At 46.6% G+C, this 72,089-nt stretch overlaps 3 gene segments (V, D, J or C); all 3 read right to left on the bottom strand.

Annotated features, from left to right (window-relative positions):
* The window catches only part of LOC145348455 (Ig kappa chain V region Mem5-like), a 7,464-nt gene extending 432 nt beyond the window's left edge, over positions 1-7,032 (bottom strand). Inside the window, 3 exon segments of the V gene segment in view lie at positions 5,733-5,771; positions 6,480-6,785; positions 6,972-7,032. Of these exon segments, the coding sequence occupies positions 5,733-5,771; positions 6,480-6,785; positions 6,972-7,020 (394 nt within the window).
* Positions 7,033-32,879: 25,847 nt separating this feature from the next.
* LOC145348454 (Ig kappa chain V region Mem5-like) lies at positions 32,880-41,243 on the bottom strand. The segment is given in 4 exon segments: positions 32,880-33,208; positions 39,540-39,578; positions 40,696-40,998; positions 41,185-41,243. Coding segments are annotated over 4 exon segments (720 nt in total).
* A 15,920-nt stretch (positions 41,244-57,163) lies between these two features.
* On the bottom strand, positions 57,164-66,369 carry LOC145348453 (Ig kappa chain V region Mem5-like). The segment is given in 4 exon segments: positions 57,164-57,492; positions 63,824-63,862; positions 65,832-66,134; positions 66,321-66,369. Coding segments are annotated over 4 exon segments (720 nt in total).
* Between the last annotated feature and the right edge of the window lie 5,720 nt (positions 66,370-72,089).

The raw sequence follows: 72,089 nt of genomic DNA, 5'->3' as shown, positions 1-72,089 counted from the left end.
AATTCTGAAAATCCATTCCGGGGGACCTTTTTTAACCCGTACGGAACAATCCCAACAAGAGAAGGGGCAGTTTTAGCAGTTTTAGAGAATGAAATTGGCATGTGGAAGGTGTATCAGTGAGAGAGCATTTGGGTAATAATGATCATAATAGATTTAGAGTAGCTATGGAAAAGGGGAAAGATCGATCAAGAGTAAACATTTTAAATTGGGAAAAGGCCAATTTCACCAAACTGGAATTTGCTAAAATGAACCGGAAACAGCAATTTGAAGGTGAATCAGTGTCAGAGCAGTGGGAGGATATTCGAGCTGGAGACAGAGTTCAGGACATATCTGTTCATCAAGCAATAGCGTGGGACATTGCAAAGAGAATAACTAAGGATTAAATAGGGCGAATTCGAGAGCAAAACGGTAACTTGTGTGTGGAGAGAGAAGACATATAGGTGGTTCTTAATGAATAATTTATATCAAATATCACAAGTGGGAGGGACAAAGTTGACATTGTAGTTCAGGAGGGGAGGGATTGTGAACTAATTAATGGGATAATGATAGTGAGTGAGGAGATATTAATGTGTTTATCATCTTTTAAAATGGAGAAATTCCCAGGCCCGGGTGAAATGTATCCCAGGATGCGAAGTGAAGCAAGGGAAGAAATAGCAGAGACTCTGACCATTATTTTCCAATCCTCTGTGGCTGCAGATGTGGTGTGGGTGGACTGGAGGATGGTTAATGCTTTTTAAAATTAAAAGCTGATGGAATCCATGGGAAAGTGGCACATTCAATTTCAAATTAGTTCAGTGTCTGAGTGTTAAGGTTGATTTGTAGCTGGTTAAATCATTTTACAATGTTACTGAAACATTTGTAAAGAAGGTTACTAGAAATTCAGCACTGAAATGGTTAATAGTGAGAGTATTTAAAGACACAGTGTCCCTTTAACAGAATGTTAACCAGTCAGGAAGCTGGAACTATTGCTCAGTCTGTCTGGGGGAAACAGGTTGAACATCAACAAACCTCAGATCACACACAGATCAGGAGAACTTTATCCCAGAACATTGGAGCAGACTTGGATCAACACACTTCACACAGGATTCCCATTGGCTGGTGTAGAAGCTTCTAGATTTCATTTCAGACCTTCCTGCCCAGCACTGGGCTGAGGTCAAGGGTGAGGCTAGAATTAGTCTCAGTGTCCAGGGGTCAGACGGGGTCACTGCTCCTAATGACCCCATGAACTCTGGAGGGTGCGAGTGTGTGGAGAATGGGTGAGAGTCAGGATCAGGAATCTCCAACCTCAAAGACAGAATTACATTTCTATAGCACCTGTCAGCACCTCAGAATGTCCCAAAGTGTTTTACAGCTCATTGTGCACAGCAGGATCCTGGGGAGTAGGCGGAGAAAGAACAGACTAGCAGGTTTGTAGTGATTTTGATTGAGGGATGAATATTGACCAGTTCACCGGGGTGAACTCCCCTGCTCTTCCAATAGTACCATGGGATCTTTTACACCCCCTGAGAGGGCAGATATCAGGTTGTCTCATCTGAAAGATGGGAGGCCTGTAGTTTAGAGGGGGGATGTGACAGGTGCTGGCCCTTTCCCCATAAGGATTTTGGAAGTGGATGGGGAAAGTGGGAGGTGAACTAGAGAAACATCTTTGTTGCTGCTGAAACTCTTGCTATCTGCTCAGATAACTAATAAACACACAGACACATCAGACAAACATCAGTCTGTTTCTGTGGATTCTCTGCTGCTTTCAGTTCAATGAAGAGTGCAGGAGGACATGGCAGGAGCAACAACAGACATACTGAAAAATGAGGTGTTAACCTGGTGAAGCTACAACACAGAGACTGTGTGCCAAACAGCAGAAGCAGCAAGTGATAGACAGAGTTAAACCATCCCACAGCCAATGGATCAGATCTAAGCTCTGCAGTCCTGTCACATCCAGCCGTGAATGGTGGTGGACAATTAAACAACTCACTGGAGGAGGAGGCACCACAAATATCCCCATCCTCAATGATGGAGGAACCCAGCACATCAGTACAAAAGATAAGGCTGAAGCATTTGCAGCAACCTTCAGCCAGAAGTTCCGAGTGGATGGTCCATCTCGACCTCCTCCGGAGGTCCTGAAGACTTGTGCTCCAGAACTTCCCGTGTCCCTAGCCAAGCTGTTCCAGTACATCTACAACACTGGCATCAACCCAACATTGTGATAAATTACCCGGTTATGAACTGTGCACAAAAACAGGACAAATCCAATCCGCACAATAACCACCCCATCAGTCTACTCTCGATCATCAGCAATGTGATCTGAACATATCCAGAGTGATACCAAGCAGCACTTACTCAGCAATAATCTGCTCACTGACACTCAGTTTGTGTTCCTCCAGGATCACTCAGCTCCTGACCTCATTACAGCCTTGGTTCAAACATAGAGAAAAGAGCTGAACTCCAGAGGTGAGGTGAGAGAGACTGCCCTTAACATCAAGGCAGCATTTGAGCAAATGTGGCATCAAGGAGCCATCGCAAAACTGGAGCCAATGGGAATCAGGGGGAAACTCTCCGCTGGTTGGAGTTATACCCGGCACAAAGGATGATGGCTGTTGTTTGGGATTTAACTCTACAATCTATATTAATGAGCTGGATGAAGGGAATGAGAGGATTGTCGCTAAACTTGCTGATGATAAAATGAAAAGTAGAAATGCAAGTTGTGAGGAGGATAGAGAGTCTGAAAAGGAATAGAGATAGGTTCAGTGAGTGGGAAAACATTGACAGATGGAGGATAATGTGGGAAAATGTGAGGTTGTCCACTTTGGCAGGAGGATAGAGCAGAATACTGGTTAACTGGAGAGATTGTATCGAGTGATCTGGGTGCCTTTGCATCCAGGAACAGCAAAAAATTAGGAAGATGAATGGAATGTTGCTCTTCATTCCAATGAGGATGAGTATAAAAGGAGGGATGTTTTGCTAAAGCAGATTGGGAAAATCACACTTAGAATATTGTGGACACTTAGGGTCTCCTTACTTAAGGAAAGATATAGGAGAATTGGAAAGAGTTCAGAGATGGTTCACTCGGCTGATTCCACCGAGTACGGGATTGTCTTATGAGGAAAGCTTGAGCAAGTTGGGCCGATACTCATTGGAGTAGAACTTATTCCACCACCTCAGCACCATCTTCACCAGGGCAATTAGGGATGGGTGATAAATGTTGGTCTGCATAGAATCACAGGAAATAGGAACAGGAATAGGCCATTTGGCCCTTTGAGCCTGTTCCACTCTTCATCATGATCATGGCTGATCATCCAATCAGTAGTCAGATCCTGCCTTCCCCAACAAATTCTTTCATCCTATTCACCCCAAGAGCTAAATCGAACTCCTTCTTGAAAACGTACAATATTTTGGCTTCAACTGCTTTCTGTGATAGTGAATTCCACAGGTTTACCCCTCACTGGGTGAAGGAATTTCTCCTGACCTCAATCCTAAAAGGTTTACCCCATATTCTCAGACTATGATGCCTCAAACCGCACACTCCCAGCATTGGGAACATGCTTCCTGTATCGGCCTATCGAGTCTGCATCAACTCTTTCTCCATAACCCCATGTATTTACCTCACTATTCCCCCTAACCTGTTAGAATTTTATAAATCTCCATGAGTTGTTTCCTCATTCCTCTGAACTCCAATGAATATAAGTCTTAACCAACTCAATCTCTCCTCATACATCTGTCCCATTATAACAGGAATCAGTCTGGGATACCTTCTCTGCACTCCCTCTCGAGCAAAAATATCCTTCCTGAGATAGGGAGACCAAAACTGTGCACAATATTCCCAGTGCTGCTTCACCAAAGCCCTGAATAACTGCAGCAGGTCAGAATTATGAAGACATAGAGCAGATACGAAGGAACTTTTCTCCTTTTAGCAGTAGATTCAAAAACCAGGGAGCACAGATTTAATTTCAGAAACAGAAGATTTTGAGGGATTGGAGGAAAAACCTTTTCACCCAGAGGGTGTTGGGAATCTGGAACTCACTCCCTGAAAGGGTGGTGGAGGCAGGAACCCTCACACCATTTAAGAAGTATTTAGATGAGCATTTGAAATTCCAAAGCACACAAGGCTACGGATCAAGTGTTGGAAAATGGGTTTAGAATCGTTAGGAGTTTGATGGCCAGCAGAGACAGGATGGGCTGAAGGGCCTCTTTCTGTGCTGTAAATGTCTATGACACGCTGACTGAACCAAGATGGCCGAGAATGTAAAGTGACCAACTTCTGGAAAATTCCGATGTGGATTATATTTGCTGACCAGACCCGAGAGAAGATGGAATATCACACCTGAAAGGTGTCAGGGACTTCTTCAAACAGAAAATAGAAACTTTAATCTCCTGTGGTTACGGAGACAATGGAGACTGATTGTCACATCTCAGCAGAATCCAAAACCCATCTCCTGTTGAGTTATATCCCAGAATGTGGAAATGGTCTGAGTTCAAAGTAAACTGACTCTGGGTGAAAGACATGTTTGTTTGTTACATTTCAGGAAACAACAGGGAAATGGGTTAAAATTCCAACTGTATCCCTGAGCTGTGTGTACTGGTGCTGGGGTGACAGAATGTGAGTTGAGACATTTTTTGGGGTGCTCCAGTTTCCTCCCCCATTCCAAAGGTCTGCAGGTTAGATGGATTGGCCATGCTAAATTGCCCCGAGTGTGTTCTTTAGGTGGGTTAGCAATGGTAAATGCGCAGGGTTACAGGGAGCCTGGGTAAGAAGATCTTTTGGAGAATCGGGTGAAAAGATTTCCCTTACGTCTCTCAAAATCTGCTGCCTCTGTGATTAAGGGGAAGAGTTTCCTCATATCTACCCTATCTCTGTCCCTTGTAATTCTGTCAATGGACTGAATAGCCTCCTCCTGCACTGTAGGGATTCAATGGCTAATAAAAAACTACATGGACTGTGTAAGGTTTCCACGGGTGAAGGGATCCATTTTAAATGAACCCTGAAGTGACCAATCGAGGGCGGGATTCCAGCTGATTACTCCTCACCCAGAGGAAAACAAAATTGGGATCCGGTTCAAGAAGTTAACAAATGAGGGAGCCTGTCTGAGGACTGGTCACAACATGTACACAGCAAGATCCCACACACAGCAATGAGAACAATCAGCATTTTCAGTAATGTTGGATCTGGGATAAATGTCGGAAGGAACTCATTCCAAAGAGAAAGTAACAGAGAGTCTCCCCAAAAGCCTGGAACACTGAAGCCACTGGATTGTGAGCCCTGCTGTGGCTGTTTGTCATCAGAACTTCAGCAAGAGATAAGCAGGGAGTGGAGAGAGCAGAGTGAAAGCTGGGGCAGGTGGCACCTCGGTGTCTGACTGTGCTGCTGCTGTGATCAGTTATATCAGAGAGTGAGACAGAGAGTTCAACTTCACATCAAACTCTGCCTGTGTGTGTCACACTGAGACTGACAGGAGTCTAGAGAGTGATTTCACTCCATGCTGCAGGAATGTGAACACAGTCTGCAAACGTCCAGATCTCCTCCACACGGTGGGTAAAAGCTGCTTACTTATATCTTGCTGCTTAAAGGGGGAAATGGAAGGAAAGAAATACAGCTGGACTCCCTGTTCTACACAGTGTTCTTCAATCTACCATTTCATTGACTGCAGCTTCCTCACTAACACCTTCAACTCTTCAGTATTTGTGTTTGAGAAAGTTTCAGCATTGAAAGGGTTAATAACGGAGGATTGGGCTTTACTTACTCAGTCTGAGTTTGGTTCCTTTACCGAACTTAAAGCACACTGACAGCTTCCAGTGGAGGAGCTGTACAAAAACCTGTCTCTGACTCACTCACTCTCTCACTCATCTTTTTCTCTCACTCTTTCTCTCTCACTCTTTCTCTCTCACTCTTTCTCTCTCTGTTTCTCTCAATATCTCTGTGTTTTGTTGGGAGAGTTGAGAATTCTAATTTGAGATGATAAATCTTTCAGCTGCTCTTCATATGTGGACATGGAGAGTAAGAGGGAAACTCGAGGCCTCCAGCGAGCGGTGGACACCACAGGGACTGGAGTGTGTAGTGGACAGTGCAAATAATTTGTTCAGTTTCCTTTCTTGTGTTCATTAAATATTATATAAAACTGTGGGATGTGTCAGTACAGGAGGTGGGACTGTGTGTCCATTATTATATATTATATAAAACTGTGGGATGTGTCAGTACAGGAGGTGGGACTGTGTGTCCATTATTATATATTATATAAAACTGTGGGATGTGTCAGTACAGGAGGTGGGACTGTGTGTTCATTATTATATATTATATAAAACTGTGGGATGTGTCAGTACAGGAGGTGGGACTGTGTGTCCATTACTATATATTATATAAAACTGTGGGATGTGTCAGTACAGGAGGTGGTGCTGTGTGTCCATTATTATATATTATATAAAACTGTGGGATGTGTCAGTACAGGAGGTGGTGCTGTGTGTATTGGGGTTTTTGTAAGGCTCTGTATCACTGTGTTGAGAGTAGCTGCTATCAGCTTGCTGACAGTAATAATCAGCGACATCCTCATTCTGAACATTGCTGATTGTCAGGGTGAAACTTGTCCCAGATCCACTGCCGGTGAATCGGTCGGATACTCCTGTGAATCGAGATGTTGCAGCATAGATCAGCAGAGCCGGTTTCTGTCCTTCTCGCTGTTGGTACCAACTCATGTAATTGCTAACAGATTGACTGGTCGTACAGGTGATGGTGGCGGTCTGGCCCAGGCTCATTGACAGCACCGGGGGAGTCTGGGTCACGCTGATGTCTCCATTGATACCTGAGGGGTAATAGAGAAACAGAGTGAAGTAAGAACTGTCACAGAAAGAGGCTGTACAATGAGATATCGTTGGAGACACTGACTGTTCCTCTCCTTTCAGCATTTTCCCTTCAATCACAAGTCAGGAGAATTGGATTGAAATGGAGAGCAGGGAAATATTCAAGGTGGAAGGAGAGAGATTTGTACCTGCGATGCAGAATGCCAGAGGCCAGAGCAGCTGGATGGCTGAAATCATGGTGTGTGCTCGTGTCCCTGTGCCTGGTTACTGATAAACTCTCCCTTCACTGGGCTCTGCTTTATAAAGCTGCAGCCTGTGAGAGTCTCACTGCCTGTTCCTCAGTTTGTAAATGGTCTGACCCAGAGAAACCACGTCAGCACCTTTCACTTCCTCTTCTTCTCTCTCCCTCCCTCAATCTCTGTCCCTCAGACTCTGTCCCTCACTCTCTTGATATCTATATATAGGGTCGAGATAGAGAGATTCTTCCCGCTTAGAAAGGATAGCAGGACTAAAGGGCACAGCCTCAAGATAAGCGGTGGGCAGTTTAGAACGGAGTTGAGGAGGAACTTCTTCACTCAAAGGGTGGTGAATCTCTGGAATTCTCCACCCGTTGAGGTGGTGGAGGCTGCCTCGCTAAATATATTTAAGTTATGGGTAGATAGGTTTCTGATAGACAGGGGAATTAAGGGTTATGGGGAGAAAGCAGGAAAGTGGAACTGATCCACTTCAGATCAGCCATGATCTTATTGAATGGCGGGGCAGGCTCGAAGGGATGGCTGGCCTTACTCCTGCTCCTATTTCTTATGTTCTTATATCTCTCCCTCAGTTGCTGTTTGTCTCTCTCTCTCTCTCAATATTTATCCCTCAGTCTCTCTTTCAGCTTGTCTTTCTCACTTGATATCGAACATAGAACATAGAACACTACAGCACAAACAGGCCCTTCGGCCCACGAGTTGCGCCGATCACATCAACACCTACCAATCTATAGACCTATCTATAACCCCCAATCCCATTAAACCCCATATACTCATCCAGAAGTCTTTTAAAAGACCCCAGCGAGTTCGCCTCCACCACCACTGACGGCAGCCGATTCCATTCACTCACCGCCCTCTGAGTGAAAAACTTACCCCTAACATCACTTCCGTACTTTCCTCCCCGCACTTTAAATCTGTGTCCTCTCGTAGCGACCATTTCAACCCAGGGAAATAGCCTCTGAGAATCCACCCTATCTGTTCCTCTCAACATTTTATAAACTTCTATCAGGTCGCCTCTCAACCTTCGTCTCTCCAGGGAAAAGAGACCCAGCTCCCTCAACCTAACTTCATAAGGCATGCCTCCCAATCCAGGCAACATCCTTGTAAATCTCCTCTGTACCCTTTCAATAGCTTCTACGTCCTTCCGATAGTGAGGCGACCAGAACTGCGCACAGTACTCCAAGTGAGGCCTGACAAGGGTCTTATAAAGTTGCAGCATTACCTCCCGATTCCTAAACTCAATCCCTCGATTAATGAAGGCCAGTACACCATATGCCTTCTTGACCACATCCTGCCCGTCAGTCTCTGCCTCCATCACTCTATTGATATCTCTCCCTGAATTGCTGTCTCTTTCAATCTCTCAGTAACTGTGCATTAGTCTCTGTTTCTATCCACCACACTGTTGCTGTCTCCCTTTCTTGTCCTTCCCGTCTCACACTCTTTGTTTATCCTCTCATTGAGTGTTTCTTTCTCTCTTCTCATTCTCCCTCCCTCTATTCCTCTTAGTTTCTTCCTCACTTTATCTCACAAAGTCATAGAGTCATAGGGGTTTACAGCAAAGAAACAGGCCCTTCAGCCCAACTTGTCCATGCCACCAGTTTTTTTAAACCCCTAACCCCAATTGCCCACATTTGGCCCATATCCGTCGATACCCATCTTAGCCATGTAACTGTCCAAATGCTTTTTAAAAGACAAAATTGTACCCGCCTCTATTACTACCTCTGGCAGCTTGTTCCAGACACTCACCACCTTCTGTGTGAAAAGATTGCCCATTTGGACACTTCCGTATCTCTCCCCTCTCTCCATAAACCTACGCTGTCTAGTTTTAGACTCCCCTACTTTTGGGAAAAGATATTGAATATCTAGCTGATCTATGCCCCTCATTATTTGATAGACCTGTGTAAGATCACCCCTCAGCCTTCTACGCTCCAGAGAAAAAATTCCAGCCTCTCCTTATAACCTAAACCATCAAGTCCTGGTAGCATCCTAGATAACTCTTTTCTCCACTCGTTCTAGTTTAATAATATCCTTTCTATAACAGGGTGACCAGAGCTATGCCCAGGATTCCAAGTGTGGCCTTACTAATGTCTTGTACAACTTCAACAAAACCTCCCGTTTTCATTATCCAATGTTCTGACCAATGAAACCAAGCATGCCGAATGCCTTCTTCACCACTCTGTCCAACTGTGACTCCACTTTCAAGGAGTGATGAACATGTACCCCTAGATCTCTTTGTTCCGTAATCTCCCCAAAGCCCAACCAGTACCTGAGTAAGTCCTGCCCTGGTTCAATCTACCAAAATTTATCACCTCGCATTTATCTAAATTAAACTCCAGTTGTCATTTGTCAGTCCACTTGTCCAATTCAGGTTGCAGTTGGAGGTAACTTTCGTCACGGTCCACTATGCCACCAATCTTGGTGTCATCTGTAAACTTACTAACCATACCTCCTAAATTCTCATCCAAATCATGAATATAAATGACAAGTAACAATGGACCCAGCATCGATCCCTGTGGCACATCGCTCATTCTCTTTGTTCCTCTGTATTCTCATCTCACTCTGCCCCAGAAGAGGCACCATCCTCCTGGTCTCCACTCTGTCAGTCCCCTCACAATCTGATATGTTTCAATAAGATCACCTCTCATTCTTCTAAACTCCAATGGGTTCAGGCCCAACCTGTCCAACTTTTCTTCATGAGGTAACCCCTCACCCCAGGAATGTGTCGGGTGAATCTTCTCTGAACAGCTTCTAACAAAATGATATCCTTTTTCAAATAAGGAGACCTTAACTGTACACAGTAATCCAGATGTGGTTTCATTGAGACCCTGTACAGCTGCAGTAAAACTTCTCTATTTTTAGATTCCATTCTCCTTGTAATAAACACCAACATTCCATTTGTTTCCCTAATCACTTGCTGGAGCTGCAGACTAACTTGTTGTGATTGATGTCCCAGGACAGCCAGATCCCTCTGTAGCACCGAGTTGTACAATCTCTCTCCATTTCAATAGTTTACTGCTTTTCTATTCTTCCTGCCAAAGTGGACACCTTCACATTTACCCAGGTTGTACTGCAAATGTTTAGCCACTCACTTCCCTTGTCTCTATCCCTTTGCAGACTCTACCTCATCTTAATAACTTACTTTTCCCACCTATCTTAGTGTCACTGGGACATGAGCTCCATTCATTCCCTTCATCCAAGTCATTGATATGGATTGTGAATAGTTGTGGTCCCAGCACTGATTGTTCCAGAACTCCACTAATTACAGCTCCCCAACCCCAAAACAATCATTTATCCCCTCTCCCTTGTTTCTGTGAGCTAACCAATCCTCTATCAATGCTAATATGTTACCCACACACCACCTTCTTACCCACACACCATCATATCTTGTGTAGTAACATTCAATGTGGTAATTTATGAAATACCTTTTCAAATTCCCAGTACATAACAGCTACAAGTTCCTCTTTATCCATTTTGTGACCGCTGCAAAGGTGGACAATAACATGTGCAAAACAGAAAGAAACTGCTCCACATCGACCATGATGTCCATGTCCCACTGGAGCCTCCAATAGGGACCAGTAAACATGGGCCTCCTTCCCACTGGAGCCTCCAATAGGGACCAGTAAACATGGGCCTCCTTCCCACTGGAGCCTCCAATAGGGACCAGTAAACATGGGCCTCCTTCCCACTGGAGCCTCCAATAGGGACCAGTAAACATGGGCCTCCTTCCCACTGGAGCCTCCAATAGGGACCAGTAAACATGGGCCTCCTTCCCACTGGAGCCTCCAATAGGGACCAGTAAACATGGGCCTCCTTCCCACTGGAGCCTCCAGTAGCCGAGCTTCAAACTCCACATTCTCTCCATCACATCCGCCTCTTATTTCCACAACATTATCCGTCTCTACACTACATCATTCCCTTAAGCACAGAAACTCTTATCCCTGCATGTCCCACCTACTAACTCTATTATTCCAATATCCCCTCCCAGCTCCCCTCATCCACACTCCATCTACCCCAGATTGTCCCAAATGCAGTGGGTCTGGACTCTGACTCACACCGTGTCGTTCCAACACCACCCCTGGCCTCACTGATCTATCACCCCGGCCTCAGTGATCTATCACCCCTGACCTCACTGACTATCACCCTTGACCTCAGTGGTCTATCACCCCTGACCTCACTGACCTGTCACCCCTGACCTCACTGCCCTCCAATTCCCTCCATGGCCTCACTCCTCCCTACCCCTGTGTCCTGCTCCAGACTCACATTTCTCCCTCACCTTCCATCTGCTGACTCTGCTCCCTGGCTCATCGCTGCTTCCTTCATCCCACCATTGAGAGCAGAGCCTTCAGATGCCCAGGCCTTGCTTTCTGACCTCCCACCCTTAATCCCTCCCCCTCTCCAAGTCTTTCTCCCCATCAAACTCCATCCTTTCACCCAAGCCTTCGATCTCTCTTCCTAAACTACCCCCAGCCCCTCCCCCATTCCTCTTATGCTGCTCTGTGAAACATAATGGGCTATGTTGTATACTCCGGTGCTATATAAATTCAGGTCCTTTGTGGATTTTGGTTGGGGACAGAATTTGACACAGTAGTGAAGGCTCTTGCAGTCAAATATCCTGCTGACAGGATCCAGACTTCAACACACAGAATGGGACATTGTGTAAAGTAGGAATTATTAAAAATGTATTCATTGATGGGATGTGGGTATCACTGGCTATCCCAACATTTATTGCCCATCCCTAATTGTCCTTGAGAAGGTGGTGATGAGCTGCCTTCTTGAACCGCTGCAGTCCATGAGGTGTACACACACCCACAGTGCTGTTAGGGAGGGGTTTCCAGGATTCTGACCCAGCGACAGTGCATGAACGGAGATGTATTTCCACTTCAGAATGGCATGTGGCTTGGAGGGGAATCTCCTGGTGATGTTGATCCCAGGGATCTGCTACATTTGTCTTTCCAGATGATAGTGGTCATGGGTTTTGAAGGTGCTGCCTCAGGAACCTTGGTGAGTTCATGCAGGGCATCTTATAGATGGCACACACTGCTGCCACTGTTCGACAGTGGTGGAGGGATTTAATGTTTGTGAATGGGGTGCCAATCAAGTGGGGCTGCTTTGTCCTGGATGATGTTGAGCTTCTGGAGTGTTGCTGGAGCTCTACTCATCCAGACAAGTGGAGACTATTCCATCACACTCCAGACTTGTGCCTTGTAGATGGTGGACAGGCTTTGGAGAGTCAGGATGTGAGTTACTGGCTGCAGGATTCCTATCCACTGACCTTCTCTTGTAGACACAGTATTTATAGGCTGGTCCAGTTCAGTTTCTGGTCAATCAGAACCAAGGGGATTTTACAGTGGGGGATTCAGCGATGGTAATGACATTGAATGTCAAGGGGAGATGTTCAAATTCTCTCTTGTTGGAGATGGTGATTCCGTGGTACTTGTGTGGTACGAATGTTACTGCTTCAATATCTGAGGAGTTGTGAATGGTGCTGAGCATTGTGTAATCATCAGTGAACATCCCCACTTCTGAAGGTCATTACTGAAGCAGCTGAAGATGGTTGTGTCTCAGACACGACCCTGAGGAACTCCTGCAGTGATGCCCCAAAGCAATCTCAGATTGAAATCTGCTAAGCATAAGTATTTTCTCATCGTATTGGGTGGCACGGTGACACACTCGATAACACTACTGCCTCACAGCGCCAAGGACCCAGGTTTTATTCTTGGCATGGGTCACTGTCTGTGTGGAGTTTGCATGTTCTCACCATGTCTGCTTGGGTTTCCTCCAGGTGTTCCGGTTTCCTCCCACAGTCCGAAAGACCTGCTGGTTAGGTGCATTGGTAATGCTAAATTCTCCCTCAGTGTCCCTGAACAGGCGCTGGAGTGTGGTGACTAAGAGATTTTCCTGGTAACTACATTGCAGTGTTAATGTAAGCGTGCTTGTGACACTAATACTTACACTTCAACTTAAAAGTCCAATAACCACAACCAATTTCCTTGGTGCTGGGTGTGACTCCAGCCAGCAGAGAGTTTCCCCCTGATTCCCATTGACTCCAGTTTTGCGAGGGCTCCTTGATGCCACACTCAAATGCTGCCTTGATGTTAAGGGCAGTCACTCTCACCTCACCTCTGGAGTTCAGCTCTTTTGTCCATGTTTGAATCAAGGCTGTAATGAGGTCAGGAGCTGAGTGACCCTGGCAGAACCCAGATTGAGTGTCAGTGAGCAGGTTATTGCTGAGTAAGTGCTGCTTGATAGAACTGTGAACGATTTCAATCACTTTACTGGTGAGTGAGAGTGGACTGATGGGGCAGTAAGAGGCCAGAATAGATTTATCCTGTTTTTTCGGTGTCCAGGATATACCTGGGCAATTTTCCACATTGCCGGATAAATGCCAGTGTTGTAGATGTACTGGAACAGCTTGGCTCAGGGCGTGACAAGTTCTGGAGCACAAATCTTCAGAACTATTGCTGGATTATTGTCAGGAGACAAAGTCTTTGTGGTACCCAGTTGTAAATGTATCAGCCTTATCTTTTGCACTGATGGGTTCCTCCATCATTGAGGATGGGGATATTTGTGAACCTCCTCCTCCACTGAGTTGTTTAATTGTCCACCACCATTCACGGCTGGATGTGACAGGACTGCAGAGCTTTGATCTGATCCATTAGTTGTGGGATGGTTTAGCTCTGTTTATCAGTTGTTGCTTCTACTCTTTGACACACAGTCCTGTGTTGAAGCTTCACCAGATTAACACCTCATTTCTCAGTATATCTGCAGTTGCTCCTGCCATGCCCTCCTGCACTCTTCATTGAACCAGGGTTGATCCCCTGGCTTGGTGGTAATGGTAGAGTGGGGGATATGCTGGACCATGAGGTTACAGATTGTGGTTGAGTACAATTCTGCTGCTGCTGATGGCCCACAGTGCCTCATGGATGCCCAGTTTTGAGTTCCTTGATCTGTTTGAAACCTATCCCATTTAACACGGTGGTAGTGCCACACAACATGATGGAGGGTATCCTCAATGTGAAGATGGGATTTTATCTCCACAAGGACTGTGCGGTGGTCACTCCCACTGATACTGCCATGGACAGATCCATCTGTAACAGGCAGGTTGGTGAGGATGAGGTCAAGTATGTTTCTCCCTCTTGTTGGTTCCCTCCCCACCTGCCGCAGTCCCAGTCTAGCAGCGATGTCCTTTAGGACCCAGCCAGCTCGGTGTGTGGTGGTGCTACTGAGTAACTCTTGGTGATGGACATTGAATTCCCCACCCAGAGTACATTCTGTGTCCTTACCACCCTCAGTGCTTCCTCCAAGTGGTGTTCAACATGGAGGAGAACTGATTCATCAGCTGAGGGGGGGACGGTCTGTGGTAACCAGAGGAGGTTTCCTTGTCCGTGTTTGACACGGTACCGAGAGACTACATGGAGTCTGGAATGTTGTTGAGGATTCCCAGGATAACTCCCTCCTGACTGTATCCCACTGTGCCTTCTGTGCTGGGAGATTGGAGGTAGTGAACACGGTTCACCATTTTCTCCCGTCTCAGTAACAAACATCCAGCTGCTCTGAGCTCCTTCTTTCACTTCCTCTGTTGGTTACGTTTCAATCTTCCGATCTGACAGTCTTTGCAGTTATTTTTGACACTGGGGATTTGTGCTGTGGTCTGAATCTCTAACAATAACTGTCCAATCAGTGAAAAGAACAGCAGCTCAGAGCAGTCAGGACTGAGGAGCCAGGCTCACTGGGAAACACATTGGGAAGATCAAAGCCATGGTCTTCATCTCCCGATACAAACTCCATCCCTCCCCCTTTGGAGTGTCTGACACTGAGCCACACAGTCCACAGCCATGGTGTCCTATTTGACCCTGAGATGAGTTTCCCACCACATCATCCACTCCATCACTCAGAACACCTATTCCCACCTCGGTAACATCTCCCGAGTCCCCACGCCTTGCATCATCTTCTGCTGAAAATCTCATCCGTGTCTTTGTTACTCTGAACGTTACTATTCCAATACTGTCCTGGCTGACCTCACACCTACCACCCTCCGTAATCATCAACTCACCCAGAACTCTGCTGCCCGGATCTGAACTCACACCAAATCCTGTTCACCCACCACCCCCTGTTCTCACTGACCTACACTGACTCCCGGTCCAACAATGCCCTGATTTTAACATTCTCATTCTGCTCTCAAATCCCTCCCTATCCTACACCCTCCCTACCTCTGTAACCTCCTCCAAGCTGCCTAATTTAGTGTGCTCAGTAATCTTGGATATGTGACTCTCTATTCCTTCATCCAAGTCATTGACAAATATAGTGAAAAGCTGAGGCTTCAGCACAGATCCCTGGGGACATCACTATTCACAGCTTGCTGATTGGAAAACACACACACTATTCCGACTCTCTGTCTCCTATCTCCGAACCAATTCCTTATCCATGGCAAAAGCTTTCCCCTAATTCCATACGCTTCCATTTTTATTCATAGCCTCTCGTGTGGCACCTTCCCAAATGTCTTCTGGAAATACAAAGAAATAACATCCAGAGACATTCCCTTATCCAGCACATCAGTGGCTCATTAACAAATGTAAGCGATTTAGTTGAACATGTTTGACTCTTTTGAAATCCGCGTTGATTCTCTCTGATCAGTTCACGTTTCTCACTCGTTCTGTCTCTAATAACACATTCCAGTCACTTTCCCACAATACACATTAAACTGAGCTGTTAGCTGTGAATGACTCTAGTAAAACGGCTAGTACAGACATGAGGGGCTGAATGGCCTCCTCCTGTGCTGTACATCTACCTGACTTGTTGACTGAAACATCTGGATTGGAAAAGGAGGTGGCCTGGAGGTTAAACAATGAGCTGAAGGGAGACAGAGTGTTATTCGTGGGTCATGTCCAACATATACTTTGTCCATTATTTTCTCAAAAATTTTCTAAAAAACTAAGTGCCCATTGCGGCAGGAAAACAGAACATTTTCCCACCGTTTTCTGGGCGTACTTAGTTGAAATGCCGGCACTCGGTATTTCACAAAATCTGCCAGGATTTGCCCCAAAGGACGGGGTTAATCCCACCCGTGAGGCCAGGATCAGCACTCCCACATCCCTGCCTTGTGCTGTCTTCCCCAACCTAATTCCCCACTCCCCCGATCACAGGCCCTGACCACACCCCCCACCCCCATCTCACTTTCCCTAATCGACTGGCCTCCCAACCTCCCCACCCCAGTCACCGGCCCCGACTCCCCATGCCCAACCCCACCCCCCTTTGCCCAGTTGCCAGCCCCTGATGTCTTCCACAAGTCTCCCTCCAATCACCGATACCAACTCCCACCCCTCCTCCCTTCCCCAACCGAATGGCTACCCCCGACCCCTCACCATCCCCCCACTTTTTGGCCCACTCCCCGATCACCGGCTTCCCAGTGGCTTCCTCAATTCGAAGGTTCCTGCTGAACTCAGCAACAATTCTGCACCCCCCCCACTCCACCACCCTGAGCTTCTAAACAAACATCAGCGATGGAATTGTGGGGAGACGCAGAAAGAAACTTTAGTAAAAGTCAAACCAGCTTTACAGTCATCGTCATTGCTCATGCACTTTGACCCGAGCAAACCATTCGGAATCCTTGTGACGCCTCTCCGTACTTTGACAGGGGGGTGAACACACAGTAGATGTACAGTTGGGAGTGAGGTTCAGTCAGATATAGAAGGAAAACTCAGTCAGACCAGCAGGCAGAGAAGACTTGGGCTTGATAAGGCACATGGGAGGATTGGAAGGCTAAACAGCATCTATTTTAATACAAGGAGCCTGTCTGGTCAGGCAGATGAACTTAGAGAGTTGGTCAGCATGTGGAAATATGAGATTGTTGTAATCACTGAGATACGGTTGAAAGAAGGACAGGACTGGAATCTCGACATTCCAGGGTATAGAAGTTCCAGGCGTGATGGTGGCAGAGGTGTAAGAGAGGATGTAAGTGATTAAAGAGACCATCACTGCAATAATGAGGGAGGAGGTATTGGAACGCTCTTCAAATGAGGCCATATGAGTGGAGTTGAGAAATATAAAGGGTGATCATTGTACTGGGATTATACTATAGCCCTCCCAACACTCAGAGGGAGATAGAGGAGCAGATATGTAGGCAAATCACAGAGAGAGGTGTGAGAGGAATAGGGCTATAGTAATCGGGGATTTCAACCTCACCAATATTAATAGAATCACCTCAGTGTGAAAGGGGTGGCACGGTGACACAGTGGTTAGCGCTGCTGCCTCACAACGCCAGCGACCCAGAGTCAATTCCAGCATCGGGTCACTGTCTGTGTGGAGTTTGCATGTTCTCCCCGTGTTTGCGTGAGTTTCCTTTGGGTGCTCTGGTTTCCTCCCACAGTCCAACGATGTGCAGGTTAGATTGATTGGCCATGCTAAATTGCTCCTTAGTGTCAGAGGGACTAACAGGGTAAATACATGGGACCATGGGGACAGGACTGGGTGGGATTGTTGTTGGTGTAGGATCGATGGGCTGAATGGCCTCGTTCTGCACTGTAGGGATTCTATGATTCTATGATTAGACAGGATGGAATTTGTAAAGTGATTCCAGGAGAGCTCTTCGTGTCAGTACATCGACTCAATCCTCGGGAATGAAGTCAGGCAAGTTGTTGAAGTGTCAGTGGGTGAACATTTTGGGGATGGGGAAGGTGGACAGAACAATGAAACGTGGAATTTAATCCTGATAAGTGTGAGGTGATGCATTTTGGGAGATTTAATAAGGATAGGATTTACACAATGACACCAAGATTGGTGGAACGGCAAATTGCGCGGAGGGTGTGGAGAGTCTGCAGAAGAACATAACATAAGAACATAAGAACATAAGAAATAGGAGCAGGAGTAGGCCATCTAGCCCTTCGAGCCTGCCCCGCCATTCAATAAGATCGTGGCTGATCTGTTGTGGCTCAGTTCCACTTTCCCGCCCTCTCCCCATAACCCTTAATCCCCTCTCTTATCAAAAACCCATCAACCCGCTTCTTAAAAATATTTAGCGAGGCAGCCTCCACCACTTCAACGGGCAGAGAATTCCAGAGATTCACCACCCTTTGAGTGAAGAAGTTCCTCCTCAACTCCGTTCTAAACCGCCTCCCCTTTATCTTGAGGCTGTGCCCCCTAGTCCTACTGTCTTTTTTGAGCGGGAAGAGTCTCTCCACCTCTATCCTATCCATCCCATTCATCATCTTATACGTCTCAATGAGATCTCCCCTCATTCTTCTAAACTCTAACGAGTACAAGCCTAGTTTATTCAGCCTCTCCTCATAGCTCAATCCCCTCAACTCCGGTATCAGCCTAGTAAACCTCCTCTGCACTCCCTCCAGGGCCAAAATATCCTTGCGCAGGTGCGGCGCCCAAAACTGCACACAGTACTCCAGCTGCGGCCTCACCAATGCCCTATACAGCTGCAGCAAGACCTCCCTACTTTTATATTCAATCCCCCTCGCTATGAAGGCCAGCATCCCATTCGCCTTCCTGACCACCTGCTGCACCTGCAAGCTGGGTTTTTGCGACTCATGCACAAGGACCCCGAGGTCCCTCTGCACCGTCGCCTGCTGCAGTTTTTCGCCACGTAAGTAATAGTCCTTCCTACCATTCTTCCTACCAACGTGGACCACCTCACACTTGCCAACATTAAATTCCATTTGCCATTTCCTGGCCCATTCGCCCAGCCTATCTAGATCCTTCTGCAGACTCTCCACACCCTCCGCACAATTTGCCTTTCCCCCAATCTTGGTGTCATCAGCAAATTTCGACACCCTGCACTCGGTTCCCTCCTCCAGATCATCTATATAAATGGTAAATAGCTGAGGCCCCAGCACCGACCCCTGGGGCACCCCACTAGTCACCAACCGCCAATCCGAATAGCACCCATTGACCCCCACTCTCTGCCTCCTATTTTACAACCAATCCTCTATCCACGCTAACACCCTACCCCCAACTCCATGTCCCCTGACCTTCTGCAATAACCTCTTGTGAGGTACCTTGTCAAACGCCTTCTGAAAATCCAGAAAGACCACATCCACCGGCTCTCCTCTATCCACTGCCCTAGACACATCCTCATAGAACTCCAGTAAATTTGTCAGACACGACTTCCCTTTAATTAAACCGTGTTGCGTCTGCCCTATCAAGCAATTCCCTTCAAGATGCCTCGCAATTTCCTCCTTAATGACGGATTCTAACATTTTACCTACCACAGACGTTAAACTAACCGGCCTATAATTCCCCGCCTTTTGCCTGGCACCCTTCTTAAACAACGGCGTAACATTAGTCGTTTTCCAATCTTCCGGCACTTCCCCGGAATCCAGCGACGTCTGGAAAATAACCACCAAGGCATCCACTATAACCTCCGCCATTTCTTTCAGAACCCTCGGATGCATTCCATCCGGTCCTGGGGACTTGTCCACAATCAGCCCCTCCAGTCTGTCGAGCACCACCTCTCTAGTAACAGTAATGTCATTAAGACCCTCCATTCCTACCACCTTTCCATCGCTAACACCCGGCAAATTATTCACGTCCTCCTCCGTGAAGACAGAAACAAAAAAGTTATTCAAGACCTTCGCCATATCCCCATCCCCTACCACTAGCTCCCCTTTCTCATCCTCTAAAGGACCAACGTTCACCCTAGCCAGCCTCTTCCTTTTTATATATTTATAAAAACTCTTGCTATCCTTTTTTATATTAAGTGCTAGCCCAGCCTCATAGCTTCTCCTACCCTCCTTTATCAACTTCTTTGTCAATCTTTGTTGACATTTAAACCTTTCCCAATCCTCTTCTCGTCCACTGCTCTTAGCTACTCTAAACGCCTCCGCTTTTAATTTAACACTTTCCTTCACCTCCTTCGTTATCCACGGCTTATTACCTCTCTTCCTACTGTCCTTTTTAACCATCGGAATAAATTTCTGCTGAGCACCAAGAAAGATCTCCTTAAAGATCCTCCACTGCTCCTCAGCAGACCTACCTTCCAACGCACTCCCCCAGTCCACATTTGCCAATTCTTCTCTCATCCTACCGTACTCCCCTCTATTCAAACAAAGGACGCGTGTCCGGGAACCCACTTTCTCCTCCTCCATCTGCACCAAAAACTCCACCATACAATGATCACTCTCTCCAAGAGGATCCTTCACCGCAAGGTCCCTAATTCTACCCGCCTCATTACATAGCACCAGATCCAAGATAGCTCGCTCCCTCGTCGGCTCCAACACACACTGTTCAAGGAAATTATCCCGGCAGCATTCCAAGAACTCCTCCTCGAGCCCACCTCGTCCAACATGGGTCGACCAATCAATATGCAGATTGAAATCTCCCATAACTACGGCCGTCCCATTCCTGCACGCTGCACTTATTTGCGTGTTAACAGCCCGCCCCACCTCCAGATCATTATTCGGGGGCCTATAGACGACACCCACCAGCGTCTTCCTCCCTTTGCTGTTCCTAATCTCCACCCACAACGATTCCACGTTCTGCTCTTTGGCTCCGATATCATCCCTTGCTACCACCTTGATACTATCCTTAATCAGCAGAGCTACGCCACCCCCTCTTTCCTCCTGCCTATCCTTCCTAAACACTTGATATCCCTGTACATTCATCTCCCAGTCCCTGTCACCTTGCAGCCACGTCTCTGTAATGGCCACCAGATCGTATCCATTTGTGTCGATCTGCGCCACCAGCTCATCCACTTTATTCCGAATGCTTCGTGCATTCAGATAAAGCGCTTTCATCCCAGCCTTCACCTGGACCCTATTTGCCGTAACGCCACCAATTGGGACATCCTTGGCCTCTTCCCTTACCTGTACCCTATCCTTAACTTTAGACTAGATAGGCTGGGCGAATGGGCCAGGAACTGGCAAATGGAATTTAATGTTGGCAAGTGCGAGGTGGTCCACTTTGGTAGGAATAATGGTAGGAAGGATTATTACTTACGTGGCGAAAAACTGCAGCAGGCGACGGTGCAGAGGGACCTCGGGGTCCTTGTGCATGAGTCGCAAAAACCCAGCCTGCAGGTGCAGCAGGTGGTCAGGAAGGCGAATGGGATGCTGGCCTTCATAGCGAGGGGGATTGAATATAAAAGTAGGGAGGTCTTGCTGCGGCTGTGTAGGGCATTGGTGAGGCCGCAGCTGGAGTACTGTGTGCAGTTTTGGGCGCTGTACTTACGCAAGGACATTTTGGCCTTGGAGGGAGTGCAGAGGAGGTTTACTAGGCTGATGCCGGAGTTGAGGGGGTTGAGCTATGAGGAGAGGCTGAATAAACTAGGCTTGTACTCGTTAGAGTTTAGAAGAATGAGGGGAGATCTCATTGAGACATATAAGATGATGAATGGGATGGATAGGTGGAGAGACTCTTCCCGCTCAGAAAGGACAGTAGGACTAGGGGGCACAGCCTCAAGATAAAGGGGGGGCAGTTTAGAACGGAGTTGAGGAAGAACTTCTTCACTCAAAGGGTGGTGAATCTCTGGAATTCTCTGCCCGTTGAAGTGGTGGAGGCTACCTCGCTAAATGTTTTTAAGACGCGGGTTGATGGGTTTTTGATAAACGAGGGGATTAAGGGTTATGGGGAGAGGGCGGGAATGTGGAACTGAGCCACGACAGATCAGCCATGATCTTATTGAATGGCGGGGCAGGCTCGAAGGGCTAGATGGCCTACACCTGCTCCTATTTCTTATGTTCTTATGTACCTGGGGAGTATTGGGGAGAAAAGGGACCTTGGTGTAAAGTCCATAGATTCCTGAAGGTGGCAGCACAGGGAGATAGTGTGGTGAAGAAGGCAATCGGAATGCTTGCCTTCATGAGCGAGGTGAATTCAAATATGGGAGAGGGGAAATCTTGGTACAACTTCATAAAACAATGGTTAGGCCACAGATGAAATGTGCCGAGTTCTGGTCACCACACTATCGGAATGATGTGATTGCACTGGTGAGGGTGCAGAGGAGAATCACCAGGATGTTGTCTGGGATGGAAACTTTCAGCTGTGAGGAGAGACTGGATAGGCTGGGTTTGTTTTCCCTGGAGCAGAGGGAGGATCTGATTGAGGTGGACAAAATTATGAGAGGTACAGATAGGCTAGATCATAAGAGACTTTTCCCCATGGCACAGATGTCTAAGAGCAGAGGGCATAGGTTTAAGGTGAGGAGGAAGTGGTTAAGAGAAGATCTGAGAAAGAATTTCTGACCTAGAGAATGGTGGAAATATGGAATGCGCTGCCTGAGAGGGTGATGGAGGCAGGAACTCTCGCTACATTTAAGAAGCATCTGGACAAGCACTTCAATCACCAAGGCACAGTAGCTATGGACCAAGTACTGGTAAAAGGAATTAGTATAGATTGATATTGGGTAGTCAGCATAGACATGGTGGGCCGAAGGGCCTGTTTCTGTGCTGTGTAACTCTATGATGCTATATGGCATTGGAGCAGTTCTATCCCATGGAATGGCAGATGGGACAGAGAGGCTAAATTCATTTGCTTCAAGGACTTTGGTAAACGTTGGGAAAATATACTCACAAACCGACAGAGAAAGCCGACAATTATCGATGCAGTGAAAAATTTCACCAATATGTTTATGGGCGGCATTTCACCATCGTGTCAGACCATAAGCCATTGTTAGGGCTTTTCCAGGACATTAAGCCAGTGCCACCTATTGCCTCTGCCAGGGTGCAGAGATGGGCATTGCTGCTGGCACTAAACAGCTAAACCTTCCAGCATAGGCCGGGAACACAGATCTCAAATACAGATGCATTGAGCTGCCTGCCGCTACCACAGACCACACCGTCACCGCCTGTTCCACAGGAGATAGTATTGGCTCTGCATTATTTGGCCTCTGCCTGTCTCAGCAGCCCACATTCAGATGTGGACAGATAGGGAGCTGGTGATAGCAAAGGGCAAGAGAATGGTACTGACCGGGTGGCACTTTGACAAGGCAGAGCAAATGAAACTCTATTTACATTGCAGGGACCAGATACCCTGTGAAGAGTGGTGCTCTTGTGGGGGGTGTCTGTGTCAGCATACTACCCACTGGGCATGGCCACTGCTCCAACAGTAACATGATGCCCGTCCTGGCCAGAGCAGAATGAAAGTGATGGCCAGAAGTTATGGCATTCACAGAGACATTGAACAAATGGTTGGGCAGTGTGAGAGTTATCCGACTCAGCAAGTGTTACCTCCACCAGCGAACATGCTCCCTTGGTCACGGCTTCATGTAGGATTTGGACAGATGCTCCTGGTGTTAGTCGATGTCCATTCCAAGTGGCTGGACGATCAGCTCATGAGACCCATCACAGCCTCCATTTACCATTGATAAACTGAGGCAGATCTTTGTGATCCATGGTCTTCCTGAAGTGTTGCTATCAGACAACGGAGCAGCATTCACGCTGATGAATTTCAGACTTTGGTCAAGTCTAATGACATTTGTCATGTCAGGTCAGTCCCTGACCATCCTGCCCCGAATGGGTTGGTGGAGTGAGCCATGCAGATGTTCAAGGCTCCATGAGAAGCAGGTTCATGGACCGCTGCCATTGCGATTGGCCAGTTATTTGCTGTCCTATAACACTACACCTCACACCATCACTGGGGTCATGTCGGGGTCACGCCTGCAGAGTTGTTAATGGGTTGGTACCTGTGTACCTGTTTAGATTTAATGTTCCCAAATTTGTCGGGGAGGGTGGAGGCTCAGCAAGCCTCTCAGAAAGGGTATCGTGACTCTCAGAAAGGGGACAGATTGTTTAATGATGGCAACCTCATGTTGAGAGGGAATTTGGATGGTGGATCTGCCTGGGTGCCGGGGAGAGTTGTGGAGATGACAGGACCAGTCTCATATTTGGGGGAGATATGACCGTTGAGTTAAAGAGCATGTTGGTTACCTACACAAGAGAGTAGAGCCAGTTCCAGGAGATGGACACTTGGATCCTGCATCCAGTTTGTGTGTAGCAGCCTCTGAACAAGACAGTTCCATGTCCATGGTGAGGCCAAGGCAGCCTCTGGCTTGGGTGGGTAAGGCAGAGGAAAGGGCCGTCCAGGGCCTAGCTCCAGAGGTGGTTAGTACATCCACCCCATCAGTGGATCCTGTATCGATGGCTGCTGAAGTGCCCCTGATAGAGTTACAGTGTTCCGCAAGGTTCCAGAAATCTCTGGACCAGCTGACATTATGAACTGTCTTTCCCTGGTGTCCCTTCTGTAATATTGTTGTTTCTCTGCCTGTGTGTTAACTGTTGTACTTTTTGTTTTATCACAGGGAGTCCAAGATGTTCCGGGGGAAGGAGTGTGTGAGCCTGGTCCCTTTAAGGGGCAAGCCTTCACAGGCCACATGACCAGGCCAGAGCCAATGGAGTGTGAGGATGTGAACCTGGGCCAATCGGGAGTGAGGGTGATCATTCCTGGGACTGGAGGCTTCAGTTGGGGTCAGGATGTTGTTGGGAGTAGACCTGTGTGGTTGTGTTGTTAAACCCTTCATTGTAAATAGTTCTTCTCATCAATAAAGCCTTTACTTAGTTATTTCCAAATCCAGTCTCCTCCAGTTATTACAATCAGCATCTGTACCACTTTGTATAGCAACAGTCTCTGATAACATCAAATAGAGTATCTAACTATTCAACTGGAACAGTTTCACCAACTGCTGTCACCCTCCCTACTTCCCTCCATTTATTCTGCATTCTCACCATCTCCCCTCCATTTCTCACTGAATCCTCCAGTTTCTTAGTCTTTCCTGTGACCAGGTTCACCTGCCCCCTTCCCCTTGGGATTGTTCGATTGTTTTCCAGAAACTTTCTGGTTGTGGTCAGGGTTCTCTCCACCGCAACCCGAGACATTGGGTCTGGGGTAGTGTCGATGTTTAACATTGTGTCCCACCTTGGACTGAATACATAACCAGTGAGGGTCTGACCCACACGATGAGAGTTTGTCACCGTAAAGGAGTCAGGGATCCCGAATGCTGCCATATAACCTGTGTGTGATAATTATTCACTGGATTTAGCTCAGAGTTACATAATATTGGATGTTGTTTTGGATCAAAGGGAAATCTCAATGTTCAGGAAACATAGGTGATTGAGAACAAAGGGGTAGCTTCATGTAATAGTGTGTGTGTCTAGCCCTCAGTTAATGCATATAGTTAAATGCATTGTCGTGTATTATAGAGTTTGTGTGTTTTGTTTTCTTTTTACATGAATGAATTTTCTGTATTAATTGTTCACACAAAGACTGGACTATTTCTCCCTGGTTCACACACTTTTCTCACAGGATACCAAAGTGAAAATCTACACCACTAAGAACCAGTGTTCCATGTTCCCATTCTGAGCTTTGAGATCCTCTCACATTTAACATCAGTGTGGGTCTTAACACCTCAAACAACATTCTATTCTCTCAAAAGTAACTCTGGAGATTGTTGCTGGTGATTTTAAAATGATTCCAGATCCGAATAGTTTTGTTGTTGAGCTGCCTTCTTTAACTCTGCTACAAATTGCATCCATCAAACTTTTGGGTTTATATTTTGGGAAGAGACAAACACATTTTAAACTCTTCTTTCAGCACAGAAGCTTTCAGCATTTGGATTTGTGCCAATTGTTGTCAAACCTTCTGAAATAAACATTTCCTGTTGAGAACATTATCAGGACCCACAGCTCAAATCTTTAAACTTTGTAAGAATTATAATTTCCACTATCAAAATTGAAACTTCCTCTTCCTGATGTGTGTGTCTTTGTATCCAGATTGAAAGTCCCACATATTTATCAACACATATTCTTTATCTTCGATAACATCTTTGTATCTCAAAGGTCACTTGCTGAAAGGTCAGATTCTCATTGAACAGTGTGTCCATATCAGAGCTCCTGTCCCCAAGTAGAAAATAACAGTGGTCCTGAAGGGGTTAAATCATTTTCCATCGAATCCCTATTGTGTAGAAGGAGTCCATTCAGCCCATCGAATCTACACCATCAACAATCCCATCCCAGGTCCTATCCCTACGACCCCACACATTTACCTCACTAATCTCTCTAACCTCCACATTCTGGGGAACTAAGGGACAATTTAGCATGGCCAATCAACCTAACCCACACATCTTTGACTGTGGGAGGAATCCGGAGCACCCAAAGGAAACCCATGCAAAGAACAAAGAACAAACTCAGCCCGGGAAACACGCCCTTCGGCCCAACGAGCCCGCGCCGCCATCTCAACACCACCAGTCCCCTACTCCACCCACGACCCCCGTCTAATGTTTTATGGCCATCCAGATTGAGGGAAACTGATTTAGGGACAATTTATTCCTGCCAATTAGCCTAACAGCACATCTTTGGGGTGTGGGAGGAAACCGGAGCACCCGGAGAAAACCCACGCAAGCACAGGGAGAATGCGCAAACTCCCACAGACACCGGCCCAAATCCATGTGTCTGCACAGCAATCAGCGATAGTCACTGAGCTGTCGTCTTGCCCAGTATCTTGTCCAGTTTAGGCACACACTAATGACATGAAGCACTAGGCCAATCTCAAACAACCAAGAGCAGCCCCAGTATGACCCATGGTGTGTATGCCCCTCGTTGGACACGAGGTGGACCAACTTAAAACCTGTGAATGAAAAGAGAAAAAACATTATTATCATACTATACCCATTTACATTACCAGGGACGCCCCAATGCTAATGACCCTTATTTAAAACGTTCTCCTATATCCACCCATCTCCAACTCAGTCATGTGCCTGTCTAAGTTACTCTTAAAGGACTCTAGCGTGTTTGCTTCCACCACCTTACTTGGCAGAGCATTCCATACCCCCACTACCCTCTGTGTGAAAAACCTCCCTCTAATATCTGTGTTGTACCTCTCCCCCGTCACCTTAAGTCCATGGCCCCTTGTCCTACGTGTCTCTATTATAGGAAATAGCTTACCTCTGTTTATCTATACCCTTCATAATCTTATATACCTCTATTAGATCCCCCCTCAGTCGGCGTCTTTCAAGGGAAAAGAGCCCCAATTTATTCAATCTCTCCTCATACCCCAGTCCTTCCATACCAGGCAACATCCTGGTAAACCTCCTCTGCACTCTCTCCAGGGTCTCCACGTCCTTCCGGTAGTAAGGCGACCAGAACTTAGACGCAGACGCAGTACTCCAAATGCGGCCTAACCAACGTTCTATACAACTGCAACATTAGACTCCAGCTCTTATGTTCTATACCCCTTCCTATAAAGGCTAACATACCATAGGCTTTCTTCACCACACTCTCCACTTGCACTGCCACCTTCAAAGACTTGTGCACTTGCGCCCCCAGGTCTCGCTGCGATTCTATACTCCTTACGGGCTTACCCTTTATCATATAACTTCCCCCTACATTATTCCGGCCAAAATGGATCACCTCACATTTATCCGGATTAAACTCCATTTGCTACGTATCTGCCCAATCAACCAGCCTATCAATATCCTGCTGTATTGCCAGACACTGCTCCTCACTGCCCGCCAATCCAGCCATCTTGGTGTCATCAGCAAATTTGCTGATCACACCACCTACTCCCTCTTCCAAATCATTTATATACACTACAAAGAGAAGAGGTCCCAGTACTGAGCCCTGCGGCACACCACTAGTGACAGACCTCCAGCTAGAAAAAGACCCCTCCACTACTACTCTCTGACTCCTCTTTGCAAGCCAGTTCTCTACCCATCTAGATACCTGACCACATATCCCATGAGCTTTAATCTTCTGTACCAACCTACTATGAGGGACTTTGTCAAACGCCTTACTGAAATCCATATAGACAACATCAACGGCTCGTCGTTCGTCAACCGTTTTTGTCACCTTCTCAAAGAATTCTACCAGATTTGTAAGGCAAGACTTCCCCTTGACAAAGCCATGCTGCGTATCCTTAATCAGATCGCAACGCTCCAAGTACGCATGCATCCTATCCCTAAGAATCCTCTCCATCAACTTACCTACCACTGACGTTAAGCTCACCGGCCTATAGTTACCCAGGCTATCCCTCCTACCCTTTTTAAACAACGGTACCACGTTCGCTATCCTCCAGTCCTCTGGGACCTCACCTGTGTCCAAAGAAGAGACAAAGATTCGCATCAGAGGCCCAGCAATCTCATCCCTCGCCTCTCTAAGCAGCCTAGGATAAATGCAATCAGGCCCCGGAGATTTATCGGTTTTAATGCTCTCTAAAAGCCCTAACACTTCTTCCCTCGTAATCGATAGATCTTTCAATTGGTCTACCGCTCCCTCAATGACCGTACTAGACATCAAACCCCTCTCCTTCGTGAATACTGACGCAAAGTATTCATTCAGGATCTCCCCCATTCCCTCTGCCTCTAAGCACAATTCCCCACGCCTGCCCCTGAGAGGACCAATTTTACCCCTAGCCACCCTTTTGTTCTTAAGATAGGAGTAAAACGCCTTTGGATTCTCCTTAACCCTACCTGCCAAAGCCATCTCATGCCCCCTCTTTGCTCTCCTAACTCCCAGTTTGAGATCCCTCCTACTCTCTCTGTATTCCTCCAATGCTCTCTCCGTTCCCAGCTGCTTGGACATGACATACGCCTCTCGTTTCTTCCTAACCAGGTCTTCTATATCTCTAGTAATCCACGGTTCCCTAATCCTACCTTTCCCATCCTTTCTCCTAACCGGCACATGCCTTTCCTGCACCCATTGCAGTTTTCCCTTGAAAGACTCCCACATGCCTAACGTGGTCTTGCCTTCCAACAGCCTATCCCAGCCTGTATCCCTAAGCTCCTGCCTAATCCGGCTGTATCTAGCCTTCCCCCAATTTAGCACCCTCCCCTTAGGGCAGCTCTCATCTTTTTCCATTCGTATCCTAAAGTAGACGGAGTTGTGGTCACTATTAGCCACGTGTTCGCCTACCGCAACCTCAACCACCTGACCCGGCTCATTGCCCAGAACTAAATCCAGTATAGCTCCCTCTCTAGTCAGGCTATCTACATACTGTTCAAAGGATCCTTCCAATACACATCTTATGAATTCCTCCCCATCTGAACCCCCAGCTCTAGGCACCTTCCAATCCACCCCAGGGAGATTAAAATCCCCCACTACAACAACCGTATTCTTCCTACACTTATCCAAAATGTCCCTACATATACCCTCTTCCACTGCCCGTGGGCTATCAGGCGGCCTATAGTACACTCCTAGCATAGTAATGGCCCCCTTCCTATTCCTCAACTCCACCCACAGACACTCAATTTCCAACCCCTCCATGTTATCTTCCCTCTGCACTGCTGTGATCTGCTCCCTAACGAAGAGCGCCGCTCCCCCTCCTCTTTTCAACCCTCCCCTATCGCGCCTAAAACACTTATACCCTTGAAAATTTAGCTGCCAGTCCTGCCCCTCCTTTAACCACGTCTTGGTCACTGCCACCACATCTAGATTCCTCGCGAACATCAAGGCCCTAAGTTCATCCGACTTTCCCGTCACACTCCTCGCATTAAAACAGTTGCACCTAAGACCCTCAGTCCCTCTTGGATCCTTCTTCTCCTGGGGGATTTTCCTATCAACTAGACTTACCCTGACCTCCAACTCACTCCCAGTGCCTGAGCTGTCTCTCTCCTCCCCACCCCCCCTCCATACTAGTTCAAACCCTGCCTAAACACTCCAGCCAACCTCCCAGCTAAAATATGTGTCCCCTTCCCATTTAAGTGTTCCCTATCCCTCTTATACAAGTGACCTTCCTTTGCAAAGACTTCCCAATGGTCAACAAAACTAAAACCCTCTGTCCTGCACCAATCCCTCATGCAGACACGGTGAGAATGTGCAAACTTCACAGTGACCCAAACCAGGAATTGAACCCAGATCCCAGAGCTGTGAGGCAGCAGTGCTAACCACTGTGCCGCCTGGTTCTAAACCATGACCATGCTGTGGGAATAAAAACCTTCAGATCAATTCTCAGAGTCTTAACGTTGCTGCCAATCTTGTACCATTTGTGGTTCTCTGGAAATAAAAACACAAGGTGCATTCTGGTCGAAGGGGGAATGGATTCAGCAATCTGAAAGTTTAAGCTGTTGTTGCAAAGAGTTCACTCTGGGCCTGATTTTACCAATCGGAGCCGAAGGGCCAGATCCGGGCGTAATACGGATCCGAGCCTGGAATCGTCTGTGCAGCGAGCCCATACGCTTCTTACCGGTTCAATCCGATCCGGGCTGTGGGCGGGGCTTAGCACTGCCGGAACGATCGGAGCTCTGAACTGCACATGTGCAGTTAGAAAAAAACCTGAAACAGAGCGCCCGGGAGTGAAAGAGAAAAACAGCAGAGAGAGCAGGGGGGTGGGGGAGGATGTGGGGGAGGATGGACTTGGGAGAATCTTGCAAACTGAAAATAATGTAGCATCTTCTTTGTGCTGCCTAATTATCTATGGGAAAGGTAATGAAACTACAGTGTCCTAGTGAGCAATTAGTGACCTGTATGTCCCTGGAGCCATGAACCAGGTGCTCAAATGTTCAGTCATGTGGTGAACTTGGAAGAATTGTCCCCGTGGTGGAACTTGGTTGGAAATAAGATTCAAGGAGATTATTCAATCTGGGAAATCAACCATAGTGAAAAGAAGTTTGTATTGGCAACTCTGCTCTCACATTCCATGGCAGATGTGTCCCTACTTATGAATGTGATTTGCATGGACAATGTTGGGTGCAGCTAATCTGCCTCTGGAGCAGCCTTGGATCCTTTCTTTCTCCTTTTCATCTGAACATTGTACAGAATTCGAGGAATTCCCTTTGGAAGATAATGTCAAAATTATAATGGCAGGAACTAAAAACCCGACAGTCAAAAATTTGGGAAAATATATCAAAATATGGATGGGGGGATATATATTTTGAAATATTTTCCCAAAGACTGTCAGATTGGAAGATTGAAACGTAACCAACAGAGGAAGTGAAAGAAGCAACGGAATATTTGTTACTGAGACGGGAACAATTATCTGAACAACATTAAACTTTCAGACTCAAAACAAATGAAAACACTAGCAGTGGAGGGGGTGGGAGGAATCTTGGAGACTGACACCGACAGGAACAATCTAAACGGCTGAAACTCCCATTTCCTCAGTCCCTGCCTGTCACTGCTCAGGAACCCCCCGAGGGGAACCCTCTCGGTCTGTCACTCTCTCTCTCTCTCTCTCTCTCTCTGCTTCTGTCTTTCTCTCCTCTCTCTCACTCTCCATCCTGGATTGAAGCTTTAACGATTTGCAGCAAGTTAATTCATTTTCACCTTTCTAAGTATTTCAAAAATTGACTGAGTGACATTTTGAGTCCCCAGTTTAAATTTTTACCTCTCGCTCACTACACCTGACACCAGGAAACGGTCAATACCGTTTTACTGTACCAGTTCGAGCAGCTGGATGTTTGTTACTGAGACGGGAGAAAATGGTGAACCGTGTTCACTACCTCCAATCTCCCAGCACAGAAGGCACAGTGGGATACAGTCAGGAGGGAGTTATCCTGGGAATCCTCAACAACATTCCAGACTCCATGTAGTCTCTCGGTACCGTGTCAAACACGGACAAGGAAACCTCCTCTGGTTACCACATACCGTCCCCCCCTCAGCTGATGAATCAGTTCTCCTCCATGTTGGACACCACTTGGAGGAAGCACTGAGGGTGGTAAGGACACAGAATGTACTCTGGGTGGGGAATTCAACGTCCATCACCAAGAGTTACTCTTTGAAACTATGGGAGTAGTGGGACCGTGTGAGATGGAAAGGTCAAGGGGGAGGTGGTGAATATGGGATGGAGAATTGTGATTGTGATGGTTTAATCCCAGCAACTTTCAGTTTCTTTTCTGATTTCAATCTTGTCACTCAAGAGATTCCAGATCAAACTGATCATTTTCAAATGATTGATCATTGGATTTGAATCCAATCTTCTGCTGATGTGTCATTGATTATGATGTGGAGATGCCAGCGTTGGACTGGGGTAAACACAGTAAGAAGTCTGACACCATCCGGTTAAAGTCTAACAGGTTCATTTGGTAGCACAAGCCACTCGCTTTCGGAGCGCTGACCCTTCATCAGGGGAGTGGGAATTCTGTTCACAAACAGGGCATTTAAAGACAAAATTGTAAATTGAATTTGTGTCTTTAAATGCCCTGTTTGTGAACAGAATTCCCACTCACCTGATGAAGGGTGAGCGCTCCGAAAGCGAGTGGCTTGTGCTACCAAATAAACCTGTTGGACTTTAACCTGGTGTTGTGAGACTTCTCAGTGTGTCATTGATTGACAGGCCAAGCAACCAATCAGGACAATCACTTGGTGAAATGCAGCCAATCAGCTGATGGGGAGGTGGGACATTTCCAAAGCACTCACCAGACATATACTGAATATTCTTAATGTTTATTACCTTTTACACATTGACATTGACAGAAAAAAGACTTGAATAAACAGCCCAGCCAGAGGAAGCTGGAGAAATTCACAGGGAGAATGGAGGTTTATTAAAACACTTGTGGAGATTTTCTCAATAACATGAGAATCCTGTCCCTTTAAACAGTGACTAAAGCTTCAATTGTAACTGCAGGGTGAGCAGGAAGGAGGTCTGGTTTACTGAAGCAGATACTTCAGAGGGTCACATTATTTCTGTACAGCTGACAGTCTTCAGCATCTTCGAGAGGTTTTACTTGTTATCACAAATCCACACTGTCCCCATCAAACACTCCCACGACAGAAACAGCACAGGGTTAGATACAGAGTAAAGCTCCCTCTACAATATCCCAACAATGTTCTTTAACCCCTGACCCTCAGAAGTGTCTCAGACTCAGTCCCAAGAAGGAAGAGAGTTGTAATTCAATGCTGACAGTGACCTTTGTCCTCCCAGCTCACCCCTGTTCTATTCCAAGTTGTGTCTCCTCTGTGGACTGTCTCTAACACTCTAGGCACATTCTGAACTCCTGACAGTCTTGCTGAGGGGAGAGGAGAGGCTCACGTGGGTGAGGGCACAGGAGAAGCGAGCGTTGGACTCCCAGTCGGAGCCAGAGAGGGTCAGCAGGCTGCTGACGCTGTAGGTGTTGTCCGAAGCTCGCAGGTAGTTGCTGGTCTGAACCCCGTTGGAAATGGCTGCACCATCCTTCTTCCACTTCACCTCCACCTCATCGGGATAGAAGTGATCGGCAAGGCACACCAGGGTGGCAGTGCCCTTGGTCTTGACCTCCTCTGGGGAGGGGGGCAGCAGGGTCAGCGTGGGTTGTGAATTCTCACGGGCTGGAAGAGAAGAGAAGAAATTTTAATCACTGCCATTTTCAGGCTTTCAACATCCCGAATATTAACTGGGATCAAATCAGTGTCAATGTTTCAACGTTGCAGAATTCTGAAAATCCATTCCGGGGGAACTTTTTTAACCCGTACGGAACAATCCCAACAAGAGAAGGGGCAGTTTTAGCAGTTTTAGAGAATGAAACTGGGCATGTGGAAGGTGTATCAGTGAGAGAGCATTTGGGTAATAATGATCATAATAGATTTAGAGTAGCTACGGAAAAGGGGAAAGATCGATCAAGAGTAAACATTTTAAATTGGGAAAAGGCCAATTTCAGCAAACTGGAATTTTCCAAAATGAACCGGAAACAGCAACTTGAAGGTAAATCAGTGTCAGAGCAGTGGGAGGATATTCAAGCTGGAGATAGAGTTCAGGACAGATTTGTTCATCAAGCAATAGCGTGGGACATTGCAAAGAGAATAACTAAGGATTAAATAGGGTGAATTTGAGAGCAAAAAGATAACTTGTGTGTGGAGAGAGAAGACATATAGGTGGTTCTTAATGAATAATTTACATCAAATATCACAAGTGGGAGGGACAAAGTTGACATTGTAGTTCAGGAGGGGAGGGATTGTGAAATAATTAATGGGATAATGATAGTGAGCAAGGAGATATTAATGTGTTTATCATCTTTTAAAATGGAGAAATTCCCAGGGCCGGGTGAAATGTATCCCAGGATGCGAAGTGAAGCAAGGGAAGAAATAACAGAGATTCTGGCCATTATTTTCCAATCTTCTCTGGCTACAGGTGTGGTGTGGGTGGACTGGAGGATGGATAATGCTTTTTACAACTAAAAGCTGATGGAATCCAAGGGGAAGTGGCACATTCGATTTCAAATTAGTTCAGTGTCTGAGTGTAAAGGTTTGTTTCGAAGCTGGTTAAATCATTTTACAGTGTTACTGAAACATTTGTAAAGAAGGTTACTAGAAATTCAGTACTGAAATGGTTAATAGTGAGAGTATTTAAAGACACAGTGTCCCTTTAAGAGAGTGTTAACCAATCAGGAAGCTGGAACTATTGCTCAGTCTGTCTGGGGGAAACAGGTTGAGCATCAACAAACCTCAGATCACACACAGATCAGGAGAACTTTATCCCAGAACATTGGAGTAGACTTGGGATCAACACACTTCACACAGGATTCCCATTGGCTGGTGTAGAACTTCTAGATTTCATTTCAAATCTTACAGCCCAGCACTGGGCTGAGGTCAAGGGTGAGGCTAGAATTAGTCTCAGTGTCCAGGGATCAGACAGGGTCACTGCTCCTAATGACCCCATGAACTCTGGAGGGTGCGAGTGTGTGGAGAATGGGTGAGAGTCAGGATCAGGAATCTCCAACCTCAAAGACAGAATTACATTTCTATAGCACCGGTCAGCACCTCAGAATGTCCCAATGTGTTTTACAGCTCATTGTGCACAGCAAGATCCCGGAAGCCGAGTGAGAAAGAACAGATAAGCAGATTTGTAGTGATGTTGATTGAGGGATGAATATTGACCAGTTCACTGGGGTGAATTCCCCTGCTCTTCTTCCAATAGCACCATGGGATCTTTTACACCCCCTGAGAGGGCAGATATCAGATTGTCTCATCTGAAAGATGGGAGGCCTGTAGTTTAGAGGGGGGATATGACAGGTGCTGGCCCTTTCCCCGTAAGGATTTTGGAAGTGGATGGGGAAAGTGGGAGGTGAACTAGAGAAACATCTTTGTTGCTGCTGAAACTCTTGCTATCTGTTCAGTCACAACTAATAAACACACAGACACATCAGACAAACATCAGTCTGTTTCTGTGGATTCTCTGCTGCTTTCAGTTCAATGAAGAGTGCAGGAGGACATGGCAGGAGCAACAACAGACATACTGAAAAATGAGGTGTTAACCTGGTGAAGCTACAACACAGAGACTGTGTACCAAACAGCAGAAGCAGCAAGTGATAGACAGAGTTAAACCATCCCACAACCAATGGATCAGATCTAAGCTCTGCAGTCCTGTCACATCCAGCCGTGAATGGTGGTGGACAATTAAACAACTCACTGGAGGAGGAGACACCACAAATATCCCCATCCTCAATGATGGAGGAACCCAGCGCATCAGTACAAAAGATAAGGCTGAAGCATTTGCAGCAATCTTCAGCCAGAAGTTCCGAGTGGATGGTCCATCTCGACCTCCTCCGGAGATCCTGAAGACTTGTGCTCCAGAACTTCCCGTGTCCCTAGCCAAGCTGTTCCAGTACATCTACAACACTGGCATCAACCCAACATTGTGATAAATTACCCGGTTATGAACTGTGCACAAAAACAGGACAAATCCATCCGCACAATAACCACCCCATCAGTCTACTCTCGATCATCAGCAATGTGATCTGAACATATCCAGAGTGATACCAAGCAGCACTTACTCAGCAATAATCTGCTCACTGACACTCAGTTTGTGTTCCTCCAGGGTCACAAGAACATAAGAAATAGGAGCAGGAGTAGGCCATTTAGCCCCTCGAGCCTGCCCCGCCATTCAGTAAGATCATGGCTGATCTGTCGTGTCTCAGTTCCACATTCCCGCCCTCTCCCCATAACCCTTAATCCCCTTGCCTATCAAAAACCTATCAACTCGCGTCTTAAAAATATTTAGCGAGGCAACCTCCACCACTTCAACGGGCAGAGAATTCCAGAGATTCACCACCCTTTGAGTGAAGAAGGCGGCTTAGAGGTGATCTTATTGAAATATATAAGATGATTAGAGGTTTAGATAGGGTGGACAGTGATAGCCTTTTCCCTCGGATGGAGAAAGCTAGCACGAGGGGGCATGGCTTTAAATTAAGAGGGGGTAGTTATAGGATGGATGTCAGGGGTAGGTTCTTTACCCAGAGGGTGGTGAGGGATTGGAATGCCCTGCCTGCTGCAGTTGTAAATGCGCCTAGTTTGGGGGCGTTTAAGAGATCCGTGGATAGGTTTATGGATGGAAAGGGATTGGTTTAGGTTAGAGGGTCATTGTTTTTTTTTAACTGGTCGGTGCAACATCGTAGGCCGAAGGGCCTGTTCTGCGCTGTAATGTTCTATGTTCTATGTTCAACTCTGTTCTAAACCGCCCCCCCCTTTATCTTGAGGCTGTGCCCTCTAGTCCTACTGTCCTTTCTGAGCGGGAAGAGCCTCTCCACCTCTATCCTATCCATCCCATTCATCATCTTATATGTCTCAATGAGATCTCCCCTCATTCTTCGAAACTCTAACGAGTACAAGCCTAGTTTATTCAGCCTCTCCTCATAGCTCAACCCCCTCAACTCCGGTATCAGCCTAGTAAACCTCCTCTGCACTCCCTCTAAGGCCAAAATATCCTTGCGTAAGTGCGGTGACCAAAACTGCACACAGTACTCCAGCTGCGGCCTCACCAATGCCCTACACAGCTGCAGCAAGACCTCCCTCCTTTTATATTCAATCCCCCTCGCTATGAAGGCCAGCATCCCATTCGCCTTCCTGACCACCTGCTGCACCTGCAAGCTGGGTTTTTGCGACTCATGCACAAGGACCCCGAGGTCCCTCTGCAACGTCGCATGCTGCAGTTTTTTGCCATGTAAGTAATAGTCCGTCCTACCATTATACCTACCAAAGTGGACAACTTCACATTTGCCAACATTAAATTCCATTTGCCATTTCCTGGCCCATTCGCCCAGCCTAGCTAGATCCTTCTGCACACTCTCCATACCCTCTGCACAATTTGCCGTTCCACCAATCTTGGTGTCATCAGCAAATTTCGACACCATACACTCGGTTCTCTCCTCCAGATCATCTATATAAATGGTAAATAGCTAAGGCCCCAGCACCGACCCCTGGGGCACTCCACTAGTCACCAACCGCCAATCCGAATAGCACCCATTGACCCCCACTCTCTGCCTCCTATTTGACAGCCAATCCCCTATCCACGCTAACACCCTACCCCCAACTCCATGCCCCCTAACCTTCTGCAACAACCTCTTGTGAGGCACCTTATCAAATGCCTTTTGAAAATCCAGAAACACCACATCTACTGGTTCTCCTCTATCCAACGCACAAGACACATCCTCATAGAATTCCAATAAATTTGTCAGACACGACTTCCCCTTAACGAAACCATGCTGCGTCTGCTCGATCAAACAATTCTCCTCAAGATGCCTTGCTATTTTCTCCTTGATCACGGATTCTAACATTTTACCGACAACAGACGTTAAACTAACCGGCCTATAATTCCCTGTCTTTTGCCTGCCACCCTTCTTAAACAACGGCATAACATTAGCCGTTTTCCAATCTTCCGGCACTTCCCCGGAATCCAGCGACGTTTGGAAAATAATCACCAAGGCTCAGTTCACTGAGGTCACTCAGTTCCTGACCTCATTACAGCCTTGTTTCAAACATAGAGAAAAGAGCTGATCTCCAGAGGTGAGGTGAGAGTGACTGCCCTTAACATCAAGGCAGCATTTGAGCAAATGTGGCATCAAGGAGCCCTCGCAAAACTGGAGCCAATGGGAATCAGGAGAAAACTCTTCACTGGTTGGAGTTATACCCGGCACAAAGGAAGATGGTTGCTGTTTGGGATTTAACTCTACAATCTATATTAATGAGCTGGATGAAGGGAATGAGAGTAATGTCACTAAACTTGCTGATGATAAAATGAAAAGTAGAAATGCAAGTTGTGAGGAGGATAGAGAGTCTGAAAAGGAATAGAGATAGGTTCAGTGAGTGGGAAAACATTGACAGATGGAGAATAATGTGGGAAAATGTGAGCTTGTCCAATTTGGCAGGAGGATAGAGCAGAATACTAGTAAACTGGAGAAATTCTATCCAGTGATCTGGGTGTCTTTGCATCCAGGAACAGAAAAGAATTAGGAAGACAAATGGAACGTTGCTCTTCATTCCAATGAGGATGAGTATAAAAGGAGGGATGTTTTGCTAAAGCAGATTGGGAAAATCACACTTAGAATATTGTGGACACTTAGGATCTCCTTACTTAAGGAAAGATATAGGAGAATTGGAAAGAGTTCAGAGATGGTTCACTCGGCTGATTCCACCGAGTAAGGGATTGTCTTATGAGGAAAGCTTGAGCAAGTTGGGCCGATACTCATTGGAGTAGAACTTATTCCACCACCTCAGCACCATCTTCACCAGGGCAATTAGGGATGGGTGATAAATGCTGGTCTGCATAGAATCACAGAAAATAGGAACAGGAATAGGCCATTGGGAGAAATGGATTGGCCATGCTAAATTACCCCGAGTGTGTTCTTTAGGTGGGTTAGCAATGGTAAATGCGCGGGGTTACAGGGAACCTGGGTAAGAAGCTCTTTTGGAGAATCGGGTGAAAAGATTTCCCTCACGTCTCTCAAAATCTGCTGCCTCTGTGATTAAGGGGAAGAGTTTCCTCATATCTACCCTATCTCTGTCCCTCGTAATTCTGTCAATGGACTGAATATCCTCCTCCTGCACTGTAGGGATTCAATGGCTAATAAAAAACTACATGGACTGTGTAAGGTGTCCACGGGTGAAGGGATCCATTTGAAATGAACCCTGTTGTGACCAATCGAGGGCGGGATTCCAGCTGATTACTCCTCACCCAGGGGCAAAACAAAATTGGGATCCGGTTCAAGAAGTTAACAAATGAGGGACCCAGTCTGAGGACTGGTCACAACATGTACACAGCAAGATCCCACACACAGCAATGAGAACAATCAGCATTTTCAGTGATGTTGGATCCGGGATAAATATTGGATTGAACTCATCCCAAAGAGAAAGTAACAGAGAGTCTCCCCAAAAGCCTGGAACACTGAAGCCACTGGATTGCGAGCCCTGCTGTGGCTGTTTGTCATCAGAACTTCAGCAAGAGATAAGCAGGGAGTGGAGAGAGCAGAGTGAAAGCTGGGGCAGGTGGCACCTCGGCGTCTGACTGTGCTGCTGCTGTGATCAGTTATATCAGAGAGTGAGACAGAGAGTTCAACTTCACATCAAACTCTGCCTGTGTGTGTCACACTGAGACTGACAGGAGTCTAGAGAGTGATTTCACTCCATGCTGCAGGAATGTGAACACAGTCTGCAAACGTCCAGATCTCCTCCACACGGTGGGTAAAAGCTGCTTACTTATATCTTGCTGCTTAAAGGGGGGAATGGAAGGAAAGAAATACAGCTGGACTCCCTGTTCTACACAGTGTTCTTCAATCAACCATTTCATTGACTGCAGCTTCCTCACTAACACCTTCAACTATTCAGTATTTGTGTTTGAGAAAGTTGCAGCATTGAAAGGGTTAATAACGGAGGATTGGGCTTTACTTACTCAGTCTGAGTTTGGTTCCTTTAGCGAACGTAAAGCACACTGGCAGCTTCCAGTGGAGGAGCTGTACAAAAACCTCTGTCTCTGACTCACTTACCCATCTTTCTCTCTCACTCTTTCTCTCTCACTCTTTCTCTCTCTCTGTTTCTCTCAATATCTCTGTGTTTTGTTGGGAGAGTTGAGAATTCTAATTTGAGATGATAAATCTTTCAGCTGCTCTTCATATGTGGACATGGAGAGTAAGAGAGAAACTCGAGGCCTCCAGCGAGTGGTGGACACCACAGGGACTGGAGTGTGTAGTGGACAGTGCAAATAATTTGTTCAGTTTCCTTTCTTGTGTTCACGAAATATTATATAAAACTGTGGGATGTGTCAGTACAGGAGGTGGGACTGTGTGTCCATTATTATATATGATATAAAACTGTGGGATGTGTCAGTACAGGAGGTGGGACTGTGTGTCCATTATTATATATTATATAAAACTGTGGGATGTGTCAGTATAGGAGGTGGGACTGTGTGTCCATTATTATATGTTATATAAAACTGTGGGATGTGTCAGTACAGGAGGTGGGACTGTGTGTCCATTATTATATATTATATAAAACTGTGGGATGTGTCAGTATAGGAGGTGGGACTGTGTGTCCATTATTATATATTATATAAAACTGTGGGATGTGTCAGTACAGGAGGTGGGACTGTGTGTCCATTATTATATATTATATAAAACTGTGGGATGTGTCAGTATAGGAGGTGGGACTGTGTGTCCATTATTATATATTATATAAAACTGTGGGATGTGTCAGTACAGGAGGTGGGACTGTGTGTCCATTATTATATATTATATAAAACTGTGGGATGTGTCAGTATAGGAGGTGGGACTGTGTGTCCATTATTATATATTATATAAAACTGTGGGGTGCGTCAGTACAGGAGGTGGTGCTGTGTGTGCATTATTATATATTATATAAAACTGTGGGATGTGTCAGTACAGGAGGTGGGACTGTGTGTCCATTATTATATATTATATAAAACTGTGGGATGTGTCAGTACAGGAGGTGGGACTGTGTGTCCATTATTATATATTATATAAAACTGTGGGATGTGTCAGTACAGGAGGTGGTGCTGTGTGTATTGGGGTTTTTGTAAGGCTCTGTATCACTGTGTCTAGCATAGCTGCTATATTGCTGACAGTAATAATCAGCGACATCCTCATTCTGAACATTGCTGATTGTCAGGGTGAATCTTGTCCCAGATCCACTGCCGGTGAATCGGTCGGATACTCCTGTGAATCGAGTTGATGCACTGTAGATCAGCAGAGTCGGTTTCTGTCCTTCTCGCTGTTGATACCAACTCACGTAACTGCTAACAGATTGACTGGCTGTACAGGTGATGGTGGCGGTCTGGCCCAGGCTCACTGACAGCACCGGGGGAGTCTGGGTCATGATGATTTCTCCATTGATACCTGAGGGGTAATAGAGAAACAGAGTGAAGTCAGAACTGTCACAGAAAGAGGCTGTAAAATGAGATATTGTTGGAGACACTGACTGTTCCTCTCCTTTCAGCATTTTCCCTTCAATCACAAGTCAGGAGAATTGGATTGAAATGGAGAGCAGGGAAATATTCAAGGTGGAAGGAGAGAGATTTGTACCTGCGATGCAGAATGCCAGAGGCCAGAGCAGCTGGATGGCTGAAATCATGGTGTGTGCTCGTGTCCCTGTGCCTGGTTACTGATAAACTCTCCCTTCTCTGGGCTCTGCTTTATAAAGCTGCAGCCTGTGAGAGTCTCACTGCCTGTTCCTCAGTTTGTAAATGGTCTGACCCAGAGAAACCACGTCAGCACCTTTCACTTCCTCTTCTTCTCTCCCTGAGAGGCTGAGGGACAGAGTCTGAGGGACAGAGTCTGAGGGTCAGAGACTGAGGGTCAGACTCTGTCCCTCAGTTTCTGTCTCTCACTCACTCGATTTCTCTCCCTCACTTGCTGTCTCTCTCTCTCTTTCTCTCAATATTTGTCTCTCAGTCTCAGTCTTACTCTCTCGATATCTGTCCCTCAGTCTCTGTCTCTATTGATATCACTCCCTCAATTGCTGTCTCTTTCACTCTCTGAGTAATTCTCCATTAGTCTATGTTTCTGTCCATCACACTCTCACTGTCTCCCTTTCTTGTCCTTTCTGTCTCACACTCTGTCTCTTCTCATTCTCCCTCCCTCTATTCCTCTCAGTTTCTCCCTCACTTTATTTCATAGAGTCATAGAGGTTTACAGCAAGGAAACAGGCCCTTCAGCCCAACTTGTTCATGCTGCCCTTTTTTTTAAAGCCCTAACTCCAGTTGCTGCATTTGGCCCATATCCGTCTATACCCATCTTACCCATGTAACTGCCTAAATATTTTAAAAAGACAAAATTGTGTCCGCCTCTATTACTACCTCTGGCAGCTTGTTCCACCTCTGTGTGAAAAAATTGCCCATTTGGACACTTTTGTAACTCTCCCCTCTCGCCTTAAACCGATGTTTTAGAATCCCCTACCTTCGAGAAAAGATATAAATTATCCATTTGATCTATGCCCCTCATTATTTTATGGACCTCTGTAAGGTCACCCCTCAGCCTCCTACGCTCCAGACAAAAAAGTCCCAGTCGATCCAGCCTCTCCTAATAACCCAAACAATCAAGTCCTGGTAGCATCCGAGGAAATCTTTTCTGCACTGTTTCTAGTTTAATAACATCCTTTCCAGAACAGGGTGACCAGAATCGTACACAGCATTCCAAGTGTGGCCTTAAGTGTGGACTTCATTTACTTGTCACCCCTGGCCTCAGTGATCAATTGCCCCTGACCTCACAGCTCTCCAATTCCCTCCATGGCCTCACTCCTCCCTACCCCTGTGTCCTGCTCCAGACTCACATTTCTCCCTCACCTTCCATCTGCTGACTCTGTTCCCCGGCTCATCGCTGCTTCCTTCATCCCACCATTGAGAGCAGAGCCTTCAGATGCCCAGGTCCTGCTCTCTGACCTCCCACCCTTAATCCCTCCCCCTCTCCAAATCTTTCTCCCCATCATACTCCATCCTTCGACCCAAGTCTTCAATCTCTCTTCCTAAACTACCCCCAGCCCCTCCCCCATTCCTCTTATGCGGCTTTGTGAAACATAATGGGCTATGTTGTACACTAAGATGCTATATAAATTCAGGTGCTGCCTCAGGAGCCTTGGTGAGTTCATGCAGGGCATCTTATAGATGGCACACACTGCTGCCACTGTTCGACAGTGGTGGAGGGATTTAATGTTTGTGAATGGGGTGCCAATCAAGTGGGGCTGCTTTGTCCTGGATGATGTTGAGCTTCTGGAGTGTTGCTGAAGCTCTACTCATCCAGACAAGTGGAGACTATTCCATCACACTCCAGACTTGTGCCTTGTAGATGGTGGACAGGCTTTGGAGAGTCAGGATGTGAGTTACTGGCTGCAGGATTCCTATCCACTGACCTTCTCTTGTAGACACAGTATTTATAGGCTGGTCCAGTTCAGTTTCTGGTCAATCAGAACCAACAGGATTTTACAGTGGGGGATTCAGCGATGGTAATGACATTGAATGTCAAGGGGAGGTGTTCAAATTCTCTCTTGTTGGAGATGGTGATTCCGTGGTACTTGTGTGGTACGAATGTTACTGCTTCAATATCTGAGGAGTTGTGAATGGTGCTGAGCTTTGTGTAATCATCAGTGAACATCCCCACTTCTGAAGGTCATTACTGAAGCAGCTGAAGATGGTTGTGTCTCAGACACGATCCTGAGGAACTCCTGCAGTGATGTCCCAAAACAATCTCAGATTGAAATCTGCTAACCATAAGCATTTTCTCATCATATTGGATGGCACGGTGACACACTCGTTAACACTACTGCCTCACAGCGCCAAGGACCCGGGTTTGATTCTTGGCATGGGTCACTGTCTGTGTGGAGTTTGCATGTTCTCACCATGTCTGCTTGGGTTTCCTCCAGGTGTTCCAGTTTCCTCCCACAGTCCGAATGACCTGCTGGTTAGGCGCATTGGTCATGCTAAATTCTCCCTCAGTGTACCCGAACAGGCGCTGGAGCATGGTGACTAAGAGATTTTCCTGGTAACTTCATTGCAGTGTTAATGTAAATCTACTTTTGGCACTAATACTTACATTTCAATGTAAAAGTCCAATAACTACAGCCATCTTCCTTTGTGCTGGGTGTGACTCCAGCCAGCAGAGAGTTTCCCCCTGATTCCCATTGACTCCAGTTTTGCGAGGGCTCCTTGATGCCACACTCAAATGTTGCCTTGATGTTAAGGGCAGTCACTCTCACCTCACCTCTGGAGTTCAGCTCTTTTGTCCATTTTGAATCAAGGCTGTAATGAGGTCAGGAACTGAGTGACCCTGGTGGAACCCAGACTGAGTGTCAGTGAGCAGGGTATTGCTGAGTAAGTGCTGCTTGATAGAACTGTGAACAATTTAAATCACTTTACTGGTGAGTGAGAGTGGATTGATGAGGCGGTAAGTGGCCAGAATAGATCTATCCTGGTTTTTAGTATACAGGACATATCTGGGCAATTTTCCACATTGCTGGATGTGCATGAGTCGCAAAAACCCAGCCTGCAGGTGCAGCAGGTGGTCAGGAAGGCGAATGGGATGCTGGCCTTCATAGCGAGGGGGATTGAATATAAAAGTAGGGAGGTCTTGCTGCGGCTGTATAGGGCATTGGTGAGGCCGCAGCTGGAGTACTGTGTGCAGTTTTGGGCGCCGTACTTACGCAAGGATATTTTGGCCTTGGAGGGAGTGCAGAGGAGGTTTACTAGGCTGATACCGGAGTTGAGGGGGTTGAGCTATGAGGAGAGGCTGAATAAACTAGGCTTGTACTCGTTAGAGTTTAGAAGAATGAGGGGAGATCTCATTGAGACGTATAAGATGATGAATGGGATGGATAGGATAGAGGTGGAGAGACTCTTCCTGCTCAGAAAGGACGGTAGGACTAGGGGGCACAGCCTCAGGATAAAGGGGGGCGGTTTAGAACAGAGTTGAGGAAGAACTTCTTCACTCAAAGGGTGGTGAATCTCTGGAATTCTCTGCCCGTTGAAGTGGTGGAGGCTGCCTCGCTAAATATTTTTAAGACGCGGGTTGATGGGTTTTTGATAAGAGAGCGGATTAAGGGTTATGGGGAGAGGGCGGGAATGTGGAACTGAGCCACGACAGATCAGCCATGATCTTATTGAATGGCGGGGCAGGCTCGAGGGGCCAGATGGCCTACTCCTGCTCCTAATTCTTATGTTCTTATGTTATAAATGCCAGTGTTGTAGATGTACTGGAACAGCTTGGCTCAGGGCGTAACACGTTCTGGAGCACAAGTCTTCAGGACTATTGCTGGATTATTGTCAGGAGACAAAGTCTTTGTGGTACCCAGTTGTAAATGTATCAGCCTTATCTTTTGCACTGATGTGCTGGGCTCCTCCATCGTTGAGGATGGGGATATTTGTGAACCTCCTCCTCCACTGAGTTGTTTAATTGTCCACCACTATTCGTGGCTTGATGTGGACTGCAGAGCTTAGATCTGATCCATTGGTTGTGGGATGGTTTAACTCTGTCTATCACTTGCTGCTTCTGCTGTTTGACACACAGTCTCTGTGTTGAAGCTTCACCAGGTTAACACCTCATTTCTCAGCGTATCTGCAGTTGCTCCTGCCATGCCCTCCTGCACTCTTCATTGAACCAGGGTTGATCCCCTGGCTTGGTGGTAATGGTAGAGTGGGGGATATGCTGGACCATGAGGTTACAGATTGTGGTTGAGTACAATTCTGCTGCTGCTGATGGCCCACAGTGCCTCATGGATGCCCAGTTTTGAGTTCCTTGATCTGTTTGAAATCTATCCCATTTAACACGGTGGTAGTGTCACACAACATGATGGAGGGTATCCTCAATGTGAAGATGGGATTTTATCTCCACAAGGACTGTGCGGTGGTCACTCCCACTGATACTGTCATGGACAGATCCATCTGTAACAGGCAGGTTGGTGAGGGTGAGGTCAAGTATGTTTCTCCCTCTTGTTGGTTCCCTCCCCACCTGCCGCAGTCCCAGTCTAGCAGCGATGTCCTTTAGGACCCAGCCAGCTCGGTGTGTGGTGGTGCTACTGAGTAACTCTTGGTGATGGACATTGAATTCCCCACCCAGAGTACATTCTGTGTCCTTACCACCCTCAGTGCTTCCTCCAAGTGGTGTCCAACATGGAGGAGAACTGATTCATCAGCTGAGGGGGGGACGGTATGTGGGAACCAGAGGAGGTTTCCTTGTCCGTGTTTGACACGGTACCGAGAGACTACATGGAGTCTGGAATGTTGTTGAGGATTCCCAGGATAACTCCCTCCTGACTGTATCCCACTGTGCCTTCTGTGCTGGGAGATTGGAGGTAGTGAACACGGTTCACCATTTTCTCCCGTCTCAGTAACAAACATCCAGCTGCTCTGAGCTCCTTCTTTCACTTCCTCTGTTGGTTACGTTTCAATCTTCCGATCTGACAGTCTTTGCAGTTATTTTTGACACTGGGGATTTGTGCTGTGGTCTGAATCTCTAACAATAACTGTCCAATCAGTGAAAAGAACAGCAGCTCAGAGCAGTCAGGACTGAGGAGCCAGGCTCACTGGGAAACACATTGGGAAGATCAAAGCCATGGTCTTCATCTCCCGATACAAACTCCATCCCTCCCCCTGAGCACTGTCTGCTGGATCAGCACCCCCACATCCCTGCCTCGCGATGGTTTTCCCCAACCTAATTCCCCACTCCCCTGATCACAGGCCCCGACTTCCCCATCCCCACCTCCCCTTCCCCAATAGACTAGCCTCCCGATGGCTTCCTCAATACCCCCCACCCCTCCAATTGTCAGCCCCGACACCCCACTCCCTGATCACCAGCCTCCTCCTCATGGCTTCCTCAACTGGAAGGTTCCTGCTGAACTCAGCAACAACTCTGGCCTCCCCTGCCCCCCACACCAGCTTCTAAACAAACATCAGTGATGGAATTGTGGGGACAGGCAGAAAGAAAATTTAGTAAAAGTCAAACCAGCTTTACAGTCATCGTCATTGCTCCTGCACTTTGACCCGAACAAACCATTCGGAATCCTTGTGACGCCTCTCCGTACTTTGACAGGGGGGTGAACACACGGTAGATGTACAGTTGGGAGTGAGGTTCAGTCAGATATAGAAGGAAAACTCAGTCAGTCCAGCAGGCAGAGAAGACTTGGGTTTGATAAGGCACATGGGAGGATTGGAAGGCTAAACAGCATCTATTTTAATACAAGGAGCCTGTCTGGTCAGGCAGATGAACTTAGAGAGTTGGTCAGCACGTGGAAATATGAGATTGTTGTAATCACTGAGATATGGTTGAAAGAAGGACAGGACTGGAATCTCGACATTCCAGGGTATAGAAGTTCCAGGCGTGATTGGGGAGATGTAGGAGAGGATGTAAGAGATTAAAGAGACTGCAATAATGAGGAACAATGTCTTGGAATGCTCTCTTCAAATGAGGCCATATGGGTGGAGTTGAGAAATATAAAGGGTGATCATTGTACTGGGATTATACTACAGCCCTCCCAACACTCAGAGGGAGATAGAGAAGCAGATATGTTGGCAAATCAGAGACGTGTGAGAGGAATAGGGCGATAGTAATCGGGGATTTCAACTTCACCAATATTAACTAGAGTCACCTCAGTGTGAAAGGGGTGGTACGGTGGTACAGTGTTTAGCGCTGCTGCCTCACAGCGCCAGGGACCCAAGGTCAATTCTGGCATCGGGTGCCTGTGTGGAGTTTGCATGTTCTCCCTGTGTTTGTGTGAGTTTCCTCTGGGTGCTCTGGTTTCCTCCCACAGTCCGACGATGTGCAGGTTAGATTGATTGGCCATGCTAAATTGCTCCTTAGTGTCAGAGGGACTAACAGGGTAAATACATGGGACCATGGGGACAGGGCTGGATGGGATTGTTGTTGGTGTAGGATTGATGGGCTGAATGGACTGCACTGGAGGGATTCTATGATTCTATGATGAGACAGGATGGAATTTGTAAAGTGATTCCAGGAGAGCTCTTCATGTCAGTACATCGACCTAATCCTCGGGAATGAAGTCAGGCAAGTTGTTGAAGTGTCGCTGGGTGAACATTTTGGGGATGGAGAAGGTGGACAGAACAATGAAACGTGGAATTTAATCCTGATAAGTGTGAGGTGATGCATTTTGGGAGATTTAATAAGGATAGGATTTACACAATGAGCTGTCGGCACTGAGGGAGTATTGGGGAGAAAAGGGACCTTGGTGTAAAGTCCATAGATTCCTGAAGGTGGCAGCACAGGGAGATAGTGTGGTGAAGAAGGCAATCGGAATGCTTGCCTTCATGAGCGAGGTGAATTCAAATATGGGAGGGGGGAAATCTTGGTACAACTTCATAAAACATTGGTTAGGCCACAGATAGAATATTGTGCGCAGTTCTGGTCACCACACTATCGGAATGATGTGATTGCACTGGTGAGGGTGCAGAGGAGAATCACCAGGATGTTGCCTGGGATGGAAACTTTCAGCTGTGAGGAGAGACTGGATAGGCTGGGTTTGTTTTCCCTGGAGCAGAGGGAGGATCTGATTGAGGTGGACAAAATTATGAGAGGTACAGATAGGCTAGATCATAAAAGAGTTTTCCCCATGGCACAGATGTCTAAGAGCAGAGGGCATAGGTTTAAGGTGAGGAGGAAGTGGTTAAGAGAAGATCTGAGAAAGAATTTCGGACCTAGAGAATGGTGGAAATATGGAATGCGCTGCCTGAGAGGGTGATGGAGGCAGGAACTCTCGCTACATTTAAGAAGCATCTGGACAAGCACTTCAATCACCAAGGCACAGTAGCTATGGACCAAGTACTGGTAAAAGGAATTAGTATAGATTGATATTGGGTAGTCAGCATAGACATGGTGGGCTGAAGGTTCTGTTTCTGTGCTGTGTAACTCTATGATGCTATATGGAGTTGGAGCAGTTCTATCCCATGGAATGGCAGATGGGGCGGAGAGGCTAAATTCATTTGCTTCAAGGACTTTGTCAGACGTTGAGAAAATGTACTCACAAATTGACATGGAAAGCCCAGCAGTTATGCACAGAGTGAAAAATTTCACCAGTATGTTTATGGGCAACATTTCACCATCGTGTCAGACCATAAGCCATTGTTAGGGCTTTTCCAGGACATTAAGCCAGTGCCACCTATTGCCTCTGCCAGGGTGCAGAGATGGGCATTGCTGCTGGCACCAAACAGCTAAACCTTCCAGCATAGGCCGGGAACACAGATCTCAAATACAGATGCATTGAGCTGCCTGCCGCTACCACAGACCACACCGTCACCACCTGTTCCACAGGAGATAGTATTGGCTCTGCATTATTTGGCCTCTGCCTGTCTCAGCAGCCCACATCCAGATGTGGACAGATAGGGAGCTGGTGTTAGCAAATGGTAAGAAAATGGTACTGACCTGGTGGCACTTTGACAAGGCAGAGCAAATGAAGCTGTATTTACATTGTAGGGACCAGATACCCTGTGAAGATGAGGTGCTATTGTGGGGGGGTTTGTGTCAGTGTATGACCCCCTGGGCAATGGCCATTGCTCCAACAGTCACATGATGCCCATCCTGGCTAGAGCAGAATGAAAGTGTTGGCCAGTAGTTATGTCTGGTGGCCTGGCATTGACAGAGACATTGAACAAATGGTTGGGCCGTGTGAGAGTTATCCGACTCAGCAAGCGTTACCTCTACCAGCGAACATGCTCCCTTGGTCACGGCTTCATGTAGGATTTGGACAGATGTTCCTGGTGTTAGTCGATGTCCATTCCAAGTGGCTGGACGATCAGCTCATGAGACCCATCACAGCCTCCATTTACCATTGATAAACTGAGGCAGATCGTTGTGATCCATGGTCTTCCTGAAGTGTTGCTATCAGACAACGGAGCAGCATTCACGCTGATGAATTTCAGACTGTGGTCAAGTCTAATGATATTTGTCATGTCAGGTCAGTCCCCGACCATCCTACCTCGAATGGGTTGGTGGAGTGAGCCATGCAGATGTTCAAGGCTCCATGTGAAGCAGGTTCATGGACCGCTGCCATTGCGATTGGCCAGTTATTTGCTGTCCTATAACACTACACCTCACACCATCACTGGGGTCATGTCGGGGTCACGCCTGCAGAGTTGTTAATGGGTCGGTGCCTGTGTACCTGTTTAGATTTAATGTTCCCAAATTTGTCGGGGAGGGTGGAGGCTCAGCAAGCCTCTCAGAAAGGGTATCGTGACTCTCAGAAAGGGGACAGATTGTTTAATGATGGCAACCTCATGTTGAGAGGGAATTTGGATGGTGGATCTGCCTGGGTGCCAGGGAGAGTTGTGGAGATGACAGGACCAGTCTCATATTTGCGGGAGGTATGACCGTTGAGTTAAAGAGCATGTTGGTTACCTACACAAGAGAGTAGAGCCAGTTCCAGGAGATGGACACTTGGATCCTGCATCCAGTTTGTGTGTACCAGCCTCTGAACAAGATAGCTCCATGTCTACGATGAGGCCAAGGCAGCCTCTGGCTTTGGTGGGTAAGGCTGAGGAAAGGGCCGTCCAGGGCCTAGCTCCAGAGGTGGTTAGTACATCCACCCCATCAGTGGATCCTGTATCGATGGCTGCTGAAGTGCCCCTGATAGAGTTGCAGTGTTCTGCAAGGTTCCAGAAATCTCTGGACCAGCTGACATTATGAACTGTCTTTCCCTGGTGTCCCTTCTGTAATATTGTTGTTTCTCTGCCTGTGTGTTAACTGTTGTACTTTTTGTTTTATCACAGGGAGTCCAAGATGTTCCGGGGGAAGGAGTGTGTGAGCCTGGTCCCTTTAAGGGGCAGTCCTTCACAGGCCACATGACCAGGCCGGAGCCAATGGAGTGTGAGGATGTGAACCTGGGCCAATCGGGAGTGAGAGTGATCATTCCTGGGACTGGAGGCTTCAGTTGGGGTCAGGATGTTGTTGGGAGTAGACCTGTGTGGTTGTGTTGTTAAACCCTTCATTGTAAATAGTTCTTCTCGTCAATAAAGCCTTTAGTTAGTTATTTCCAAATCCAGTCTCCTCCAGTTATTACAATCAGCATCTGTACCACTTTGGACAGCAACAGTCTCTGATAACATCAAATACACAGACTAACTATTCAACTGGAACAGTTTCACCAGCTGCTGTCACCCTCCCTACTTCCCTCCATTTATTCTGCATTCTCACCATCTCCCCTCCATTTCTCACTGAATCCTCCAGTTTCCTAGTCTTTCCTGTGACCAGGTTCACCTGCCCCCTTCCCCTTGGGATTGTTCGATTGTTTTGTTCCAGAAACTTTCTGGTTGTGGTCAGGGTTCTCTCCACCGCAACCCGAGACATTGGGTCTGGGGTAGTGTCGATGTTTAACATTGTGTCCCACCTTGGACTGAATACATAACCAGTGAGGGTCTGACCCACACGATGAGAGTTTGTCAGCGTAAAGGAGTCAGGGATCTGTAAGCAGAAGATGTGATTAATGTCAGTCTGTAATCCTGCAGATAGGAATCTCATCCTGTCCATGGAAACCTTTCACTGAAAGGTTAAATCTCTGTTCACTGATCCTTGTACTGACTAAACTATCAATTCTCTCTCACTGCTAATTTGTATTGGGCTGTTTTTAGTCTTTCACTCAATTGTATTTTGTCACTTCTGTTACTGCGGCATTTGTCTCTTGGTCAGGTTGTTGTTGTAAATGAGAATTGGCTCTCAATTGATTCACCAGGTTAAATAAAGATTCAGTAAAATAAATGTCCAAAATAAAAGCGTACTGCGCATGCTGAAATTTGAAACAAATCCCAGGTGTTCCAGTTCCAGCTTAACCATGACCTTATCCCTCACTCCGGCATGTCCTGGGGGAGTCGCTCCCCCTCAGTTCTTTCTCGTTCCTCCTGCTGCTGTGTGAACTCGGACCTCAATTCCTGAAGCTGTCTACACAACTCTACAATGTAGCTTCTTCTCCTCTCTTTCAATGGCCCAGTATCTTCACTCCCAGCTCTGCCTGTCATCATGGTGTTAATCCTGTGTTCCTACTTTGTGCAGCTCATTAATACGCTCACTAATACACCCACCCGTCCTTTGTCCTGGGTGGGGAGTTGGGGGGGATCTGGGCTGGGGGTGGGGGGGGGGCATTCTCTGTCTCTGGGTCTTTGCTTATCTCCCCCTGTCTGGCTCCAATGTCACAGCAAATGGCCAGATTATTAAATTCAGGTCTCTTCAATAGTTTGTGTGTTGTGTCCTTTTTCCCGAACTCTACCTCTGACCCTGAATCATTTGCTCAGGGCCTTTTACACAGATAATAGTTAGTAACTTATCTGGTTCAGTTTGTCTGGAGGGACTTTACAGTCCAATAAAGTGTTTTCATGTAAGGAACGGTGAGAGTTCCTTTCAGAGTCTCACTGAGGTTCAGAACCGGACTCTGGACGTAACAGGAATGAACGACTGGGACAAGTATTGTGTTAAAACAACCATTTTATTGAATAATGATAAGAATATGATAATTGATAATATATAAAAATATTATATAAGAAAGGTAATGTGTATTAAAAGGAAGAAAGATAACTTTATTGAAAGGAGAAAGTACTTTCCATATATCTGAAGAATAGTAGACAGTCGGATGTTTGTTTAAACACAAACGATAGCCCCAATTTGGTTTGTTCCACGACAGCTCCCTCAGAATTGGTACACACGTGATCCTCACCTGGGTACACACATTCCCAAGTCGCTGAGTAACCCCAATGGGTTAACACTACTGTCAATCACTTAAGGTGCAGTATGGTGGCACAGTGGTTAGTACTGATGCCTCAGTGCTCGGGTCGTGGGTTCAATTCCCAGCTTTGGTCACTGTCTGTGCGGAGTCTGTATGTTCTCCACATGTCTGCATGGGCTTCTTCCAGGTGGTCCAGTTTCTTCCCATGGTCTGAAAGATGTGCGAGTTAGGTGCATTGGCGATGCTAAATTCTCTCTCAGTGCACCCGAACTGGCACCAGAGTATGACGACTGTGGGATTTTCACAGTAACTTCATTGCAGTATTAATAGTAAGGAGTCTCACAACACCAGGTTAAAGTCCAACAGGTTTATTTGGTAGCACAAGCTTTCGGAGTACTGTTCCATCATCAGGTAGCAAGTGTTTACTGAGGTGATTAAGGAAAGTAATGGGGTTTAGAAAAGATAACTTCGAAGTGGAGGGATAAGGAAATGGACATGTAAATGCCCAAAGCCGATTTCACAGGGTGGGTTCGTCAAAGGGAAAGAATGATATATCCATAGCCCAATGACTGGGGAAAAGAGGAGACAGACACAGACACAGCTAACATCAGCACACACTCAGCTGCACAAACAGTCTCCTGAAAAGAAGTAGCAGGCTTCACCTTCACTGAAACTGAACACAAGTTTCCCGAATGCTGCCATATAACCTGTGTGTGATAATTATTCACTGGATTTAGCTCAGAGTTACATAATATTGGATGTTGTTTTGGAACAAAGGGAAATCTCAATGTTCAGGAAACATAGGTGATTGAGAACAAAGGGGTAGCTTCATGTAATAGTGTGTGTGTCTAGCCCTCAGTTAATGCATATAGTTAAATGCATTGTCGTGTATTATAGAGTTTGTGTGTTTTGTTTTCTTTTTACATGAATGAATATTCTGTATTAATTGTTCACACAAAGACTGGACTATTTCTCCCTGGTTCACACACTTTTCTCACAGGATACCAAAGTGAAAATCTACACCACTAAGAACCAGTGTTCCATGTTCCCATTCTGAGCTTTGAGATCCTCTCACATTTAACATCAGTGTGGATCTTGACACAAATTGCATCCATCAAACTTTTGGGTTTATATTTTGGGAAGAGACAAACACATTTTAAACTCTTCTTTCAGCACAGAAGCTTTCAGCATTTGGATTTGTGCCAATTGTTGTCAAACCTTCTAAAATAAACATTTCCTGTTGAGAACATTATCAGGACCCACAGCTCAAATCTTTAAACTTTGTAAGAATTATAATTTCCAATATCAAAATTGAAACTCCCTCTTCCTGATGTGTGTGGCTTTGTATCCAGATTGAAAGTGCCACATGTTTAACAACACATATTCTTTATCTTAGATAACACCTTTGTATCTCAGAGGTCACTTGCTGAAAGGTCAGATTCTCATTGAACAGTGTGTCCATATCAGATTTCCTGTCCCCAGGTAGAAAATAACAGTGGTCCTGAAGGGGTTAAATCATTTTCCATAGAATCCCTATCGTGCAGAAGGAGTCCATTCAGCCCATCGAATCTACACCATCAACAATCCCATCCCAGGTCCTATCCCTACGATCCCACACATTTACCTCAATAATCTCTCTAACCTTCACATCCTGGGACACTAAGGGACAATTTAGCATGGCCAATCAACCTAACCCACACATCTTTGACTGTGAGAGGAATCCGGAGCACCCAAAGGAAACCCACACAGACACGGGGAGAATGTGCAAACTTCACAGTGACCCAAACCGGGAATCAAACCCAGGTACCTGGAGCTGTGAGACAGCAGTGCTAACCACTGTGCCATCTGGTTCTAAACCATGACCATGGTGTGGGAATAAAAACCTTCAGATCACTTCTCAGAGTCTTAACGTTGCTGCCAACCTTGTACCATTTGTGGATCTCTGGAAATAAAAACACAAGGTGCATTCTGCTCGAGGGGGGAATGGATTCAGCAATCTGAAAGTTTAAGCTGTTGTTGCAAAGAGTTCACACTGGGCCCGATTTTACCAATCGGAGCCGAAGGGCCAGATCCGGGCGTAATATGGATCCGAGCCCGGAATCGTCTGTGCAGCGAGCCCATACGCTTCTTACCGGCTTCAATCCGATCCGTGCTGTGGGCGGGGCTTAGCACTGCCGGAACGATCGGAGCTCTGAACTGCACATGTGCAGTTAGAAAAAAACCTAAAACAGAGCGCCCGGGAGTGAAAGAGAAAAACAGCAGAGAGAGCAGCGGGGTGGGGGAGGATGTGGGGGAGGATGGACTTGGGAGAATCTTGCAAACTGAAAATAATGTAGCATCTTCTTTGTGCTGCCTAATTATCTATGGGAAAGGTAATGAAACTACAGTGTCCTAGTGAGCAATTAGTGACCTGTATGTCCCTGGAGCCATGAACCAGCTGCTCAAATGTTCAGTCATGTGGTGAACTTGGAAGAATTGTCCCCGTGGTGGAACTTGGTTGGAAATCAGATTCAAGGAGATTATTCAATCTGGGAAATCAACCATAGTGAAAAGAAGTTTGTATTGGCAACTCTTCTCTCACATTCCATGGCAGATGTGTCCCTACTTATGAATGGGATTTGCATGGACAACATTGGGTGCAGCTAATCTGCCTCTGGAGCAGCCTTGGATCCTTTCTTTCTCCTTTTCATGTGAACATTGCACAGAATTCGAGGAATTCCCTTTGGAAGATAATGTCAAAATTATAATGGCAGGAACTAAAAACCCAACAGTCAAAAATTTGGGAAAATATTTCAAAATATGTATGGGGGGATATATATTTTGAAATATTTTCCCAAAGACTGTCAGATTGGAAGATTGAAACGTAACCAACAGAGGAAGTGAAAGAAGCAGCGGAATATTTGTTACTGAGACGGGAACAATTCTCTGAACAACATTAAACTTTCAGACTCAAAACTAATAAAAACACTAGCAGTGGAGGGGGTGGGAGGAATCTTGGAGACTGACACCGACAGGAACTATCTAAACGGCTGAAACTCCCATTTCCTCAGTCCCTGCCTGTCACTGCTCAGGAACCCCCCGAGGGGAGCCCTCTCGGTCTGTCACTCTCTCTCTCTCTCTCTCTGCTTCTGTCTTTCTCTCCTCTCTCTCATTCTCCCTCCTGGATGAAAGCTTCAGCAATTTGTAGCAAATTAATTGATTTTCACCTTTCTAAGTATTTGAAAAATTCACTGAGTGACATTTTGAGTCCCCAGTTTAAATTTTTACCTCTCACTCACTACACCTGACACCAGGAAACGGTCAATACCGTTTTACTGTACCAGTTCGAGCAGCTGGATGTTTGTTACTGAGACGGGAGAAAATGGGGAACCGTGTTCACTACCTCCAATCTCCCAGCACAGAAGGCACAGTGGGATACAGTCAGGAGGGAGTTATCCTGGGAATCCTCAACAACATTCCAGACTCCATGTAGTCTCTTGGTACCGTGTCAAACACAGACAAGGAAACTTCCTCTGGTTCCCACATACCGTCCCCCCCTCAGCTGATGAATCAGTTCTCCTCCATGTTGAACACCACTTGGAGGAAGCACTGAGGGTGGTAAGGACACAGAATGTACTCTGGGTGGGGAATTCAATGTCCATCACCAAGAGTTACTCTTTGAAACTATGGGAGTAGTGGGACCACGTGAGATGGTAAGGTCAAGTGGGAGGTGGTGAATATGGGATGGAGAATTGTGATTGTGATGGTTTAATCCCAGCAACTTTCAGTTTCTTTTCTGTTTTCAATCTTGTCACTCAAGAGATTCCAGATCAAACTGATCATTTTCAAATGATTGATCATTGGATTTGAATCCAATCTTCTGCTGATGAGTCATTGATTATGATGTGGAGATGCCAGCGTTGGACTGGGGTAAACACAGTAAGAAGTCTCACACCATCCGGTTAAAGTCTAACAGGTTTATTTGGTAGCACAAGCCACTCGCTTTCGGAGCGCTGTCCCTTCATCAGGGGATTGGGAGTTCTGTTCACAAACAGGGCATTTAAAGACAAAATTGTAAATTGAGTTTGTGTCTTTAAACGCCCTGTTTGTGAACAGAACTCCCACTCACCTGATGAAGGGTCAGCGCTCCGAAAGCGAGTGGCTTGTGCTACCAAATAAACCTGTTGGACTTTAACCTGGTGTTGTGAGACTTCTTACTGTGTCATTGATTGACAGGCCAAGCAACCAATCAGGACAATCACTTGGTGAAATGCAGCCAATCAGCTGATGGGGAGGTGGGACATTTCCAAAGCACTCACCAGACATATACTGAATATTCTTAATGTTTATTACCTTTTACACATTGACATTGACAGAAAAAAGACTTGAATAAACAGCCCAGCCAGAGGAAGCTGGAGAAATTCACAGGGAGAATGGAGGTTTATTAAAACACTTGTGGAGATTTTCTCAATAACATGAGAATCCTGTCCCTTTAAACAGTGACTAAAGCTTCAATTGTAACTGCAGGGTGAGCAGGAAGGAGGTCTGGTTTACTGAAGCAGATACTTCAGAGGGTCACATTATTTCTGTACAGCTGACAGTCTTCAGCATCTTCGAGATGTTTTACTTGTTATCACAAATCCACACTGTCCCCATCAAACACTCCCACGACAGAAACAGCACAGGGTTAGATACAGAGTAAAGCTCCCTCTACAATATCCCAACAATGTTCTTTAACCCCTGACCCTCAGAAGTGTCTCAGACTCAGTCCCAAGAAGGAAGAGAGTTGTAATTCAATGCTGACAGTGACCTTTGTCCTCCCAGCTCACCCCTGTTCTATTCCAAGTTGTGTCTCCTCTGTGGACTGTCTCTAACACTCTAGGCACATTCTGAACTCCTGACACTCTTGCTGAGGGGAGAGGAGAGGCTCACGTGGGTGAGGGCACAGGAGAAGCGAGCGTTGGACTCCCAGTCGGAGCCAGAGAGGGTCAGCAGGCTGCTGACGCTGTAGGTGTTGTCCGAAGCTCGCAGGTAGTTGCTGGTCTGAACCCCGTTGGAAATGGCTGCACCATCCTTCTTCCACTTCACCTCCACCTCATCGGGATAGAAGTGATCGGCAAGGCACGCCAGAGTGGCAGTGCCCTTGGTCTTGACCTCCTCCGGGGAGGGGGGCAGCAGGGTCAGCGTGGGTTGTGAATTCTCACGGGCTGGAAGAGAAGAGAAGGAATTTTAATCACTGCCATTTTCAGGCTTTCAACATCCCAAATATTAACTGGGATCAAATCAATGTCAATGTTTCAATGTTGCAGAATTCTGAAAATCCATTCCGGGGGAACTTTTTTAACCCGTAAGGAACAATCCCAACAAGAGAACGGGCAGTTTTAGCAGTTTTAGAGAATGAAACTGGGCATGTGGAAGGTATATCAGTGAGAGAGCATTTGGGTAATAATGATCATAATAGATTTAGAGTAGCTATGGAAAAGGGGAGGGATCGATCAAGAGTAAACATTTTAAATTGGGAAAAGGCCAATTTCAGCAAACTGGAATTTTCCAAAATAAACCGGAAACAGCAACTTGAAGGTAAATCAGTGTCAGAGCAGTGGGAGGATATTTGAGCTGGAGATAGAGTTCAGGACAGATTTGTTCATCAAGCAATAGCGTGGGACATTGCAAAGAGAATAACTAAGGATTAAATAGGGCGAATTTGAGAGCAAAAAGATAACTTGTGTGTGGAGAGAGAAGACATATAGGTGGTTCTTAATGAATAATTTACATCAAATATCACAAGTGGGAGGGACAAAGTTGACATTGTAGTTCAGGAGGGGCGGGATTGTGAACTAATTAATGGGATAATGATAGTGAGCAAGGAGATATTAATGTGTTTATCATCTTTTAAAATGGAGAAATTCCCAGGCCCGGGTGAAATGTATCCCAGGATGCGAAGTGAAGCAAGGGAAGAAATAGCAGAGATTCTGGCCATTATTTTCCAATCCTCTGTGGCTGCAGGTGTGGTGTGGGTGGACTGGAGGATGGATAATGCTTTTTACAACCAGAAGCTGATGGAATCCAAGGGAAAGTGGCACATTCGATTTCAAATTAGTTCAGTGTCTGAGTGTAAAGGTTTGATTTGAAGCTGGTTAAATCATTTTACAATGTTACTGAAACATTTGTAAAGAAGGTTACTAGAAATTCAGCACTGAAATGGTTAATAGTGAGAGTATTTAAAGACACAGTGTCCCTTTAAGAGAGTGTTAACCAATCAGGAAGCTGGAACTATTGCTCAGTCTGTCTGGGGGAAACAGGTTGAGCATCAACAAACCTCAGATCACACACAGATCAGGAGAACTTTATCCCAGAACATTGGAGCAGACTTGGGATCAACACACTTCACACAGGATTCCCACTGGCTGGTGTAGAAGCTTCTAGATTTCATTTCAAATCTTACAGCCCAGCACTGGGCTGAGGTCAAGGGTGAGGTTAGAATTAGTCTCAGTGTCCAGGGGTCAGACAGGGTCACTGCTCCGAATGACCCCATGAACTCTGGAGGGTGCGAGTGTGTGGAGAACGGGTGAGAGTCAGGATCAGGAGTCTCCAAGCTCAAAGACAGAATTACATTTCTATAGCACCTGTCAGCACCTCAGAATGTCCCAATGTGTTTTACAGCTCATTGTGCACAGCAAGACCCCGGAAGCCGAGTGGGAAAGAACAGATAAGCAGATTTGTAGTGATGTTGATTGAGGGATGAATATTGACCAGTTCACTGGGGTGAATTCCCCTGCTCTTCTTCCAATAGTACCATGGGATCTTTTACACCCCCTGAGAGGGCAGATATCAGATTGTCTCATCTGAAAGATGGGAGGCCTGTAGTTTAGCGGGGGGATATGACAGGTGCTGGCCCTTTCCCCATAAGGATTTTGGAAGTGGATGGGGAAAGTGGGAGGTGAACTAGAGAAACATCTTTGTTGCTGCTGAAACTCTTGCTATCTGCTCAGTCACAACTAATAAACACACAGACACATCAGACAAACATCAGTCTGTTTCTGTGGATTCTCTGCTGCTTTCAGTTCAATGAAGAGTGCAGGAGGACATGGCAGGAGCAACAACAGGCATACTGAAAAATGAGGTGTTAACCTGGTGAAGCTACAACACAGAGACTGTGTGCCAAACAGCAGAAGCAGCAAGTGATAGACAGAGTTAAACCATCCCACAACCAATGGATCAGATCTAAGCTCTGCAGTCCTGTCACATCCAGCTGTGAATGGTGGTGGACAATTAAACAACTCACTGGAGGAGGAGGCACCACAAATATCCCCATCCTCAATGATGGAGGAACCCAGCACATCAGTACAAAAGATAAGGCTGAAGCATTTGCAGCAATCTTCAGCCAGAAGTTCCGAGTGGATGATCCATCTCGACCTCCTCCGGAGGTCCTGAAGACTTGTGCTCCAGAACTTCCCGTGTCCCTAGCCAAGCTGTTCCAGTACATCTACAACACTGGCATCAACCCAACATTGTGATAAATTACCCGGTTATGAACTGTGCACAAAAACAGGACAAATCCAATCCGCACAATAACCACCCCATCAGTCTACTCTCGATCATCAGCAATGTGATCTGAACATATCCAGAGTGATACCAAGCAGCACTTACTCAGCAATAATCTGCTCACTGACACTCAGTTTGTGTTCCTCCAGGATCACAAGAACATAAGAACATAAGAAATAGGAGCAGGAGTAGGCCATTTAGCCCCTCGAGCCTGCCCCGCCATTCAGTAAGATCATGGCTGATCTGTCATGTCTCAGTTCCACATTCCCGCCCTCTCCCCATAACCCTTAATCCCCTTGCCTATCAAAAACCTATCAACCCGCGTCTTAAAAATATTTAGCGAGGCAACCTCCACCACTTCAACGGGCAGAGAATTCCAGAGATTCACCACCCTTTGAGTGAAGAAGGCGGCTTAGAGGTGATCTTATTGAAACATATAAGATGATTAGAGGTTTAGATAGGGTGGACAGTGATAGCCTTTTCCCTCGGATGGAGAAAGCTAGCACGAGGGGGCATGGCTTTAAATTAAGGGGGGGTAGTTATAGGACGGATGTCAGGGGTAGGTTCTTAACCCAGAGGGTGGTGAGGGATTGGAATGCCCTGCCTGCTGCAGTTGTAAATGCGCCTAGTTTGGGGGCGTTTAAGAGATCCGTGGATAGGTTTATGGATGGAAAGGGATTGGTTTAGGTTAGAGGGTCATTGTTTTTTTTTAACTGGTTGGTGCAACATCGTGGGCCGAAGGGCCTGTTCTGCGCTGTAATGTTCTATGTTCTATGTTCAACTCTGTTCTAAACCGCCCCCCCTTTATCTTGAGGCTGTGCCCTCTAGTCCTACTGTCCTTTCTGAGCGGGAAGAGCCTCTCCACCTCTATCCTATCCATCCCATTCATCATCTTATATGTCTCAATGAGATCTCCCCTCATTCTTCTAAACTCTAACGAGTACAAGCCTAGTTTATTCAGCCTCTCCTCATAGCTCAACCCCCTCAACTCCGGTATCAGCCTAGTAAACCTCCTCTGCACTCCCTCTAAGGCCAAAATATCCTTGCGTAAGTGCGGTGACCAAAACTGCACACAGTACTCCAGCTGCGGCCTCACCAATGCCCTACACAGCTGCAGCAAGACCTCCCTACTTTTATATTCAATCCCCCTCACTATGAAGGCCAGCATCCCATTCGCCTTCCTGACCACCTGCTGCACCTGCAGGCTGGGTTTTTGCGACTCATGCACAAGGACCCCGAGGTCCCTCTGCACCGTAGCATGCTGCAGTTTTTTGCCATGTAAGTAATAGTCCGTCCTACCATTATTCCTACCAAAGTGGACAACTTCACATTTGCCAACATTAAATTCCATTTGCCAGTTCCTGGCCCATTTGCCCAGCCTATCTAGATCCTTCTGCACACTCTCCATACCCTCTGCACAATTTGCCGTTCCACCAATCTTGGTGTCATCAGCAAATTTCGACACCATACACTCGGTTCTCTCCTCCAGATCATCCATATAAATGGTAAATAGCTAAGGCCCCAGCACCGACCCCTGGGGCACTCCACTAGTCACCAACCGCCAATCCGAATAGCACCCATTGACCCCAACTCTCTGCCTCCTATTTGACAGCCAATCCCCTATCCATGCTAACACCCTACCCCCAACTCCATGCCCCCTAACCTTCTGCAACAACCTCTTGTGAGGCACCTTATCAAATGCCTTTTGAAAATCAAGAAACACCACATCCACCGGTTCTCCTCTATCCAACGCACAAGACACATCCTCATAGAATTCCAATAAATTCGTCAGATATGACTTCCCCTTAACGAAACCGTGCTGCGTCTGCTCGATCAAACAATTCTCCTCAAGATGCCTCGCTATTTTCTCCTTGATCATGGATTCTAACATTTTACCTACAACAGACGTTAAACTAACCGGCCTATAATTCCCTGCCTTTTGCCTGCCACCCTTCTTAAACAACGGCGTAACATTAGCCGTTTTCCAATCTTCCGGCACTTCCCCGGAATCCAGCGACATTTGGAAAATAATCACCAAGGCTCAGTTCACTGAGGTCACTCAGTTCCTGACCTCATTACAGCCTTGTTTCAAACATAGAGAAAAGAGCTGAACTCCAGAGGTGAGGTGAGAGAGACTGCCCTTAACATCAAGGCAGCATTTGAGCAAATGTGGCATCAAGGAGCCCTCGCAAAACTGGAGCCAATGGGAATCAGGAGAAAACTCTCCGCTGGTTGGAGTTATACCCGGAACAAAGGAAGATGGTTGTTGTTTGGGATTTAACTCTACAATCTATATTAATGAGCTGGATGAAGGGAATGAGAGTAATGTCACTAAACTTGCTGATGATAAAATGAAAAGTAGAAATGCAAGTTGTGAGGAGGATAGAGAGTCTGAAAAGGGATAGAGATAGGTTCAGTGAGTGAGAAAACATTGACAGATGGAGAATAATTTGGGAAAATGTGAGCTTGTCCAATTTGGCAGGAGGATAGAGCAGAATACTAGTAAACTGGAGAAATTCTATCCAGTGATCTGGGTGTCTTTGCATCCAGGAACAGAAAAGAATTAGGAAGACAAATGGAATGTTGCTCTTCATTCCAATGAGGATGAGTATAAAAGGAGGGATGTTTTGCTAAAGCAGATTGGGAAAATCACACTTAGAATATTGTGGACAATTAGGATCTCCTTACTTAAGGAAAGATATAGGAGAATTGGAAAGAGTTCAGAGATGGTTCACTCGGCTGATTCCACCGAGTAAGGGGTTGTCTTATGAGGAAAGCTTGAGCAAGTTGGGCCGATACTCATTGGAGTAGAACTTATTCCACCACCTCAGCACCATCTTCACCAGGGCAATTAGGGATGGGTGATAAATGCTGGTCTGCATAGAATCACAGAAAATAGGAACAGGAATAGGCCATTTGGAGAAATGGATTGGCCATGCTAAATTGCCCCAAGTGTGTTCTTTAGGTGGGTTAGCAATGGTAAATGCGCAGGGTTACAGGGAGCCTGGGTAAGAAGCTCTTTTGGAGAATCGGGTGAAAAGATTTCCCTCACGTCTCTCAAAATCTGCTGCCTCTGTGATTAAGGGGAAGAGTTTCCTCATATCTACCCTATCTCTGTCCCTCGTAATTCTGTCAATGGACTGAATATCCTCCTCTGTAGGGATTCAATGGCTAATAAAAAACTACATGGACTGTGTAAGGTTTCCACGGGTGAAGGGATCCATTTTAAATGAACCCTGTTGTGACCAATGGAGGGTGGGATTCCAGCTGATTACTCCTCACCCAGAGGAAAACAAAATTGGGATCCGGTTCAGGAAGTTAACAAATGAGGGAGCCTGTCTGAGATTGGTCACAACATGTACACAGCAAGATCCCACACAATGCAGTGAAACAGTTAGCATTTTCAGTGATGTTGGATCCGGGATAAATGTCGGAATGAACTCATCCCAAAGAGAAAGTAACAGAAAGTCTCCCCAAAAGCCTGGAACACTGAAGCCACTGGATTGTGAGCCCTGCTGTGGCTGTTTGTCATCAGAACTTCAGCAAGAGATAAGCAGGGAGTGGAGAGAGCAGAGTGAAAGCTGGGGCAGGTGGCACCTCGGTGTCTGACTGTGCTGCTGCTGTGATCAGTTATATCAGAGAGTGAGACAGAGAGTTCAACTTCACATCAAACTCTGCCTGTGTGTGTCACACTGAGACTGACAGGAGTCTAGAGAGTGATTTCAGTCCATGCTGCAGGAATGTGAACACAGTCTGCAAACGTCCAGATCTCCTCCACACGGTGGGTAAAAGCTGCTTACTTATATCTTGCTGCTTAAAGGGGGGAATGGAAGGAAAGAAATACAGCTGGACTCCCTGTTCTACACAGTGTTCTTCAATCAACCATTTCATTGACTGCAGCTTCCTCACTAACACCTTCAACTATTCAGTATTTGTGTTTGAGAAAGTTTCAGCATTGAAAGGGTTAATAATGGAGGATTGGGCTTTACTTACTCAGTCTGAGTTTGGTTCTTTTAGCAAACGGAGAGCACACTGACAGCTTCCAGTGGAGGAGCTGTACAAAAACCTCTGTCTCTGACTCACTCACTCATCTTTCTCTCTCACTGTTTCTCTCTCACTGTTTCTCTCTCTCTGTTTCTCTCAGTATCTCTGTGTTTTGTTGGGAGAGTTGAGAATTCTAATTTGAGATGATAAATCTTTCAGCTGCTCTTCATATGTGGACATGGAGAGTAAGAGGGAAACTCGAGGCCTCCAGCGAGTGGTGGACACCACAGGGACTGGAGTGTGTAGTGGACAGTGCAAATAATTTGTTCAGTTTCCTTTCTTGTGTTCATTAAATATTATATAAAACTGTGTGATGTGTCAGTACAGGAGGTGGGACTGTGTGTCCATTATTATATATTATATAAAACTGTGTGATGTGTCAGTACAGGAGGTGGGACTGTGTGTCCATTATTATATATTATATAAAACTGTGGGATGTGTCAGTACAGGAGGTGGGACTGTGTGTCCATTATTATATATTATATAAAACTGTGGGATGTGTCAGTACAGGAGGTGGGACTGTGTGTCCATTATTATATATTATATAAAACTGTGGGATGTGTCAGTACAGGAGGTGGTGCTGTGTGTCCATTATTATATATTATCTAAAAGGCAAATTGTGCGGAGGGTGTGGAGAGTCTGCAGAAGGATCTAGATAGGCTGGGCGAATGGGCCAGGAAATGGCAAATGGAATTTAATGTTGGCAAGTGTGAGGTGGTCCACTTTGGTAGGAAGAATGGTAGGAAGGACTATTACTTACGTGGCGAAAAACTGCAGCAGGCGACGGTGCAGAGGGACCTCGGGGTCCTTGTGCATGAGTCTCAAAAACCCAGCTTGCAGGTGCAGCAGGTGGTCAGGAAGGCGAATGGGATGCTGGCCTTCATAGCGAGGGGGATTGAATATAAAAGTAGGGAGGTCTTGCTGCAGCTGTATAGGGCATTGGTGAGGCCGCAGCTGGAGTACTGTGTGCAGTTTTGGGCGCCGCACCTGCGCAAGGATATTTTAGCCCTGGAGGGAGTGCAGAGGAGGTTTACTAGGCTGATACCGGAGTTGAGGGGATTGAGCTATGAGGAGAGGCTGAATAAACTGGGCTTGTACTCGTTAGAGTTTAGAAGAATGAGGGGAGATCTCATTGAGACGTATAAGATGATGAATGGGATGGATAGGATAGAGGTGGAGAGACTCTTCCCGCTCAAAAAAGACAGTAGGACTAGGGGGCACAGCCTCAAGATAAAGGGGAGGCGGTTTAGAACGGAGTTGAGGAGGAACTTCTTCACTCAAAGGGTGGTGAATCTCTGGAATTCTCTGCCCGTTGAAGTGGTGGAGGCTGCCTCGTTAAATATTTTTAAGAAGCGGGTTGATGGGTTCTTGATAAGAGAGGGGATTAAGGGTTATGGGGAGAGGGCGGGAAAGTGGAACTGAGCCACGACAGATCAGCCATGATCTTATTGAATGGCGGGGCAGGCTCGAAGGGCTAGATGGCCTACTCCTGCTCCTATTTCTTATGTTCTTATGTTCTTAAAACTGTGGGATGTGTCAGTACAGGAGGTGGGACTGTGTGTCCATTATTATATATTATATAAAACTGCGGGGTGTGTCAGTACAGGAGGTGGGACTGTGTGTCCATTAATATATATGATATAAAACTGTGGGGTGTGTCAGTACAGGAGGTGGGACTGTGTGTCCATTATTATATATTATATAAAACTGTGGGATGTGTCAGTACAGGAGGTGGGACTGTGTGTCCATTATTATATATTACATAAAACTGTGGGATGTGTCAGTACAGGAGGTGGGACTGTGTGTCCATTATTATATATTACATAAAACTGTGGGATGTGTCAGTACAGGAGGTGGGACTGTGTGTCCATTATTATATATTATATAAAACTGTGGGATGTGTCAGTACAGGAGGTGGTGCTGTGTGTATTGGGGTTTTTGTAAGGCTCTGTATCACTGTGTCTAGCATAGCTGCCATATTGCTGACAGTAATAATCAGCGACATCCTCATTCTGAACATTGCTGATTGTCAGGGTGAATCTTGTCCCAGATCCACTGCCGGTGAATCGGTCGGATACTCCTGTGAATCGAGTTGATGCACTGTAGATCAGCAGAGCCGGTTTCTGTCCTTCTCGCTGTTGATACCAACTCACGTAACTGCTAACAGATTGACTGGCTGTACAGGTGATGGTGGCGGTCTGGCCCAGGCTCACTGACAGCACCGGGGGAGTCTGGGTCATGATGATTTCTCCATTGATACCTGAGGGGTAATAGAGAAACAGAGTGAAGTAAGAACTGTCACAGAAAGAGGCTGTACAATGAGATATTGTTGGAGACACTGACTGTTCCTCTCCTTTCAGCATTTTCCCTTCAATCACAAGTCAGGAGAATTGGATTGAAATGGAGAGCAGGGAAATATTCAAGGTGGAAGGAGAGAGATTTGTACCTGCGATGCAGAATGCCAGAGGCCAGAGCAGCTGGATGGCTGAAATCATGGTGTGTGCTCGTGTCCCTGTGCCTGGTTACTGATAAACTCTCCCTTCACTGGGCTCTGCTTTATAAAGCTGCAGCCTGTGAGAGTCTCACTGCCTGTTCCTCAGTTTGTAAATGGTCTGACCCAGAGAAACCACGTCAGCACCTTTCACTTCCTCTTCTTCTCTCCCCGAGAGGCTGAGGGACAGAGTCTGAGGGACAGAGACTGAGGGTCAGAGACTGAGGGTCAGACTCTGTCCCTCAGTTTCTGTCTCTCACTCACTCGATTTCTCTCCCTCACTCGCTGTCTCTCTCTCTCTTTCTCTCAATATTTGTCTCTCAGTCTCAGTCTTACTCTCTCGTTATCTGTCCCTCAGTCTCTGTCTCTATTGATATCACTCCCTCAATTGCTGTCTCTTTCACTCTATGAGTAATTCTCCATTAGTCTATGTTTCTGTTCATCACACTCTCACTGTCTCCCTTTCTTGTCCTTTCTGTCTCACACTCTGTCTCTTCTCATTCTCCCTCCCTCTATTCCTCTCAGTTTCTCCCTCACTTTATCTCATAGAGTCATAGAGGTTTACAGCAAGGAAACAGGCCCTTCAGCCCAACTTGTTCATGCTGCCCTTTTTTTTAAAGCCCTAACTTCAATTGCTGCATTTGGCCCATATCCGTCTATACCCATCTTACCCATGTAACTGCCTAAATATTTTAAAAAGACAAAATTGTACCCGCCTCTATTACTACCTCTGGCAGCTTGTTCCACCTCTGTGTGAAAAAATTGCCCATTTGGACACTTTTGTAACTCTCCCCTCTCGCCTTAAACCGATGTTTTAGAATCCCCTACCTTCGAGAAAAGATATAAATTATCCATTTGATCTATGCCCCTCATTATCTTATGGACCTCTGTAAGGTCACCCCTCAGCCTCCTACGCTCCAGACAAAAAAGTCCCAGTCGATCCAGCCTCTCCTAATAACCCAAACAATCAAGTCCTGGTAGCATCCGAGGAAATCTTTTCTGCACTGTTTCTAGTTTAATAACATCCTTTCCAGAACAGGGTGACCAGAATCGTACACAGCATTCCAAGTGTGGCCTTAAGTGTGGACTTCATTTACTTGTCACCCCTGGCCTCAGTGATCAATTGCCCCTGACCTCACTGCTCTCCAATTCCCTCCATGGCCTCACTCCTCCCTACCCCTGTGTCCTGCTCCAGACTCACATTTCTCCCTCACCTTCCATCTGCTGACTCTGTTCCCCGGCTCATCGCTGCTTCCTTCATCCCACCATTGAGAGCACAGCCTTCAGATGCCCAGGTCCTGCTCTCTGACCTCCCACCCTTAATCCCTCCCCCTCTCCAAATCTTTCTCCCCATCATACTCCATCCTTCGACCCAAGTCTTCAATCTCTCTTCCTAAACTACCCCCAGCCCCTCCCCCATTCCTCTTATGCTGCTTTGTGAAACATAATGGGCTATGTTGTACACTAAGATGCTATATAAATTCAGCTGCTGCCTCAGGAGCCTTGGTGAGTTCATGCAGGGCATCTTATAGATGGCACACACTGCTGCCACTGTTCGACAGTGGTGGAGGGATTTAATGTTTGTGAATGGGGTGCCAATCAAGTGGGGCTGCTTTGTCCTGGATGATGTTGAGCTTCTCGAGTGTTGCTGGAGCTCTACTCATCCAGACAAGTGGAGACTATTCCATCACACTCCAGACTTGTGCCTTGTAGATGGTGGACAGGCTTTGGAGAGTCAGGATGTGAGTTACTGGCTGCAGGATTCCTATCCACTGACCTTCTCTTGTAGACACAGTATTTATAGGCTGGTCCAGTTCAGTTTCTGGTCAATCAGAACCAAGAGGATTTTACAGTGGGGGATTCAGTGATGGTAATGACATTGAATGTCAAGGGGAGGTGTTAAAATTCTCTCTTGTTGGAGATGGTGATTCCGTGGTACTTGTGTGGTATGAATGTTACTGTTTCAATATCTGAGGAGTTGTGAATGGTGCTGAGCATTGCGCAATCATCAGTGAACATCCCCACTTCTGAAGGTCAGTACTGAAGCAGCTGAAGATGGTTGTGTCTCAGACACGATCCTGAGGAACTCCTGCAGTGATGTCCCAAAACAATCTCAGATTGAAATCTGCTAACCACAACCATTTTCTCATCATATTGGGTGGCACGGTGACACACTCGTTAACACTACTGCCTCACAGCGCCAAGGACCCGGGTTCAATTCTTGGCATGGGTCACTGTCTGTGTGGTGTTCTCGCCATGTCTGCTTGGGTTTCCTCCAGGTGTTCCAGTTTCCTGCCACAGTCCGAAAGACCTGCTGGTTAGGCACATTGGTCATGCTAAATTCTCCCTCAGTGTCCCCGAACAGGCGCTGGAGCGTGGTGACTAAGAGATTTTCCTGGTAACTTCATTGCAGTGTTAATGTAAATCTACTTTTGGCACTAATACTTACATTTCAATGTAAAAGTCCAATAACTACAACCATCTTCCTTTGTGCTGGGTGTGATTCCAGCCAGCAGAGAGTTTCCCCCTGATTCCCATTGACTCCAGTTTTGTGAGGGCTCCTTGATGCCACACTCAAATGCTGCCTTGATGTTAAGGGCAGTCACTCTCACCTCACCTCTGGAGTTCAGCTCTTTTGTGCGTGTTTGAATCAAGGCTGTAATGAGGTCAGGAGCTGAGTGACCCTGGCGGAACCCAGACTGAGTGTCACTGAGCAGGGTGTTGCTGAGTAAGTGCTGCTTGATAGAACTGTGAACGATTTAAATCACTTTACTGGTAAGTGAGAGTGGATTGATGAGGCGGTAAGTGGCCAGGATAGATCTATCCTGGTTTTTAGTATACAGGACATATCTGGGCAATTTTCCACATTGCTGGATGTGCATGAGTCGCAAAAACCCAGCTTGCAGGTGCAGCAGGTAGTCAGGAAGGCGAATGGGATGCTGGCCTTCATAGCGAGGGGGATTGAATAGAAAAGTAGGGAGGTCTTGCTGCGGCTGTATAGGGCATTGGTGAGGCCGCAGCTGGAGTACTGTGTGCAGTTTTGGGCGCCGTACTTACGCAAGGATATTTTGGCCTTGGAGGGAGTGCAGAGGAGGTTTACTAGGCTGATACCGGAGTTGAGGGGGTTGAGCTATGAGGAGAGGCTGAATAAACTAGGCTTGTACTCGTTAGAGTTTAGAAGAATGAGGGGAGATCTCATTGAGACGTATAAGATGATGAATGGGATGGATAGGATAGAGGTGGAGAGACTCTTCCCGCTCAGAAAGGACAGTAGGACTAGGGGGCACAGCCTCAGGATAAAGGGGGGCGGGTTAGAACGGAGTTGAGGAAGAACTTCTTCACTCAAAGGGTGGTGAATCTCTGGAATTCTCTGCCCGTTGAAGTGGTGGAGGCTGCCTCGCTAAATATTTTTAAGAGGCGGGTTGATGGGTTTTTGATAAGAGAGCGGATTAAGGGTTATGGGGAGAGGGCGGGAATGTGGAACTGATCCACTTCAGATCAGCCATGATCTTATTAAATGGCGGGGCAGGCTCGAAGGGCCAGATGGCCTACTCCTGCTCCTATTTCTTATGTTCTTATGTTATAAATGCCAGTGTTGTAGATGTACTGGAACAGCTTGGCTCAGGGCGTAACACGTTCTGGAGCACAAGTCTTCAGGACTATTGCTGGATTGTTGTCAGGAGACAAAGTCTTTGTGGTACCCAGTTGTAAATGTATCAGCCTTATCTTTTGCACTGATGTGCTGGGCTCCTCCATCATTGAGGATGGGGATATCTGTGAACCTCCTCCTCCACTGAGTTGTTTAATTGTCCACCACTATTCGTGGCTTGATGTGGACTGCAGAGCTTTGATCTGATTCATTAGTTGTGGGATGGTTTAACTCTGTCTATCACTTGCTGCTTCTGCTGTTTGACACACAGTCTCTGTGTTGAAGCTTCACCAGGTTAACACCTCATTTCTCAGCGTATCTGCAGTTGCTCCTGCCATGCCCTCCTGCACTCTTCATTGAACCAGGGTTGATCCCCTGGCTTGGTGGTAATGGTAGAGTGGGGGATATGCTGGACCATGAGGTTACAGATTGTGGTTGAGTACAATTCTGCTGCTGCTGATGGCCCACAGTGCCTCATGGATGCCCAGTTTTGAGTTCCTTGATCTGTTTGAAACCTATCCCATTTAACACGGTGGTAGTGCCACACAACATGATGGAGGGTATCCTCAATGTGAAGATGGGATTTTATTTCCACAAGGACTGTGCGGTGGTCACTCCCACTGATACTGCCATGGACAGATCCATCTGTAACAGGCAGGTAGGTGAGGGTGAGGTCAAGTATGTTTCTCCCTCTTGTTGGTTCCCTCCCCACCTGCCGCAGTCCCAGTCTAGCAGCGATGTCCTTTAGGACCCAGCCAGCTCGGTGTGTGGTGGTGCTACTGAGTAACTCTTGGTGATGGACATTGAATTCCCCACCCAGAGTACATTCTGTGTCCTTACCACCCTCAGTGCTTCCTCCAAGTGGTGTTCAACATGGAGGAGAACTGATTCATCAGCTGAGGGGGGGACGGTATGTGGGAACCAGAGGAGGTTTCCTTGTCCGTGTTTGACACGGTACCGAGAGACTACATGGAGTCTGGAATGTTGTTGAGGATTCCCAGGATAACTCCCTCCTGACTGTATCCCACTGTGCCTTCTGTGCTGGGAGATTGGAGGTAGTGAACACGGTTCACCATTTTCTCCCGTCTCAGTAACAAACATCCAGCTGCTCTGAGCTCCTTCTTTCACTTCCTCTGTTGGTTACGTTTCAATCTTCCGATCTGACAGTCTTTGCAGTTATTTTTGACACTGGGGATTTGTGCTGTGGTCTGAATCTCTAACAATAACTGTCCAATCAGTGAAAAGAACAGCAGCTCAGAGCAGTCAGAACTGAGGAGCCAGGCTCACTGGGAAACACATTGGGAAGATCAAAGCCATGGTCTTCATCTCCCGATACAAACTCCATCCCTTCCCCTGAGCACTGTCTGCTGGATCTGCATCCCCACATCCCTGCCTCGCGATGGTTTTCCCCAACCTAATTCCCCATTGCCCTGATCACAGGCCCCGACTTCCCCATCCCCACCTCCCCTTCCCCAATAGACTGGCCTCCCGATTGGTTCCCCAATACCCCCCACCCTTCCAATTGTCAGCCCCGACACCCCACTCCCTGATCACCAGTCTCCTCCTCATGGCTTCCTCAACTGGAAGGTTCCTGCTGAACTCAGCAACAACTCTGGCCTCCCTCGCCCCCCACACCAGCTTCTAAACAAACATCAGTGATGGAATTGTGGGGACAGGCAGAAAGAAACTTTAGTAAAAGTCAAACCAGCTTTACAATCATCGTCATTGCTCATGCACTTTGACCCGAGCAAACCATTCGGGATCCTTGTGACGCCTCTCCGTACTTTGCAGGGGGGTGAACACACAGCAGATGTACAGTTGGGAGTGAGGTTCAGTCAGATATAGAAGGAAAACTCAGTCAGTCCAGCAGGCAGAGAAGACTTGGGCTTGATAAGGCACATGGGAGGATTGGAAGGCTAAACAGCATCTATTTTAATACAAGGAGCCTGTCTGGTCAGGCAGATGAACTTAGAGAGTTGGTCAGCACGTGGAAATATGAGATTGTTGTAATCACTGAGATGTGGTTGAAAGAAGGACAGGACTGGAATCTCGACATTCCAGGGTATAGAAGTTCC

This window comes from Carcharhinus amblyrhynchos, chromosome 9, assembly GCF_965287045.1.
Source record: "Carcharhinus amblyrhynchos chromosome 9, sCarAmb.v2.hapA, whole genome shotgun sequence".
NCBI classification, from domain to species: domain Eukaryota; kingdom Metazoa; phylum Chordata; class Chondrichthyes; order Carcharhiniformes; family Carcharhinidae; genus Carcharhinus; species Carcharhinus amblyrhynchos.
The sequence above is the reverse complement of the archived record's forward strand: the minus strand, read 5'-3'. Positions and strand labels throughout refer to the sequence as shown.